Source organism: Mus caroli, unplaced genomic scaffold (genome assembly GCF_978045245.1).
Source record: "Mus caroli unplaced genomic scaffold, Mus_caroli_1 scaffold_11, whole genome shotgun sequence".
Classification (NCBI taxonomy): domain Eukaryota; kingdom Metazoa; phylum Chordata; class Mammalia; order Rodentia; family Muridae; genus Mus; species Mus caroli.
In genome coordinates this window covers 119,453,103-119,523,743 of record NW_028227266.1, presented here as the reverse complement: position 1 = coordinate 119,523,743, position 70,641 = coordinate 119,453,103, and the positions used below count along the sequence as shown (strand labels likewise).

General features: G+C 47.6%; 2 protein-coding genes and 2 pseudogenes across 2 annotated transcripts; all 4 read right to left on the bottom strand.

The window, feature by feature from the left end:
• The window catches only part of Znf621 (zinc finger protein 621), a 5,262-nt pseudogene extending 4,493 nt beyond the window's left edge, over window positions 1-769 (bottom strand).
• A 2,880-nt stretch (window positions 770-3,649) lies between these two features.
• On the bottom strand, window positions 3,650-6,923 carry Rpl14 (ribosomal protein L14). Its single transcript, XM_021172304.2, has 6 exons — window positions 6,857-6,923; window positions 6,198-6,299; window positions 5,535-5,629; window positions 4,391-4,490; window positions 4,248-4,301; window positions 3,650-3,987 (listed from the first exon to the last, which is right to left on the bottom strand). The coding sequence occupies exons 1-6, from the start codon at window positions 6,857-6,859 to the stop codon at window positions 3,691-3,693; spliced, it is 651 nt and encodes a 216-aa protein (XP_021027963.1). The 5' UTR covers window positions 6,860-6,923; the 3' UTR covers window positions 3,650-3,690.
• Window positions 6,924-10,561: 3,638 nt separating this feature from the next.
• Entpd3 (ectonucleoside triphosphate diphosphohydrolase 3) lies at window positions 10,562-38,811 on the bottom strand. Its single transcript, XM_021172942.3, has 11 exons — window positions 38,745-38,811; window positions 37,975-38,026; window positions 34,612-34,739; window positions 24,744-24,861; window positions 23,216-23,366; window positions 21,499-21,658; window positions 20,441-20,674; window positions 18,313-18,585; window positions 18,058-18,168; window positions 17,098-17,235; window positions 10,562-12,394 (listed from the first exon to the last, which is right to left on the bottom strand). Exons 2-11 carry the CDS (start codon window positions 38,012-38,014, stop codon window positions 12,158-12,160), a joined length of 1,590 nt encoding a protein of 529 aa, XP_021028601.1. The 5' UTR covers window positions 38,015-38,026; window positions 38,745-38,811; the 3' UTR covers window positions 10,562-12,157.
• Window positions 38,812-56,152: 17,341 nt separating this feature from the next.
• On the bottom strand, window positions 56,153-62,438 carry LOC110302454 (interleukin-1 receptor-associated kinase-like 2; annotated as a pseudogene).
• Between the last annotated feature and the right edge of the window lie 8,203 nt (window positions 62,439-70,641).

Genomic DNA, 70,641 nt, shown 5'->3' with positions numbered 1-70,641 from the left:
ACAAACGCAGGTACTCCCAGAGACCAGAAGAGGGCATGGTTCCCTGGAAGAACCTGGAGTGATAGGAGGTTGTGAAATACTCCGCAGGGATTCTGGGAAGCAAACTTTGTTCCTCTGGAAGAGCAGAAGGTAGTCCAACACAAGGTGTAACCCAGACAGGCCCTCAACTCCTGATATTCCTGCTTCTGCCTCTTCAGCATATCCTACTAGCAACGGACACTAGAACCAGCTCAATAATGAACTTCCTAACTTCAGCAGGTGACTCTCGTTTGCAGACAGTCACGGGATGTCCTGGCATGGTTCTCCTTTCTTCCACTAGCATCTGCAGCGTGAGCTTCACCACTCCCAATATAGCCTCCTGTGGTGCGTGGGTTCCGTATCTCCCACTGTGACACCCCAACCTCCTCGGACACCCCCGTCCAAAGCCTTCCTGCCTCCCACGCAGGAGGAGGTCTCCACTCTGCAGACTGCGCGCTTACAAGGCGCGCGTGTCTGACAGCAAGGGGACAGAAAATCTGAGGACAGAGATGATGCTCCGCGCCCCGGGGGCGCCTCCAGGGGCCTAATGCATCCCTGGGCACGGGTGGGGGGGGCAACATCGGATTGTCCACTCGTGGCAGGCTGGGAACGCTGAAGGAAGGTTGCACTTCTGACCCAGCACTGGGCGCAGTAAGTCAATGTCCGACTTGCCCGAACTCTCTACAGGGCCAAGCCCGGACCCGGAAGCGCGAGTGCACTCCGGCCGCTCTAGGCGTTCCGGAGGCCTCATCTCGGTGATAACACCGCCCCACTACTTGTCGGTTCAGCGGAGTAGGAGGGGTTTGATGTGGCTCAGGGCGCCTGCGCACTTGCGCAGGCTCCCACGCATCTGCTCTGAAGAGCTGAGAGGTGCGCTTTGAGACGTTTGGGTGCGTGCGCACCTGGGCAGCAAGTGGTAAGCGTTGCCCGCTCCGGGCATAAATTATACAAATTCGCTTGAGCGATCTCTCTGGTACCAATTTTAAATAGCAACATTGATTGGAAAAAAAAATCACACCCCCACAAATAAAGATTGGACACCAGTGTGCAGTTTCTCATGCTGATACGGCCGGAAAATTAGCTTAGCCGGCCACTTCTCAGCACCAGGTGGCTCAACTGAGCACCAGAAATCTAACGCCCTCTTCTGGACTGCCTGACCCTGCACTCACAGCGTATACCCACAAAGACACATAAATCAGCCTGAAAAGTATTTTCATAGACTCGGCAGTTAATAACACTTGTTGCTCTTGCAAAGGGCCAAGACAATTCTAGCAGCCATATGGTGGCTCACAATCATCTGTAACTCTTATTCCAAGGGACCCAACATCCTTGGACACCACAATGAGGCGCAGACCTCATATGCTGGCAAAACTCATTTGCATAAAACCCCAAACCTTCTTTAAAATGGTAAAGCAGTAAAAATTATAAGGTAGGAAAAGCTTATTTCTCACTGGACCCGATGGTACTTATCTGTAATGCTAGCACTTCAAAGGCCTAGGCAGGAACCAGAAGCCCTACCTCAGACAATTAATGTTCAAGATGTGTGGTGGTTGATGGCCTGTGCTGGAGGCTAAAGCATGAAGTCCCCTGGAGGCGGGCAGTGGTGGCGCACGCCTTTAATCCCAGCCCTTGGGAGGCAGAGGCAGGCAGATTTCTGAGTTGAGGCCAGCCTGGTCTACAGAGTGAGTTCCAGGACAGCCAGGGCTATACAGAGAAACCCTGTCTCGAAAACAAAACAAAAAGAGAGAAAAGAAAAAGCAAAGAAAAGAAAAAAAGAAAAGCCAGTTCCCTGGAGCTCAGAAACCAGAAAAGCAAAGTGAGACCTCATTTCCTGAAAGTTAGCAAGTCCACAGCAGTCCCAACGCTAAGAAATCCTCAGTAGGCAATCATAAATACCCCTGAAAACCAATCACCAAATACCTCACTGCAGTAACCATGCTTTTGAAACTGCTGGCTCCCAGGCACTTTTCTCCTTGAGTTCAGTCCCCTCCACCCCTGTCCCCTTACCTCAAGGATATAACAGTAAAGCCAATTCCAGGTTCTAAGTTCTTAACCACTAGCATTTCAGTGCAGTAAGGACTTGGCCCTCCTGCCAGCAGCCAACCTGAGTATACCTAGATATGGGCTCTGGTGCAGAAATCCACTCCCCGCCGTCCTTTAATTCCCAGCCCTGAACTTGCTAGTTCAAAACAATACCCATTCTACCCCACCCCCATGTGCAGACCAGGAATCCTGGGTGGCAAGGCTGGAAATGTCAAGATCACAGTTGAGTGTTGTTTACTTTCCCACAAGCCTCAACAGGCCACCTTTTGGACTATCTACAATTCTACCATGTAGAATTCTTGCCAGCAATGCTCTGGGGGGGGTATGGGGAGGATGCTGTTTAATGAAGCCAGACTCATTTTTTTCCTACTAAATTCTGTGGGGTGAATTATCCCAATTTGTATGTTTTAATCCCTTTCTCAGAATCCCTAAATATGAGCCCATGAACAGGTAGCTTATGGAATATGGGATCACCACCTTCCTGATCGCAGAGCCAATGTGTGCTCAGAAGTGCCTAGACATGTGTATTCAATTTCCTTCCCACTAAGCCAATCAGAACTGGCTAAACTTAAGTACCAGTTTATGGTTTTTTTTTTTTTGTTTTTCGAGGCAGGGTTTCTCTGTGTACCTCTGGCTGCACTGGAACTCACTTTGTAGACCGGGCTGGCTGTGAACTCAGAAATCCGCCTGCCTCTGCTTTGAGTTCTGGGATTAAAGGTGTGCACCACCACACCCGGCCCAGTTTTTGTTTTAATCACATGACCTACCTCACAGTTCCAGTTGTCACTTCCCATTCTCTTCAGGAGCCCTATACCTTCCTTAGCTAAGTGTCCCTGGCTGCCTCAAAGGCTCACACCCATCTGCCTCCCTCCCACAGTGCTGGGAGTAAATGTGTGTGCACCAAGGCCTGGCTCACATCCCTTTCTCAAACTACTCCACATTGCATTATTTCCTAGGAATAGCCTGAATCCTGCCCTCAACCCTCCACCTGCTATTTCACAAATGCTGTTGACAATGACAGGACTCCCCCCTTGCAGGGTCATTCCCATCTGGTATTCCAGTGCCCACCTGTCCAGGAGTAAACTGTGGACATCAGACTGACAAGCACCCAGTGTGCTGGGAGTGACCCTACAAGTAATCCACCCCCACTTCTCACAAATAACACTTGCTGCTTTTCAGGAGTCCACCCTTTGTGAGGACCAAGATTCCCTCCAATCACCCACTTTCCAGAAATATTCAAAGCCTGTTTTATAATCCAAATTTATCAAAATCATGCCGTGGAAAAAGAAATGCCAAATGTATCACACATGCGAGGCAGGCAAGCCCAGCCCCACGTATCTTTCAACAATTTTACTAGACTCTGGTTCATCAAAATAAAGGAATTCCACCCATTGGTGGGAAATCTATTTGTATAACAGTTAATGACACTGTTGTATTGTCATGGTACCCCTGTATAAAGGGTCAGTTTGACTCTGGATGTATGCTAAGTGCTAAGGCCTGGGTAGAATGAGTTTAAGTGGCTGATCCTATCTACAATCCCAGCAGTCTATTTCCCAATTGGCGACAAGCTTAGAGTCCACACATGAGATTTACCACTGTCAAAAAGAACCTTTATTATTCTGTGTAGCCTCACGCTTTCTTGCCAGCTGCCTTTGGAGCAGGTGCTTTCTGGGCTGGGGTCTTCTGACCCTTCTGACCTTTAGCAGGTGCTGCCGCCTTCTGGCCCGCAGCCTTCTGAGCAGGAGCCTTCTGGCCCGCAGCCTTCTTGCCTGGTCCTGTGGCCTTCTTGGCTGGGACTTTAGCTTTAGCAGCAGCTGCTGCTGCAGCCGCAATGGCAGCTTTAGCCACAGCTGCTTTTTTAGGAGAAGCTTTCAGGATAGCAGCTCTTTGAAGTTTCTTTACTTCAGTCTTGATGATTCTGTTCCTCTGAAAAAAACACAAAAGAGCACTTGCTACAGGCTCACACAAAAATACACCTTATGTCCATTGTTAAAAATTAAACTGCTTCCACACATAAATTAGAGATATTATTTCCAAGACTCATTTGGTCATTAAGCCAGGTACTTTTACCCTGAGCAATCTTGCTGGCCCTAATCTAACAAGAACTATAAACATCAATTACATACAACACCACAATGTTCCCTCATTACCCTACATCCAATATAAATGTACATCCGAAGACTTACCATTTTCTTTGCCTTCATGACTTTGAAACGATCAAAGTCTGTCATCTTGGCTTTCTGTTAAAAGAAAAACAAAACTCAACTGATCTCCCCTGACATCTCTCAGCACACCCCGCCCTCCAGAACTCAAAGCTTTGTGCCTTTACCCTTTCTCTGGCATCAATTTTCTTGGCCCATCTTGTGGCTGCCCATTTCGTATTGATATCTGCCTTCTCCCAAGCTTTTCGGACATACTTCTGGCGGGCACTATGAAGATCAAGTCACACGTTACTGAATCAGCTTTATGGTAGGTCATGTCAAAAAAAGATTTCAGAGCCGGGCGTGGTGGCGCACGCCTTTAATCCCAGCACTCGGGAGGCAGAGGCAGGCGGATTTCTGAGTTCGAGGCCAGCCTGGGCTACAGAGTGAGTTCCAGGACAGCCACGACTACACAGAGAAACCCTGTCTCGAAAAACCAAAAAAAAAAAAAAAAAAAAAAAAAAGATTTCAAAGTACACTTACCACTGCTCACCCATGTGCATAAAACCATGTCCCTTTGTAATTAACAAAAGCTGCGCCTTACACCTGCTATATTTTGCACATTAACTTGGCTAAGTTTCTTAACCACTAAAAACTTCACTGCTTCGGTGAACCCTAGATTCACCTGTAGTCACTCCAGTACATGGTGACTATAGCCACTCCACCAGCACCCCTCAGCCGCATCTGAGACTACCCAGGTTAAATCCACTTTGTGCTGGCTCATTACAGCAGGTGCTTCACTGTACCAATCACTGCTGATGACAACCACACAGTACTCCAGCACGGTCTTTTTTGGTTTTTCGAGACAGGGTCTCTCTGTGTAGCCCTGGTTGTCCTGGAACTCACTTTGTAGACCAGGCTGGCCTCTAACTCAGAAACCCGCCTGCCTCTGCCTCCCAAGTGCTGGGATTTAAGGCGTGCACCACCACTGCCCGGCTGCAGGACAGTCTTAATCTACACCCCCCAAACCCAACAAACCCCATCACTAAGGTGACTCAAGACCAGAAGACTGCAAATTTGGGGCCAATTTGGGCTACACGAGAGCAGACATTCTCACGGAACAGCGGGTGGTCTGTGTGTGTGTGTGTGTGTGTCAGGGCCCAAACAGGAACTTCATAATGGCAAAACGACCTGGGCAATTTTAAGTCAATAAGGTCTGATGTTAGATATAGGACCCTTTCCTTGGCTGGCTCCAAACCATCTGTATTGTCTGTGTGTATTGTATTTAGACTGTGTCACCAAACTGAAAAGCAACTTAGAACAAGGTGTTACCTGTGTGGGAACTTGAGGACGAAGTCAGTGAGCTGCATGCATTTGAAGGGCATGGCCTGCCTCCTCACCCGAGTACAGGGTCCATCCACTAAAGCCTAGGATACAAAATCAAGGACCTCAGACAGGCATCTGAAGATGGCTGTAACCTCTACGTAACTTCTAGCCCCTTCTGGACCAAATGTACATTACTATTCAAATGAAGAAAATGCATATTCTGTGAATCCAGTATCCTAAAAGCCTCCACTGTGGTTTTTTCAGACAAGGTCAGCAGCCCAGGCTAGTGGCAAACTTCTGCTTCTCCTACCTTATCCTCCCAGAGCCTGAGGCAGCAGGAGCCATCACATCTATCTTTAGACTCCAAGGTCTCCACCAAGCACTCTACCAACAGAGCCCCACCTCCAGCTCACCGAAGTCTTCTCAGTGACCTCATTTAAACTCACCTGCCTTTGCCTGCCTCGTTTACCGGGTAAATTAATCCTTTAAGATGAGCTAACTCTACCCAGTGCTTCAAACCCCGTGGACAGTGTTTCCTCAATGGTAAAGCTGTAATCTAAAGAACTCCACCCAAGGACCACTCTAGGTACCCTGAGTTAACATCTACGGTGCTGTCGATCTTACGGCCACGTTAAATAAAGATTGTAAAATATTCCATCCCACACGTACCCTGTTCTGATCAATGACATCTACAATTGCGACCAGCTTTCCAGCGTGGGGCCCGAAGGAAATGTAGGCCACCCGGCCAACCTCCACGTAACGCCTGAACACCTAAAACAGGAAGAGAAGAAACAAGGGTTGGCTTTAAACATTCCAAGTCCGCTGCTTACCGGCAACACAGGGCTCGGAGCCGCCCTGGGAGACGAGTTTGAAATTAGTAGCCAGCATTTTTTAACTTCAAGCGTCCCGTGGCCACTTTCCCAGCACACGAGTTCCCTGGATCCGCTCTTACCCATGTTTGATACTCCTTTAGTTCTCATACAATTAACTCATCGTTCAATCCACTGACCCATTCCCCAGTTCGCTTTTTCCGGAGAAAAAGAACTGAAGGGAGCTCATGAGAAGCCAGGCCGCCGGGCAGGGCCGAGGCCGCAGCTGCGCCGCCATCCCCGGACCTCAGGCCCAGCCACTCCCGCCACTGCGCACGCGTGGCCCCGGCAGTGCGGTCCACGCGAGCCGCGCTCCCTGCGGGCTGGGTTCCGCGCCCCGCTGCCTCCCCACGCGCTGGCCGGGTAGCGCAGAGCCACTCCACGCCGGGGCTCCCCAGCCCCGGGCAGAAGACGGGCGTCGCTACGGCCGCACTCGGAGCTCTCGGCACACACACTCACCATGTTGGCGGCGCTCAGCGAGAAGAGAGAGGGCCCGCCCTGCCGTGCGCATGTGTCGGCGGAAGCCCCGCCCCCGACGTCCAGCGTGCCCACCGATTGGCCGACGGGGAAACGTGCGTGCTTTTACGCATGCTCACTGGGTTATGACATGGCGGTTCCGGTTCTCTACGGACTGCTGCTCCTCGAACACGTGCAGTGAGCTTGGCGTTGTAATTTTTCCTTTCTTGTTTGTTTGGGTTTGGGATTTTGAGGACAAGGCCTCTTAGTGTAGGCCTTCCACACTGTATAATCCAAGCAGGCTCCCTCGCAGCAATGCTCCTGCCTCAGTCTCCCAAATGTTGGCATGACAGGGCGGTCACTCCTGAGAACTTTAGGGATAGGAAGGACTCATAGGCTGAACTGTCTGTCCCCAGCCCGCTTCCCTTTTCTTCTGTATACACAGAAGAATTAATTAAGACACAGCCGAGGGTGCTGGCGCTCGCCCTTAATCCCAGCACTCAGGAGGCAGAGGCGGAAGCAGATCTGGATTTAAGGCCGCTTCCCCTACCAGGGATACATACCGAGTATCTGTCTTAAAAGAACAAAGACACAGGGCTGGAGAGATGGCTCAGCTGTTAAGAGCACTGACTGCGCTTCCAGAGGTCCTGAGTTCAAATCCTAGCAATCATATGGTGGCTCACAACCATCTGTAATGGGATCTGATGCCCTCTTCTGGGGTGTCTGAAGACAGCTACAGTGTACTTACAGATAAATAAATAGGCCGGAGCGGGCAGGTGGAGGGAAGGGGGGCAGGGGAAAGGGAATATATTTCACAGATGTGCCTCTTATGGAGGCATTCCCCCAAGTGGGGCTCCCTCCTCCCAGAGGATCCTAGCTGTGTCAAGTAGACAAGAGCAAAGGAGCACACTGGGTGCCTTCCTCAGTCACTCTTCATCCCGTCTTTATGAGACAGCCTCTCACTGAACCCAGAGTTTGCCAGTTCAGCTAGGCATGCTGGTCACTGAGCCCCAGGGGCGTACTTGTCTCTACCTCCCCAGGATGACCACTGCAGGCCATCAATCCTAACTCTTCATGTGTGTGATGGGGATCCAAATTCAGGCCTTTACAACATTAAGCACTTTATATACTCTTTCTATGTGTGTGGAGGAAGCAGGGCAGTTGGAATAGTCCCCTTGGAGGCCATTAAAGCTAGAGCTATGAATGAGCTGGAAACAGAACTCAAGAAAGCATTCAACTGCTAGTTATCTCTGTGGCTCTGAACGAGCCCCATTTCAGACATTTTATTTTATGTGTATGGGTAAGTTTGTGAGCACCAAGTGCAAACAAACTTAGTACCTACAGAGGCCAGGAGAGGGCATCACATCCCCTGGAACAGGAGTTAACAGATTATGAGCTGCCATGCAAGAGCAGCAAGGACTCAACCACTCCAGCCCCTCTCAATAAATTCCTCATCCTAAGGAGTCTGCGTCTGCTGAAGGGTGAAGCGGTACTGTGTGAGGAATCCCAAGGAAAAGCTTTCTATCAGGACAGATGCCGAGAGCTGAGTGAAAAGATGTTCCAGACAAGAGGGACGGAGAATCCTTGCCACCTGCAACACATGCGCGCCGTCCTCTGGGCCGGCCCCGGGCCAGCAGGCAGTGGGCAGTCCTGCCGAGAGGCCAGTGGGGAGGGTGGGGGTCTGTGAGAGGCGCTCAGGAAGTCTGCAGGACCGGACAGTGCTGGCACAACACGCGTTTCTCAGAAGCTTGTTTTTAAGTTCTGTTATCTGTTGGAAGCAGCTCTGTTCTGACCGATGTCCAGTGTAAACAGAGCAGTCAGCACCTGTATTCTATTAGGAGAGCTGGGTCCTGGAAAGCCTCACTGCCCGGAGCTTGGGGGATGAGACAGGAACCAACCAGCCAGCAGTGGACTCGGGAGTGTGGCAGAGCAGTGAGAGTTTTCCTGGGACACGTGGGAACCGGGATTCAAACCCCAGACTACCAAAATGAATACACTTAAAGTCAATCACAGTGTTCAGGGAAAGAAAAAAAAAAAGTTCACCTGTTGGTCTTAAACATGCAGCTTTTATATTTCCTTGATTTTTTATTAGGTCATCATCTTTTTTTTTTTTTTGGAAGGAAAGCCTTAGATGAAACCTCAAGTTCACTTTTTACAAAGTAAAAATATTGCATATAAGCCCTGTGCAGTGGTGCATGGCTATAATCCCAGCACACAGCAGGCTGGGGTAGAAGGTGCCAAGAGCTTGAGACTAGCCTGGCATACATAGTAAGCACCAGCCGGGCCACATGGCAAAACTTTCTCAAATGAAAACAAAGTATGGAGCCGGGCGTGGTGGCACACGCCTTTAATCCCAGCACTTAGGAGGCAGAGGCAGGCGGATCTCTGAGGCCAGCCTGGTCTACAGAGTGAGTTCCAGGACTGCCAGGGCTACACAGAGAAACCCTGTCTCAGAAAACCAAAAAAAAAAAAAAAAAAAAAAAAAAAAAAAGAAAGAAAGGAAGGAAGGAAGGAAGGAAGGAAGGAAGGAAGGAAGGAAGAAAGAAAGAAAACAAGTAGGGGAAGTGGCCTACTTGGTAAGGAGCTTGCCATGAGAACCTAGTTCAACTCCAGGAGCCCACATTAGGAAAAAGAAAGACAGCTAGGTGTGATAGAATTATTTTGTAATCCCAGAGCTGAGGGTGGGGAGTGAGACAGGCCTGATTGGGCAGCCAGCTAGAACTGCAGTGGGCTGACTCAGCTCCTCCCTGGGCCCCTCTCTGGCGTTGTGATATTGGTTAGATTAACCTCTTATCTCTTTCCCTCTGTGAAATGGCATTTAAGTTTTCTCTGTATGCTGGGTGTTGTGGAACACACTTGCAGCCCCACCACTGTACCAGTGCTTACAGGTCTGAGCTGGAAATTAGGTGTGAACGTGTGAAAAATACTACCTCAGTGTGAGCTGTAGTGGAGAGTCTTGTCTGGGGTGTTGTGTGTGTGTGTGTGTAGTACTAGAGTATGTGTGAGACAGTGTGTGTGTGTGTGTGTGTGTGTGTGTGTCTTCATGGTAGACACTTGGGGTATGGTGTAGGGTTTGGGTATCCGTAGGAGGAGCACAGCCATAAGGGCCGTTAGAGTTGGGATAGCTGGGACAGTGTATGGATATGGGGAAGTGTGGCTTTCCCAGTGTGTAGACCCAGCAGGGTTGAGAGACCTGTGGTATATATACTAAGACAGGAGGGACCCAGCTGATGGACGGTTAGCTGACAGAGCTTACTCACAGGGGTGACAAACACAGGACGTGTAAAAGGAGACATGGCCTTGGCAAGAGGAGAGGCACACAGCTGTCTTTCTAATGACTGCAGCCTTCCAACTAGCACCTTGTTATTCAACCATGATCATCAGCATGCACTCTTTTTAAAGGAAACACAAACAGTGTTCTGGTTTTATTCAATGCTTGTTTGTTTTTAAGTGAAAAAAGCTGTGGGTGGGGCTTCTGGGAGTTAGAGATTGGCATGTAAAATTAAGATACTTGACTTTTTAAAAAAGATTTATTTTACTTTTATTTAAAATTTATCCCATAACTTTTATGTATATGGGCATTTTGCTTGCATGTCTGGCTGTGCAGCACATGCATTCAGTGCTGGAGAAGGCTAGAAGAGCCACAGGCTGTTTTGAGCTGCCATACTGATGTGGGGAACTGAACCCAGATCCCATAGAAGAGCAGCCAGTACTCTTAGCCAGCGATCCATCTCTCCAACCCCTATTTTTATTTCTAACTTATGCATCTTGGTGAGTTTTTGCAAGACCTTGTCTCAAAACCAAAACAAAGGCTGGGGTGATGGCCAGTCAGTCAGTAAGAAACATGCAAGGCTGAATTCATGACCCAGAACTCATGTCAGTCAATAAATAAATAAAACATGGAATCCCAGCCCGGAGGAGGCAGAGACAAAGCTATACAGTGAGAATCTTTCTTCCTTTTAAAAATACCACCTTGTGTCCTTAGGAGAAAGGGCATCATATATAAGTTAACAAATACACGCTACAAAATAAAAATAAGAATTTATTTCACATGGAGCCAGCAAACAGCCATGAGACACAGCACTGATTTGTAGCTTGTAGCTACTGGACTTGAAGACCTTTCCCATCCCACTTTGGAGGCAAATATTCCTGAGACGGCCTTCTCTTTTCCCAAAGTCAAGATGTGTAGCAGCTGTGCAGGGAGAAATGTAGGAGTGTCTTTGGACAGGATCCTGTATACCTGTGGGAGCAGCAGGGAGAAAAAGCACACCCCATGTTTATAGCCCAAAGGCACCCTGAGCAGGAGCTCTGCCAGGTCAATGAGATCCCCTCACTGCCCCCCCCCTGCCCCAGTACAGTCCACACTGGGTGTGATTTACAAGAGGGCACAGCAGGGAGACAGTTACACAAGGAGGACACATGCCTAGTAGCAACCTCATGACCAGAGCTCCAAGTGGGCACTCCAAAATAAGAATAGGGACTCTGTTTAGGGACTTCTGTGTGTCTTTGTGCTTCAGGTCTGCCTACATGACAGAGGCCATCTGTCCTTTAGTCTATGAGTCTTCTTAGGCTGGGCATGTGATTCAGTTGGTCAAATAGTTTCCTAGAATGCATGAAGTTCTGGGGTTCCACCCCAAGGACCTCACAACCCATAATCCCCGCTCTCAGGGAAAAAAAAAAAACATATCAAGGCTGGTCTTGGCTACATAGTGGGCAAGAAGCTAGCATGGGCTCCATGAAAACTGTCTCAAAATGCTATCATCTTCCCCACTAAATGTTACAAGCTACCAGTCAGGAAGCTTAATGCTTATGAGATTGCTAAAAGAAAGCATTAGTGACTTGAGATAGGGCTCGACTTAACTAAAAGACAGGAAGGTCTTGCAAAGGAACTCTAGGTCAAAGCCACAGGGTGAAGTATCAGAGTCGGAGCCTTCATGGGCAGCTTGCTAGGAGGAGCACAGAGGGAGAGAAAATGGAAACCGAGCCCGTGGTCAATTCTTCTGCATTAAATTATATTCTCAACTTCCTCTGGAGTAGATGGAGTGAAGCCCCTGACACCAACAGCCAGTGTGTCCTTGATTCCCAGTGGGTCAGCAAGCAGGTAGGGAGGGTTGCAGAGGCAGTGCCCACTGGGTGGATAAGGGACTCCCAGGAGGTGCTCTGGCAGGAATCAGTGGCTGAGAGGCACATGACCTTGGCATTTAAGCACGGGACAGGTCCTGGTGGCAGCCACTTCAGTCACACTGCATGGTGTCACTCTGGTGGGTTCTTGCAGCCTGGGGTGACAGGTGCTGCTTGGAAGGCTCAATCAGAATCCACTGCTTGGTCGAAGGCATTCTCAGAGCGCTCCTTTGTCCTGAATGCTGAACATAGATACAGAAGAAATGCCAGGCACAGCAAGGCAATAGCCGTGAAGAAGGCCAGAACTCCCATAAACACAGGTGGCTGTATGGGTAGATGGATCAGGGGACTTCCAGCTGGGATCTGGTTGGTCAAGCTGAGCATGTAGCCGAGGGACCAGGCGATGCTGCTGTTTCCCACCTGTGGAGGACAGTGGATGGCTCAGGTCTCAGGCAGAATGGTCCATTCCCAGCCCATACTGGACACCCCAAAAGAGAACTGTGATCTAAGAAGAACTAAGGGTTTGCCTGTGCTCTGACACCACAGCCACAAAGAATTGGGGTTCCACCTTCAGTACTACAGACAATCAGACACTGAGTTCCCTACAAGCCCATTGAAGCGAGGGTTAGAACAGCCAGTCCTTGTAGTAAAAGCATTCCTATTGTGCAGGAAACACCTGTTTGTGGTTAAAGAAAGGGTTAGAAGGTGTTTTTACCCAACCCAAGACTGGTTCCTAGGAACGGGGCCAGCCCTAATGGGAAGCTTTGAGGTAATTTCTTCTGACAAGTATCTTCCCTTTTCCCTTCCTTCCCTCCTCTCCTTTCTCTTCCTCCCCCTCCCCCCTTTTAAAACAGGATCTCATTATGTGAACTGGAACTCACTATACTGGCCTTGTACTCAGAGACCCACCTGCCTCTGCCTGGGATTAAAGGTGTGTGTCAGCACACCTGGCCCTTCAATCCGATCTTTGACTGTCATGTTTTGAAACTGTTTTCTTAGGCATCTCCTTATTTTCCTTATTTTGAGTTTGCAATCTTTTTTTTTTTTTTTTTGGTTTTTCGAGGCAGGGTTTCTCTGTATAGCTCTGGCTGATCTAGGACTCATTTTGTAGACCAGGCTGGCTTCGAACTCAGAAATCCGCCTGCCTCTGCCTCCCAAGGGCTGGGATTAAAGGCGTGCACCACCACGCCCAGCATGCGCACACTCTTGTGGGTGTGTGCATACCACAGCGTGCATGTAGAGACCACCAGACAAGTTTCAGGAGCGTAGGTTCTTCCCTCCCACTGTGTGGATCCTACAGTGGAACTCAGAGTCAGGTCTGGAGACAAGCACCTCTCTCCACTGAGCCATTTTACTGGCCCTTTGCCTGATACTAAGAAAACTTTTTTTTTGTTTTTTTGTTTTGTTTATTTATTTATTTATTTATTATATGTAAGTACACTGTAGCTGTCTTCAGACACTCCAGAAGAGGGAGTCAGATCTTGTTAAGGATGGTTGTGAGCCACCATGTGGTTGCTGGGATTTGAACTCTGGACCTTCGGAAGAGCAGTCGGGTGCTCTTACCCACTGAGCCATCTCACCAGCCCTTTTTTTGTTTTTTTAACTTTCAGTCTGTCCGTATCCTAATTCTTAAAAATATAAACATTTCTCTTACAAATTATGTAAGTCCGTTGCTTGTTTAATTTTGTTTATTCATTTAATTGTGTTTACTAATTTGCATGTTATTCTGAGACAGGATCTCATACATCCTTGGCTGGTCCTGAATTTACCAGCAGCAGAGGATGTCCTTGAGTTTGCAGTCTTCCTGCGTCCACCTCCTGAGGACTGGGATTATAGGTGTTTGCCGCCACGCCTGGGTGACCTTGAACTCCTGACACACACACACACACACACACACCCCCCCCCCCGAGTGCTAGGATTGCAGGGGTGTATACTGTGAGACTGAGTGCGGGACTTCCTTGTTTTTCATGGTGCTGGAGAAGTAGGGTTCTGCCTGGGGTGGAGTGTATGTTAGACGGAGCCATCTCCCTGCGAAGCCTTGTGACCGTTGGCATTACTGACGAGTCTGGATTACAATATCCCACTCTAAAGGTCTCCCTTAGTGCTACTTCTTTTTTTTTTTTTTTAATTTATTTATTTATTATATGTAAGTACACTGTAGCTGTCTTCAGACACTCCAGAAGAGGGCGCCAGATCTCGTTACGGATGGTTGTGAGCCACCATGTGGTTGCTGGGATTTGAACTCTGGACCTTTGGAAGAGCAGTCGGGTGCTCTAACCCACTGAGCCATCTCACCAGCCCTTAGTGCTACTTCTTGTATTTATTTTTTTCCTTTCTCCACTCAAAATGGTATATGGGGGCTGGAGAAGCGGCTCTCTGTGTGTGAGTACACACGCGTGTATGGAGGCCAGAGGTCAGCCTCTGGCTGTCCTTAAGGAGCCGTCCATTTTGAAACAGGGTTTCTCACTGGGCCCTGGGCTTACTGGTTAGGCTGGACTGCTGAGCCAGCAAGCAACAAGAATCCCCCTGTCTCTGCTTCTTCCTCAGAACTGGGATTGTAACCACACACTACTATGCCTGACTTTTTCTTACATGGACTCTGGGAATGAACTGCAGGTCTTCTTGCTTGTGTCATCTCCTAGACTTCCTCTTTTTTTTGGAGACAGAGTCTCAAGTAGCTCAGGCTGGGCTTGAACTCTAGACCTTCCTGCCTCTGCCTCCCAAGCCCTGGGATCTCAGGCATGAGCACTGGCTCTTCTGTTTTTCTAGACCACTACTTCTTTTTCTGAAAACCATTCAGTCTTGCTTTCTGTGGTTTGGTAGTATCTCCTGGGTCTGTCTATCTTCTTAGCTGACGACTGTCTTTAGTAATATGTTCGGTGCCCATGTAGAAAATCTTCTGGCCTGTTATATTTAACCTACTCCCCGCCCGCCCTGGGGTGTGGTGGCATCCTAACACTCAGGCGGCAAAGACAGGTAGATTTCTGGTGGTTCAAAGCCAGCCTAGTATACATATATGTTCCAGGCACGCCAAAGTTACAAGGTGAGATCTTGTCTCAAAAAACTAACAAATAAGTAGATAACCACTTGGCCAGGAGTGATTTTTTTTTATATATAATTAAAGTAAAAATTTAAAAGTTTACATTGTATATTGTATGTGTTGTGTGTGTGTGTGTGTGTGTGTGTGTGAACATACATGTGATAACACCTATGTGGAGGTCGGTGGACAGCTTACTGGAGTCAATCTTTCTCCATTGTGGGTTTGGGGAGTGGCTCTTGTCATCTGGCTCATCAGGAAGAGCTTTTATCGGCTAAGCCATCTGGCCAGTTCCCAGAAGCAAATTTAAACCAAAGATGTCTCCTCAATGCAGACTGGTACTCAGTGCAAATAGTCTTCATTCTTACAACGCGCTTAGTGGATGTCTGCTCTTGCGGAGCAGGGCCCAGCACACAGGCCAACGATCTATTTTCAACTGAGTCTCCCCCCCTTCCCTTAGATAACCCAGTTGAAAATAGACAGTCCCAAGCTTAATTCAGGATATTGATTGGATTAATTCAATTTTGCCAAAGCTGGAATTGACCAGGATGGCTCCAGACATCCTGCAGGCTTTACTGCAGCTGTTCCTGAACAGAGAGCATCCTCTCAGAGCTGAGGAACACAGTACTGGCCAGACAGAGTCACAAGGTGACGTCCTGCCTGAGTCAGCTGTCCTTCAGCTTCCTGAACCCTTAGATCACTAGGCAATGCCTGTCTGTCTGTCTGTCTAGCTAGCTAGCTGTCATCTATCTATCCACGTGACTAATTTATTTTTCCTTCTGTCTTTTTCTGGTTGTCTATCTTCTGTCATCTTCCACATATCTGTCATCATCAAATCTATCATCTAACATTATACTACTTACCCACCCATCCAACACATCAATCTATCACCCATCTGTCATCTATCTATCTATCTATCTAATCTATCATCTATCCATCCATCTATCTATTGTTATCCTCTTTCTATTACTTAGACAAGAGGCCCCTCCCCTTCTTTAAGTTTTGTCTGTAAACATAGTGACCTCTGGCTCCTTCAAAGAGAAAAATTCTTTTTTTTTTTTTTTTTTCGAGACAGGGTTTCTCTGATAGCCCTGACTGTCCTGGAACTCACTTTGTAGACCAGGCTACCTTGAACTCAGAAATCTGCCTGCCTCTGCCTCCCAAATGCTGGGATTAAAGGCGTGCCCCACCACTGCCTGGCGAAAAAAATTCTTATTTAATGAAAAGGTGCTAATAGGAACTCCTCACACCTTTAAAGTTGTATCTTACATTGTCTTTTGTATAACATAGGGAGTACTTAATTATTCTGTTATAAATTATAAGCCAGGAGGGGTAGTGGGTGCACATCTCTAATCCCTGTACTCACATAGTGAGGTCCAGGCCAGCCTGGGCTACAGAGTGAGGTCCAGGCCAGCCAGGGCTACAGAGTGAGGTCCAGACCAGCCTGGGCTACAGAGTGAGGTCCAGGCTGGGCAGGGCTACAGAGTGAGGTCTAGGAGAGCCTGGGCTACAGAGTGAGGCCCAGGACAGGCTGATCTACATAGTGAAACCCCTGTCTCAGAAAGAAAAGAAAGAAAGAAAGAAAGAAAGAAAGAAAGAAAGAAAGAAAGAAAGAAAGAAAGAAAGAAAGAAAGAAAAAGAAAGGAAGGAAGGAAGGAAGGAAGGAAGGAAGGAAGGAAGGAGAAAAGAAAAGAAGAGAAGAGAAAAGAAAAGAAAAGAAAGAAAGAAAAAAGGAAAAAAAGTGTGCTCAACTTGCAGTTTTTTTGGGGATGAAAAATCTCAGATACTTCGTATTTCATGGTCTTACCAAAAAGTTCTTTGGCACTGCCTAGGCTCCAGCTCTGAGCTGAAGGCCTGCATCTGGCATGCCCAGCAGCCCCACCCTCAGGAGCCTCACCATCCATCCACTTAATTCCAGCGTTCTCCTTGTCTGCAGCACTCTGGGAGCAACTTTCAATCTTGTCACCTCTTTTCCTGAGGCACCAACAGGTGACCAGCAAGATTGGAGCATCCTTTAACCTTTGACCTCTTCCACAAACCTTTCTATGGAGAGGAAGAAGAGAAGACACTCCATGTTTGCACTTACTTCTTTTTCAAAGCGTATCTGAGGCCAAGTCTCCTCAGTGAACTTGTATCCATTTACCAGCAAGTGGTAGATGTAGTGGGCTGAGAAGCAGTAGGACCGGGCATATGTCTCATCAAATCTGGAGAGCAGGACTGGGAGCTGCAAAGGGGATAAAGACACCCAAGAGGGGGAGCAGACAGGTGACTCTCAAGTGGTGTTTCAAAACCTGTCACCCATGATTTCAAGATGAAAACGACATTAACACAATTGCACAAGAGCTGAGACTCCTACCCAGTGTTGCATCAGAATCCAGAAGGTCACGAGGTCACCTGCACCATGTGCTGCTTCAACCTACCAGGCGGGCCTTTTCTCTTTCATTAATTCACTTCATTTAGGGGCTCACCTAGCCCATGCTAACCTTGAACACACAACATTCTCATATATACAAACATACAGTCGTATGAACACACATGCATGTAGGGATGTGGTCAAGAACAGAGTCGTGTGGGGAGAATTCTGAGTGCTTGTGAGAAAACGCCAAGAAAACCAGACAAGAGTCTTGTGACCTCAGTTTCTTCAGAACAGAGAACTGTTCTTGGAATATATCTCTGTGTTTCTCCCAGATGTAGCAGATAGGAGTGAGTTCTTCAGATTTTTATTACCACTGGCCATTGATTTTTGTTTATAGCCTCCATGGAAGTCAAGGCTTGTCCCTGTGACTGCACACTTTACTCATATGACTCTTGTGAGTCTGAATTGGCCGATGCTCTGAATAATGTTGGCTACGAGACTTCAATCTGCCTTATTTATTGGCTCCATTCTCTTAGGTCCCACTGCCTCTAGAGCTAGTAAACACACGAATACACACATATATACAGATACAAATACATAAATATATATGCTTATACGTGCACACACACACACACACAGCAATGTCATACAGTCTGACCTGATGCTCACCCTCTATTTTCTAATACTGACCTCGCTCCAAGTGTGTCTGCAGAAGTCCCAGCTGCTGTCATTGAAGGAGGTAAGGGAGAAGCTTCCAGAGAGGTTTAGCGCACTGGCTGTGTAGTAGAAGCCTGCGAACGCCTGGGAGCAGGGCAGAGACAGTGAGTCTGGGGAGGGCATAGTGAGAAACAGGATAGAGGAAGGGAAAGGGGCGGGAGAGGCCCCCCCGGGGGTTCAGAGATACACCCCCCCCCCCCCCCCCCGCTAACTGGCCTTTACTCTTACCACAAATGGCCCTTGAACCTTGGGCTGGTAAATGCCATCAAAGGAACAGGCGTCTTGCTCTTGGCAAGCATTGAAGTCAAACACAGAAGCCACCTTCTCCCTGCACAGTCGTGGGTCACCAGTTCCCATGAAGGTGACGCTCTCACTGGAGTTGTAGCTCTCTGGCCTCTGCTTCTCTGTGCACAGGCTGCCAAACACATGGCCCAAGGTGAAGGTGGTACTGTAGCCCTGAGGGTAGCAGGGGTTGCTGACGTTGGCTTCTGTGGAAGGGCTCTGGAGGTACGACAGGGGGGTTATGAGATGGGGCACTTTCCTTCTGGAAGATTCTCCCCACACTACCTTGCGATGCCAAGGGAGAGGCTGAGAGGCAGCATTGCGCTGTGTGCTGCTGCCGGACACAGAGCAGGGATCCTAAGAGGCTTGCACTCCACACAGCCCTGCCAAGAATGCTTCCTGTGACTTGGAATATTCATGTACAAAACAGGCAGACAAATCAAACACTGACATACTAAAATTCATAAAAATTTATTTTAAAATAATTTGGGAGGGGTGGGGAAGATAGCTTATTTAGTAAAGTGTTTGCTGCTCAAGCATGAAGGCGTGTGTGTGTGTGTGTGTGTGTGTGTGTGTGTGTGTGTGTGTACATACCTGTGGAGGAGGTCAGAGGCCACCAGGTGGTGTTCCTCTATTTTATTTTATTTTATTTTATTTTATTTTATTTTATTTTGAGAAAAGGTCTCACTGTGTAGCCCTGGCTTGCTTTTAAATTCCTATGTAGGCCAGGATTGGCCTCAAATTCTACTTGCCTCTGCATTATGAATGCTGGGACCAAAAGTATGTGCTACTCCACCTAGCCTTTTTAAATATTTTTATTTCTGTGTATGTATAAGTATGCATGTGCACACATGCACGTGCAAGCGTTTGGGTGCTCACAGAAGCCAGAAAAGAGCATTAGGTCCCCTAGACCTGGAGTTATAGATTGTTGTGAGCCACCATGTGGGGGTTAGAAACTGAACCCTTGACATCTGAAAGATCAACAAATCTTTTTTTTTTTTTTTTTTTTGGTCGAGACAGGGTTTCTCTGTATAGCCCTGGCTGTCCTGGAACTCACTTTGTAGACCAGGCTGGCCTCGAACTCAGAAATCCGCCTGCTTCTGCCTCCTGAGTGCTGGGATTAAAGGCATGGGCCACCACGCCCAGCTCCTTTTTTGATTTTTTTGAGACAGGGTTTCTCCGTGTAGCACTGGATGTCCTGGAACTAACTATCTTTGTAGACCAAGCTGGCCTCGAACTCAGAGAGATCTGCCTGCCTCTGCAAATAGTGTTGGGACCAAAGTCATGTGCCACCAGGCACAGCCACACTTTGTTTTGTTTGTTTGTTTGTTTTTTAATAGTTTTTTTAAAAGATTGATTGATTGATTATATGTGTATACACTGTAGCTGTCTTCAGACACTCCAGAAGAGGGCATCAGATTTTTGATAGGGATGGTTGTGAGCCACCATGTGGTTGCTGGGATTTGAACTAGGGACCTTTGGAAGAGCAGTCACTGCTCTTCACCGCTGAGCCATCTCACCAGCCCCATACCTTGTTTTTTTTTTTTAGACAAGTTCTCTCACTGGCCTGGAATTGTCCCAATAGAAGAGACTGGCTGGGCAGCCCCAGGGATATGCTTGCCTCCACTTACATTACGGTATGTATCATTATGCCAGGCCTTTTCTCATTATATAGCCTTGGCTGGCTTGGAGTTCACTATGTAGACCAGGCTAGTCTCTAACTCACAGAGATCCTCCTGCCGCTACCTCACGAGTACTGGGATTAAAGGCATATACCAATACACCCAGCCACACTTGTCTAGGGACTCGAACTCGCACCTTTAAGCTTGACAGCAGGCATTTTCTCCACCGAGCTATCACTGCAGCCTGATCCTCCCTAGTTTTTCTTGCTTCCATCTTTTCTGGAAATGGTTAGCAAAATGGAGGAGGAAAGGGAGACAGGAAGAGAGGATGAGAAGGAAACCCCAGGATTGCATGGGTCTCTAGTGTTACTTCTATCCACTCTGCAGACTGGAGTGAGGGCAGACACTCAGGGCAGACCTCCTCGCTGGCTCAGACCCTCCCACCCTGGTACCTGCAGAAGCATGGCTAGGAACTTCTTCTCTGCTTCATTCTGGCCATAGCACTGGAAGCTGTGTGTGTAGAGAGTGTACGTGTAGCCGTACAGAGACACCTGCACCGTGTCGCTGGCGTTCGGCTCCATCTTCTCCCCGGCCACGAAGGATATCTGGGTGGAGGCGCCACCTAAATCCAGGGCTCCTGTGGTGTCGACTCCGTGCGGGTGCACCCACATGTGCCACAGGTTCTTCTGCACAGTGGGAAAAGGAAGTTGAGAAGAGAAGCCAAAGACACCACTTCCGACTGCTGGGGCTCTCCACCCAAGGTCCAGCCGCTACTGCTAGGCAGGAGGACATGGGTACACTTGGGGCCGCTACTGCTAGGCAGGGGGACATGGCTGTACTCGGGGCTGGTCCCCTCTTATTTCAGGGATTATAGGATGATCTGTGAGATAACACAAATGCATGCAGCTCATGAGCTGTGTGTGGAGTATACAGGTAGGGAGGTGAAAAAAATTAGCGAGAACCTGGTTGTGTGGAGCTCTGCTAGTAGCTCCCAGCAGGAAAATGTGACCCCTGGTAACTGAGTCTAGGCCTCAGAGGCTAGGGGAAGCTAGTCAGGTGGGGTTTGTGTGAGATTACCCAAATATTAATCATGCCAATTGTTCTTAAAATTCAAAATATACTCGTGGGGGCTCACAAGTCTAGTCTGGGATGTAGCCTGTGTTCCTCTGCAGGGACTGTAAGGAGACCTTTGGACACAATGTGAAGAAGATTCCGTCTCTCTGGGGACTCTGGACAAAGACTGAGGGCTCTGTAATTTCCAGGCAGTCACAGAGCCTCTTGGAAGGGTCGTCTTTAAGCTGCCCTTCTAAACACCCAGAGCCCAGTGTTTAATTTAATCCTCCTCAGGTCTCTTACAAATGAGCAACGTGGTGGCCCAGGATGTCAAAGCCCTTCCTTGGGTGTTGTCCCCTCTGCTTCCCCTGAGCATGGACCTCCACCTCCGCTGTCACCCACGGGGACGGACGGGATAAATGGAGAGATCAGAAACCATGCATTTCTTTCCACACACCTCCAGGAAATTTCCCATTATATAGTTGGCTGTAATCCATCCATACACCCCTTCCTCTTGCCCAGAAATGATTTGAGCACCCCTAAAATCAAAAGGCTGGGACTTGAAGTAGCTTTGGATGCTCTCAAGGACTTCACGAGCTGCTGTCTCATTCTGCAACCTATGCAAGGCACAGAACACAAGAGGCTGAGCACAGAGGCGTGGCGGCCGTCCATCAATCCCCTTAGCGAGGAAACATCCTCTTCCCGGCCCCTGCTGGCACAAGATAGGAAAATAGCTTCTGGTGGAAGCTCCGTTTGCCATCACCGTTCCAGACCCCAGGCTGGTCCATTCTTCAGGTGGTGAGTAATCAGACTTTTTATCTGAATTGCTCTACCTCAGACCAGTGGAGAACCAGATTGGAGAGGGCCCAGCAGTAACTACGGTCTCTGGGGCATCACAGAAAGGGAACTCATTTGGCCAAAACCATGAGGGAACGGGAAGAGGGAGGGTTCAACCTCTAATTCTTTGAGAGAGTTTTACCAGGAGACAGAAAAACACCAGCATCTATCTGGCCACCAGAGCTGAACAGCATAGTATCACCAACCACCTAGGCATAGTGTTGCCAAAGCTCCTGTCTGTAATGTTACCCTGCAGACCAGCAGTTCTCAACATGCAGGCCTTGACCTCTTCTAGGGTTGAACGACCTGTTCACAGGGGTCGCCTAAGACCGTCAGAAAACATAGATATTTCCATTACAATTCAGAACAGTAGCAAAATTACAGTTGTGAAGAAGCAATAAAAATATGTTTGTGGTCAGGGGTCACCGCAGCATAAGGAACTGTTTCAAAGATTGGACAGCATTAGAAATTGAGAACCACTTCTCTAGATAAAGCCCACATTGCTGGGCGATGGTGGCTCACGCCCTTAATTCCAGCACTTGGGAGGCAGAGGCAGGCGGATTTCTGAGTTCAAGGCCAGCCTGGTCTACAAAGTGAGTTCCAGGACAACCAGGGTTACATAGAGAAACCCTGTCTCAAAACAAAACAAAACAAGACTTAGCATGGTGGCTGTCCCCTATAATCTGCAGAGGTAGGAGGATGGCTGCAAGTTCAAGGACAGCCTGGTCTACATAGTGAGTTGCAGGCTAGCCTAGGCAATAGAAAGAGTGAAACCCTGTTTTAACAAAACAAAGACATAAAAGATATGTTTTTTTTTTAATGTTTTGTTTTGTTTTTTAATGTCCCTGGGATCAATGTCATGTCTACAGATTCAGCAGGGACAGAGTAGATGGAACGAGATGTTTGTTCCATAAAAATTCCAGAAGCTTTGACTAGAGTGAGGAGCAGGCATTGTATCATCTTACAAAGGTTTCTGGAACATTCTGCAGAGGAGCAGAGCCTACGTGGCAAAGGCCTGAACTTACCACAGACTCTAGCTGACTGTTTACCCATGCCAGAAACAATAACTGTTCTCCAAGGAAGCACAGGACACCCAGTGGTCAGAAGTCACGTGAGACCTTTTCTACATTTCTTGGTAAAATCACCAAGGAGAAGGAACCCAATTTTAGAAGTATGTCTTTTCTTGGTGTTAAAATACTGGCTAAAATTTCCCATCTATCAAAGCCTAAACTTACAGTAGAGTATAGGCTTTCTCCTCTTGGTTTTGCTCCTCCAAACAGAAAGTTGCTCTTGGCTGTTTCGGTCCCATGGGGCTCCTTTGTGCCCTTAGCCCTTACCTCAGCAAGCGCATCCCAGCTGTAGCTCCCAGGTAAATGCGGGTGGATCCGTGGAGGTGCTCTGGGACCTGTTCCTTGACCTTTAGTATACAGTCCTCAAAGGCTTTGGGGGCATCTTGGGGGTTATTCTCATAGCTGGAGATCCCAGAGCCTGAAGAGCAAGCAGTCAGAACTCACTAGCACTCCTTAGAGCAAACAGTGGTAAAAAGACTTTTAAATAAAACGTCAGGTTGGGAGATGGTTTTGTTGATAAGGTGTTGGCCACATGTTTACACAGCATGTGTTTATTAGCATTGACCTCCAGAATGCATGCAAAAGCTGGGTACAATGGTACATTCGTGTAATCCTGGCTTTGGGGAGGCAGACACAGGAGCGTACCTGGGGCTCCTTGACTAAGCTAAGCTCCAGGTCAGCAAGAGATGAGAGAGAGAGAGAGAGAGAGAGAGAGAGAGAGAGAGAGAGAGAGAGAGAGAGAGAGAGAGAGAGAGAGGAAGGAGAGGAGGAGGAGGAGGAGGAAGAAAAAGAAAGAAGAAGGAGGAGGAGGAAGAGGAGGAGGAGGAGAAATAAAAAAAGAAAGATTAAAACCCAAACCCAAGGTGGAGGGTAGTGCCTGAGGACTGATAGCCAGAATAGTCTTCTGGCCGCTGTAGGCACACCTGTGCACATTGTGCACCCTCACATGCTGCTGTCTATCAGTGGAAGGGGCTCTTGGCATCCTGGATGCCATCTGTGATTCAGGCACAATATGCACTCATGGGACCCTCAGAACACCATCTTTCCTTGGAAGGACGTCACCCCAGGAATCCACAAATACTCTGAGGGAACAGAGACCACAGACTCCAGCTGAAATTACATAGCGAAAGTTTGGCTTAGTGTCACACCCTCGAGGACACATGGCTTCTCCAGCACTAATTTGGGCTCTGTTTTCTCAGAATGGTGGCTAACCACAAGCCTTAATAAACCCAAGCCCATCTCTGAGGCCCAGACCCTCAGGGTTTTCTTTCATTAGCGTCTCCCAGGTGGGAATCGGTCTCTGCCTCTCCATGGAAGTTTCTGTAGCTCTGGCTGCAATGGGAAAGCCACCAACGTGGCTTGGTTCCCAGCATGCCTCTGTGTGTGTGTGTGTGTCTGTGTGTCTGTGTCTGTGTGTCTGTCTGTCTACATCTATCTGTCTGTGTGTGCATTCCTCTCCTACAACACCGCCTGCCTGACAAGCATGCACTACCTGGCTTTATCCTGCACATCCTCCTGTGCAAACTGCGAGTTGGAGAATTTGTACAAGGAAATAGACTCTTTGCTCACTGCTCTCACCGTGCGGAGGCATCTCTCCCGTTTCCTACCATCACCTAGGAGACCACTGAAGGAGGAAATCTCCACCATTCACTGCCCCACCGTCCTCTGAGGCAGAGGGCTGGAAAGGGAGGGAGTGGACAGAGCTGCCTCCACAGATGGACAGCCACGGTACTTCTCAGTCTCCTGTCACCCGCACCCCAACCCATCCCCTGCCCAGGCCTCCTGCCCCCTTTACCTTTCACACTGCATCTGAAAGTTTGGCTGACCACTCCTGTGTTATTCTCCTTCTCTGCCGGCCACTGATACACGTAGACAGTGGTTCTAGAAGAGCCAGCATCGAGCACGACACCATACTGCAGGGAAAAGGAAAAGCTGGCAGCAGGCTGGGCCCTTCGGAGCGGTCATCTCACAGTGGATTACTCGGGTGTCACTTGTACTTACCCTTGGAGCATTACATACGTGCCCCATATCATTTTGGCCATGTCAACTCCCAATTCCCTCTCCAACTCTTCCTTACCATGTCCCCATCCCCCCACCCCCCTGCCAACTTCATGCTGTCTTTTGGTAGCCCACTCCATCCAGTATCATCCACATGTGTGCAGGTACAGGGCCTGTTATGATTTGTATATGCTCTGCCAGGGAGTGGCACTATTAGAAGGTATGTCACTGTGGGTGTGGGCTTTAAGACCCTCATCCTAGCAGCCCGGATGTCAGAAGATGTAGAAGTCTCAGCAACTCCTGTACCATGCCTGCCTGGACACTGCCGTGCTTCCTGCCATGATGATAATGGACTGAACCTCTGAACCTGTAAACCAGCCTCAATTAAATGTCATTTATAAGACTTGCCTTTTTGGGCAGTGGTGGCGCATGCCTTTAATCCCAGCACTTGGGACGCAGAGGCAGACAGATTTCTGAGTTTGAGGCTAGCCTGGTCTACAGAGTGAGTTCCAGGACAGCCAGGTCTACACAGAAAAACCCTGTCTCGAAAAACAAAAAACAACAAACAAACAAACAAACAAAACAAAAAACAAAAAAAAGGACTTGCCTTGGTCATGGTGTCTGTTCACAGCAGTAAACCCCTAACTAAGACAAACACTATGTCTATTTATAGCAAAATAGCAATAGGGAGAATCTTGGCTATCCTTTGTTTTTGTTTTGTTTTTTGTTTTTTGTTTTTGTTTTTTCGAGACAGGGTTTCTCTGTGTAGTCCTGGCTGTCCTGGAACCTTGGCTATCTTAATGTGCATGCTTCATTTAGGTAGAGATAAATCAAGAAGAGAGAACTATTTGTCTCCAAACTAGCTGTAGCTCCCTGGACTCTGAGGAGGGGATGAGATGAGGTGGGTGGGCTCTTAGTCTTGGTCACACGTGAGGAAGGGAGCTTAAAATGCCCGTTGCTGAGGCCCCACACCAGACCAAAGACATCTGACCGCCTTCCCAGGTAATTCTAATATGCTGATGACTCTGAGAACCGAATGTGAAGGAGCTGGTGAGGGGCACATGAGCACCCAGGTCCCCCTCCCCTTCATCCAGACCTCAGAGGCTAGGGATAAAGCAGTGGGGTTTCTATGAATATCCAGATGTACTGTAGGGGATATACAACCAAAAGAAGCGTTGGGAAGACATCGTAGGAACTTCTCACAAGGAAGAGCCTTGTTAGGTGCTCAAGGTTAAGGTGTTCCCCTGTGGTAATTCATAAGTGAACAAGTGACCAGCCAGGAGTTGCTGGGGGGAGCTAGGGTTGTCTAGCATTCCTGGACTGGGCAGCCCAGCTGGAGTCAGGCACTGATGAGCTCAGCCCTGGACCAAACTGGACGATCAAAGAGTGCAAGTTAGGAGCGGGATTAGGGATGCTGACCCAAGGCCAGAGTCAGCTGTGGGCTCCAGGGCGCTCCAGGGGCAGCCTTCCTCCCAACCCTCACCTTTGGGAGAAGGTGAAGCTGAGCCCTGGACAGGCTGTGCTGGGTGGATTCTCCAGCCTTAGAATGCACGGGGCTAAGTATCCTCTCCGGGCTCCCTCATCTCAGGTGACTTCCTGCAGAGGTGAGCAGGGAACCACACGTCCGGTGCTAAGTGGACAGGAAAGTCAGGAGCTCAAGGTCAGTCCTGTCTCCCTACTGAGCAAGTCTGAGGCCTGTCAGGGCTACCTGAGACCCCGTCTCTGGAGAATAAACACACACAAAAAATAAAAGGGTCGCTCTCAGCCGAGTGCCGTGGTCCACACTTGTAATCTCAGGTTTGGGGGGGCTGAGGTGGGATTGCTACACATTCTAGGTTAGCCTGGCCACAGAGTGTGACTTCTCTAAAAAAAAAGGTAGTTATGAAATCGCTTAATCGGTAAAGTTCTTTCTGGACAAACCCAGTGACTTGAGTTTGATCCCTGGAACACATGTTAAGACAGAAAGAGAGAAACTAACTCTACAAAGCTGTTCTCTGACCTCTGCATGAACACAGGGCATGTTAATCCCCCGCATCATTTACATATGCATGTGTATGCACACATTAACACAGTGTGTGTGTGTGTGTGTACACAACTTATATATATACAACTAAAATGGAGGGTCTTTATATCACACATAGAAAAGCCAAACAATAAAATTAATGGGGCTATAAAGAGCAAATGAGAGCGGAAAGGCAAGCCAGTGGCTCAGGCTTAACTATTGTTTTAACCTTGTGACATTTATTGTTGGACAGCCTGCCCTATATGTGGCTCCAGAGATTCACGTATGTGTAGATGTATATATATTTATTTAGAGGCAGAAACCTACTATGTCACCCAGGTTGACCTCAAATTCTTGACCCTCCTGCCTCAGCCTCCCATGTGCTAGGATTGCAGGGGAGGGGGACCACAATGCCTAGCTACAGTTCTATATTTTTATTTATTTATTTATTTTTGGTTTTTTGAGACAGGGTTTCTCTGTATAGCCCTGGCTTTCCTGGAACTCACTTTGTAGACCAGGCTGGCCTCGAACTCAGAAATCTGCCTGCCTCTGCCTCCCGAGTGCTGGGATTAAAGGCGTATGCCACCACACCCGGCTTATATTTTTATTTTTTAAAGACTTATTGATTTTTATCTCATGTGTGAGTGTCTACCTGCATGTATCTATGGGCACCACATGCACACCTGGTGCCCACAGAGACCAGGAGAGGGTGTTGGGTCCCCTGAAAGTGGAGTTACAGTGTGAGCTGCCATCTGGATGCTGGGGACTGAACTGAAGACCTCTGCAAGAGCAGCCAGTACTCTAACCACTGAGCCATCTCTCCAAACGGTTATGTTTCTAAATCACTGTGTGATTATACTGCACATATGCATACAGGATCTATGTGTGTTTAATGCTCTTTCCTGAAGAATTTTTTCATAAAATTCTCTCTTCCAGTAACAGCTCCACCGTGTCTTTTGTGAAATTCGGAATATTTACTTAAGCACTTGTCTGGTTCTAGACCCGCAGGAAAGTTCCAGTTCTCTCCGCTCCGGAGCAACTGCCTGCCCCAGCTCCCAGTTCACAGCTTCTCCATTCTATTGAAAGAGAAAATCAGTAGTGTTGGCTCCTGGACAGCTCCTTAATCTCAGCCCTTCAGCTTGATGAATCTGATAGGGATCCTGACATGACATCCCCTGTGGCAGACAAGGCTGGCATTGTTCAGATCTGTCCCAGGCAGAGACTCCCAGTGAGGTTAAAGTGCAGGTGGAAACTGAAGCCATGCCCTGAAGAGGCCAGGGCCTCTGGAGGATCAACCTGATTTTTTCCCCTCCTCCCTACTGAGGAGCTGACGGCTACCGCTGTCACTGGCTCTGCCAGACCTCCAGACCTGGTGTATACACACACACACACACACACACACACACACACACACACACACACAGCAGAGAAAGAATGAGAGGGGCCTGCCTTTCCCCCAGTCTGTGTTGAAACCTCACAGAGGGAGCAAGCTTTCCCAACGTGTAAAACCTCAGCGTTTGAGGGTGAGATCAGAAAGAAGGCAGAGTAGCCACTCTTTGGAATGCCTACTGGACTTCAACAGTGGCTGAATCCTCCAGGACCCGCTGATGGGAGGACAGGCCCTAACTCTGCCGCTAACCCACCTCTACTGACATACGTGGTGTTTACGAGTTTGTCTACAGGATGCTGAACACACCAGACACAGGCTGACCCTGGCTTTCCTCCTTTCATTATTCTTTGAGTCATTGGGCGCACTGTGGATGTGGTGAAGAGGGACGGAGTGAAACTCTTTTTCAACCCAGCTAGGCAGGGGACGGTCACTCATGGTCACCCTCTGCCGAGGGTCACACAGGATGAACCGCAATGGCTTTAGAACTGGTGGAATTCAGCCTACGGGTTATCACAGCCACATGCTTCAGTGTGGCACAGCCCGGAGGACTCTGTGTCCCGGGGACTTTACGCTGTTATGGAGTTCTGCTCTGCTTGCTGCCCTCACTTCCCTCTTAATCTGAGAGTTATGAAAGCTTTAATGGGCCCTCCAGCCCCTCACTGGGCAGTATCTCAGGCACTCACAATACTAATGCTTGCTCTCTTTCAGGCATTGCTGCTGGAGCAGCTAATGATTCAATCTCCACCCTAGGAAAGGACTTGGAAATGTAGCCAACAATGACCACCACCCTTGGGAGGCAATTTGCTTTATCCACTCTGTGTGTGTGTGTGCGAGCACTGGGCTCCTCTCTTTCCTTCTCTTTCTCTCCAGCGCCAAGGAGTTTAAAAAGTTCATAGTTTTCCCAATGGCCACAGGGAGTGCCGGCCTCAGTAAATTAAGCTTTGTTCCCTGAGAGAAGTCTGCTAAGAAACTTCTCTAATCGCTGGCTGCCATTGGCAGCAGCCCCTGTGGGTATCTGGATCCATCCCATTAGTGGCTCTAAGCACTGACCCCCAACAGTTTACCCACCACATGGATGACAAAGCCGGGCACTGGCAACCCTCTGTTTAGTGTGTGGTCAAACATTGAATGTGGTTCTCATGACACATGCAGCACGTGCCACCAGGCATAGCAGTGTATGCCCTTAACCCCAGCATTCAGGAGGCAGAGGCTGGCTCATTGTGAGTTCCAGACCAGCCCGAACTACACAGAGAGACACTGTCTCTGAAAAAAAAAAGAAGTAGAAGAAGAAGAAGAGGAGGAGGAGGAGGAAGAAGAAGAAGAAAAGAAGAAGAAGAAGAAGAAGAAGAAGAAGAAGAAGAAGAAGAAGAAGAAGAAGAAGAAGAAGAAAGAAAGAAAGAAAGAAAGAAAGAAAGAAAGAAAGAAAGAAAGAAAGAAAGAAAGAAAGAAAGAAAGAAAAAAGAAAAAATGTTGGGAGCGACCCTGTGTAAATGTTAACTGCCTTGTCAGCCATAAGTGCTTACTTACAAAGTCTTGGCCTTAGTGGAAAAGTACTGGCTTAGTTGAGATTTCTGTTGGAAAAGATGAGGCCTCTATGGGAAAGTACTACCCCCAGTTAAGAACAAATAGCTATAGATCTTGTGGACAGGTACCTAGCAACCCATTCTGTTCTGTTTCTCCTGCTGAACGTTTTACCTAGCCAATATCCTGCTTTTGGGAACAGGTGCGTTCCCCCAGAAACAAAGGGATTCTGTGTCATCCCCCTCCCCATATCCTGCTTCTATGGGTATAAAACCTGCCTGGGAAAAATAAAATTTGTCACCTTGACCAATCAGATTTGCTGTCCGTTCTTTGTATTTCTTGCCCCCCATTCTCTCCACAGGTGGTTCCCCAGACCCTGTTCAACTGTCCTGAGGGTCGGGGCAAAAAAAAAAAAAAAAAAGGATCCTCCTCCTCCTCCTCCTCCTCGACTCTTCCTTTACCCATGTAGCCCTGGCTGTCCTGGAACTCACTCTGTAGACCAGGCTGTCCTTGAACACAGAGATCTGCCTGCCTCTGGCTCCTGAGTGTGGGGATTAAAGGTGTGCGCCACCACTGCCTGACTAGAAGAGTGTTTCATACCAGCCTGTGGTCCAACAATTGAATACTGTGTGATCTTCTGCCAAAAGCCAACATGCAGGTGACACGTGACAGGTCAGCTATCTTAGAGTTCTTCTTAGCACTCCCAGACTCCTGGGCAGATGCACCCTGGGAACTAACTTTTCCTGGTGCTTTAGTGAGTTTTACTGCCTTCATACAGCTGGTATAATCGCCGTCTTATGTGCTGCATGGGAGCAGCTCTGAGATTAAGCGTCATTAGCTCTCAGATCTGTCTACACTCATAGTCCCCAGGTCTTCATGGAGTCCTAGGAAACCAGGTTTGATGGGACACTGTGGAATAACAGGCCTAAGATTGTGTGATAGACTGCCTTTGTTTGAACAAAAGATCCCCTCAAACTATACCCACGGAGCATGCAAAAGTGGGTGGAAAGTGGACCAGCTTGTATTAGGAAGAAATCCAGGACCTTCTATGTTGGGAGGAATCCATTTCTTGCTGCCTCAAAATTAGCATAGCATGGGGCCACAAGGTACCCTCACCTAGGCGACTGAGCAAGGCTCCACGAGGGCTAACAGGAATGAATGGCTTTAACCCAGCCTGACTCTGTTGATTGTACTTCAGGGAGCATCAGTAGAGGGTGGGCACTGTGGTCTTCTACCCAACAGGCCTGACTGAGTAGCTCACAGAGGGAAAGCCCATCCCTGAACCCTTACAGGACCATCTCCAATGGTGACAATCAGTGGCTTATAGGAGAAACGGCACCCACCAGGCTATTGGGAACAGATATGGTCATGCTGGGGGAGGGGGGAGCGGGGAGAAAACCCTCCAAGGGAAGATTTTGGAATTTGTGGTAATCCAGCAGGTGAGAGCTTGAGTGGCAAATGAAAGTGATGACATCATGTTTACTCTTCAGGCTGTGGAGCAGGTCAGACCAGTAACACAAGGAACTGGGGACATTTCTGACCCTGACAGAGGTTTTCTTAATGGCTCTGCTCTTAAGCTTGCATCAGTCAAGGTCAGGCAAGTCATGGCTGGATTTAAGAGCGGGTGTCATACCCTTTTTTGGTAGGGGGAGTAACAAACGCTGCAGGCGCAGGGGAAGCTGGTGCCTCACAGCCCACAGCCGGCTGCACACTGGCGAAATAAGGCTTGCGGCACGAGATCGTAAATATTACTGAGGCTAAAAGGCTCTCAGTCATTGAACTGCACTCTTCAGCTCCTTACCCCTGCCTTAGAAAACCTTAGAATGCCTGCCGCAGAAAACCAAAACATGGAGCTCCTAACCGCAAGCAAAGCTTGGAACTCCCTCAGCTGGTTGTCAGTCATCTGTCCCAGCGTCTACTGCCCAGAGCATCTGTGTGCTCATATTTCATTCCACTCAAGCAAAATGACCGTCAGAACCAGGCCACTTCCTGTGCCCTGCAACTGTGGCCAGGGCCAGCATTTATTTCCAAATGGATTGAAAAATCCTTTCTTTCTGTTTCTGTCCTCTGATATAGCCAGTGCTGGCTTTGGCTTCTGGGTGTTGGGATTATAGGTGTATGCAATCTTGCCAGCTGTTTAGTAAATAGTAATGAGACACCCCATAATAATAAAGCTTAGTATGAAAATACACAAGCCAGCAATATGGTCAGCTATTAACGCTAGCATGCATCACGCTGTCCTCTTACTCAGCTGGCAGCCCAGTGGCTTTGCTGAAATGAGTATTACCACAAACGCCTGCGCGATGAATACGGTGCCATGACGTCACAATGGTACCCGTCACTAGCTAACAGGAAGTTTCAGCTCCAACTTCTGCAGGCAGATACCTGTGTCCCCTCTCAGGCCAGTGGTGAGATCCACCCTCCGAGACTGACTTCTGAGGATCGGAACCACAGCATGCTCTAGAAGGGGGGCCGGAGGCTCAGGGTAGGCCTGTCCCCTCGTCTATAGAGAGAGGCAAACTTGAAACCCAGTTAGAGCTGGTCCTTTTGAAATGTGGGGCTCAGGTGCGTGACTCTATTTACAGTGTTCTAAGGTAGTCTCAGTTTTTCCTCCCATCCCCCAGTTCTACAAGGCTTCCTGAATCAGTGCCTCCCCTCCAACCCTTGGTCTTGCTTCCTGTGCTCTGGCGCTGGTTGGATTCATTGTCTTCTTGTCAACTTGACACAACTTTCCAGAGTCATGTGGGAAGAGGAAACCTCAATTGAGGAACTGCCTCCATCAGACTAGCCTGTGGGCATGTCTATTGAGCATTTTCTTGGTTGTAGACTAAAGTCTGAGGGCCCAGCCCACTGTGGGCAGTGCTACTCATAGGCAGATGGTCCTGGGGTGAATAAGGACACTCTTATACAAACAAACTGAGCATGTCATCAGGAGCAAGCCATGAGGAGCAAGCCATGAGGAGCAAGCCATGGGAGCAAGCCAGTAAGCACTGTTCCTCCATGGCTTCTGCTTCAGTGCCTGCCTCCAGGGTCCCATCTTGAGCTCCAGTACTGATTTCCCTTCAGGATAGACTGTAAGCTGAAATCCCACCCCTCTCCAAGCAGCTCTTGGTCACTGTTTCTTTATTATAGCAATAGAAAGCAATCTAGGACAGCTCTCACCTGAGGCTGAGCCCTCCTCCTGGGTCTCCATTTAGAACTCAGGGTAAGAAGAAGCTGGAGGAGGGAAGAGAACCTGACTCTGAGAAACAAGGGCTGATTTTAGTTCTAGTCTACGATCTTAGCTGCAGTCCAGATTGATGAGTCGTAGTTTGGAGGAAAAGGCAGAGCCAGAACCACAGAGAAACAGCTTCTCTGCCCTCAGCGGATGCCTTGGGCAGAATGGCTCATCTTTGGGCTATGGCTTAGGCTAAATATTTTTTTTCCTTTACATTCTTCATAAGGACTGAGTTTTTAACAAACATTTTATTTTATTCTTTTATTGCACATACACGTGTGTGGGATAGGTGCCTGTGAGTGTGGGTGGTACCCTTGCAGGCCAAAGGAGGATATCAGATCTTCTGGAGCTGAAGTTATAGGAGGTTGTAGGTGGCCCAACCTGGGCTCTGGGAACTGAACTCAGGCCCTCTGCAAGAGCAGCAAGCCCTCTTTACCACTGAGCTATCTGTCTAGCCACAGTTTCTTATGTAAAATATTCCACATCTTTACTCTCAGCACTAGGGAGGCAGAGGCAGGTGGATCTCTGGAGGTTCAAGGCCAGACTGGTCTAAATAGTGCATTCCAGGACAGCCAGAGCTGTGTGTAATGAGACCCTAACCCAAATACAAACAAACAAACAAACAAATAACAAAACATCAGAATGGAAAGGTCTTACGTCAACCCCTCAGAATACCAGACAAAGCCATGGAACCCCAGGTAATGTTACTTCCTTGTTTTCTGAAAAAGTCTACTCCAAGCACAACCTTTGAGCAGTTGCTGGTGTCAGGAAGATGAAAAGAAGATGTGAGGTCAAGGGAGAGTCACATAACGCCGAGGAGTTACCGGGCTCCTAATGGAGCCTCCTCTCGCTAACAAGACTTCATACATGTTTAATGAGCCCCAGGCCCAGTGACAACGGAGCAGAGGCTCTGAGTGGCTGCCAGAGCCTAAAATACCACTGTTTAGGGTATTACATAAAATGTTTGTTGACTGATTTCCAAAATGACTGAAGGGCTCAGTGACCATCACTTTCTTTCATGGTCCACACCCTGCTCTACCATCCGTCCCTCAGAGTGCAGGCCAGCAGGCAAGCACAAGGCCACTTGGGGCTGAAGTCAGAGAGGTCTCTGGACCTACATACTAAGTCCTCAGTGATTGTCACCGGGAGATTGGAGGGGTCACATACATGTCCTAGACCTAAGAGAAGACCTTAGACCACAAATATGGCTCAAGATTTCTCAACACTCTTAAAAGCAGGAACACACGTCTCCCGCTGTTTACTGCACAGTTTCCAGGAGCTTATAAGCTGGTCATAGTGGGAAGTGAACACGACCTACAGTTCCCGGGTACACGTTCTATTTTGTATCCCACAGTCAGAAGTGAGAGAAGGCCATCCAGTCCCTGGACAAGGGACCAGTGCTTGATCTGCGTCCACAAACCCAGTGGCCCCAGACTTCCTCCTTGGGTCTCACACTGCAGAGATCCAGAGGAGGCGGGAGAGCTCCTCCCCTAAGTGGTGGGTTTTAAGATGGCTGGCCCTGAGGACCGGCTTACCTTCAGCCCCGGAGGGAGAACCTGTGGGTGGCGGATCTGGATGAGTGTAAGTGTCACGAGTACCACAATGCTCACAAGCAGGACCACCAAGGTGACGATGGCAGGAGTCCTCGAGAGGGCCCTGAAGCCTGCAGTGAGGAGCCAAGCACAGTGACATCCAAAAGTCGTCCTCTGACCTCCACACACGCACACATGCGTGCACACATACACGCAAGTAAATATGGAAACGCAGATTGGAAGTCTGGGTTTTCTACTAAAGCAATGATATGATCTTTCGTTTCATTTCAGTGAAAGAAGTTAGAGCCATGGAGTCAACAGAGACGGGGAGAGTGAGCACCTGAAGGCTTGGGGAGGGGGCTCCCGGGGAGGGGAAGGGGGCATTTTCTGCAGAGATTGGTGTGCTTTCCATATTAACCGGATTATGGGGGGTGACAGTGCCTGCCCACATTTGTCAAAACTCCACAAGTCCTTCGAAGTCCTTTGAGGGCAAACTTGAAAAGCAAAGCAAAGCAGCTGCCTTGGTACACCTCACCTTTGAATTTTGTAATCCTTTTTTTTTTTTTTTCAGATTTGTTTGTTTATTTTATATTTATGAGTACACTGTAGCTGTCCTCAGACACACCAGAAGAGGGCATCAGATCCCATTACAGGTGATTGTGAGCCACCATGTGGTTGCTGGGAATTGAACTCAGGACCTCTGGGAGAGCAGTCAGTGCTCTTAACCACTGAGCCATCTCTCCAGCCCTGAATTTTGTAACTCTTGATAATTGCATACATGCCAGGCCTGGTGGCATCCAGCACTTGGTAGGCAGAGGCAGGTGGCTCTCTGTGAGTTCAAAGTCAGCCTGTTATACAGAGTGAGTTCCAGGCCAGCTAGGGCTCCATAGTGAGACCCTGTCTCAAATGAAAGAATTCCAGACACAACCTTAAACATAAGTCTCAGCTTTTAGGAGGTGAGACTCTCCAATTTGGGAGTGTAACTTAAGGTCTATCAATTTTATATGCAGTTTTACAATTATATGCAGTTTTATAATATGCTAGTTAATTAAAACATTGAAGTGGGTTGGGCTTGATACTTCCCGCCGGCAGTTATAGCACCCCAAAGGTGGAAGGCTCAGAGGCAGAGGGATCTGGGATTCAAGTCCAGCCTCAGAGAAAGTCTAAAAACAGCCTGGGCTACACGGGAACCTGCATATTAAAAACAAACAAACTAACCTTGTCTAAATAATACTCTTGGTAGAACTTTTAAGGCATAAATACAAAAAAGTACCCGATGGCTGAAATGTGATATCATAATTGAAGATAAGAAGGCATCAATATTTCTCTTAAAATTGGCTGTTTAAGTGCAAAGTATTTAAAACAAACACTGAACTCTTCAGTCGTATTTCAAACAATCAGTCCCTCGGGAGGCCCTGTGGATCTGGGAAGAGGGCCTTCAGCTCCTTTCCACCACCCCAACCCTTCCACAGCCATGGGTGCATTCAGCCCTATTCCAGAACATTCCTTCTTATGACTCTGACGCCTATGATTAACTTCCTCTTTGTTTCTACATTTTTTCTTTCCTGGAAGAGAACAAAGGCCTCGTGTACCACCGTAATCAAATTAGACACAGCCCCGTATCCAATTGCATCGCCTTGCCCGCTGCCTGGAAAGCGGTCAGAGGAGGGTGGGGTGGGCTGCTCTGAAGAGCCAATTCCTTCTGCCTATCAATGGGGACAAATGACAGACACTTCCTGATGTCAGAGGTGGCTACTTAGGGCCTTCTCTCTCTCAGGGAGTGTGAGCAGATATGGCATCCATGGAAGAAGATGTGTCAATATTTACCCAAACTCAAAGCTTACCACCTGACCCCAATCTGCACCTCTGGGAACCTACCCCACTTGACTCATAGTGCAAGCAGCCGTACAGATCTGGAGGAGAGCCTAACCCTGTGGTGTTGACCCTCAGAGCATCAGAGGGGGAAATGGATCACGTCTCTGTGCTTCTGAATAGAAGTTCCCCAGCCAGCCGGGAACCAGTGAATATTCAAAGATGAGCTCACACCTATTTTCAAACCACATCGGTGTCAGTCACAGAGGTTTAAGGCACTTTTTCCCCCAACAAGACCTAATAGTGTTAATCTGCCAAATTTAATCTACCTTTGGAAAGAATGTAACGGATTAGCTGGTATGTGGAATGTTACCATGTCTGCTAAATTCCAATGTCTTTTGGGGGAAATGTGCAATGCGATACAAACCATCTTCTTTAGTACAATTGCTCTTTCCAAAAATATAAGTATAAATTAGTCTATATGCCCTCAAGTCATACCCTGTTGGAAGCCAAGAATCAGCAGTTTAGGGCATAGCTAGGGAACCTCTTCACAGGAGGGGTGTGTGGAATGTAAGCAGGCTCTTGACCACAGCCAGGGGCTGGCCTCCAGGATCCTCCAGCTTCAGCACTTTCTAAGTCAAAAGCTGTGATTACCTTCAGCAAACACTTAGCCAGCAAAAAAGGGAGCAGACTAGGCTAGGTCTCATTCATGAAGAAATGCAGCCTAGAGCTGTGGAGTAGGGAGGGCTGGGCAAACACTGTTAATTATTGCAGGTGCCTACCGGAGCCTAGAGAGGAGGTGAGGGCTAGCTGAGTGGACGCCTCTCCCACCTCCGCATCTCTCCCACATCTGCATGAATAACTGGGGGGGGGGGACGGCGGGGGGGGGACGGCGGGGGGGGGCAGTACTGAGGAGCCAGGAGGCCAGGCAGCCAAGTTGGGCAGGTTTGAAAGTGTGTGGGAAAGGTGGGGAGGGGGAAAGAAGGGAGGGAGAGACAGGATACACACACACACACACACACACACACACACATACACACACACACACACACACACACACACACACACGAGAGAGAGAGAGAGAGAGAGAGAGAGAGAGAGAGAGAGAGAAACAGAGACAGAGACAGAGACAGAGAGACAGAGAGAGATGAGAGACAAATGAGAGAGACAGATGAGAGGGAGAGGTGTTCCTGTGCAGCCTACCATTGTACTCAGGGCGACCCAACTCTATCAGGATTCATTCCCACGTCAACAACACATAACACAAACCTTACACATAGCTAGGTAAGGAAACCACAAGAGCCAAAATAATGGATTATACGAACAGGAAAAACCATTTAAGCCAAACATTCGTGTTAGCCCTTGTTTCCTGTGGCTTTGTGGAAAAGCATTACTTTTATCTGAAGAATGTCAAGGGTGAAACCCAGGTGAGCCACGAAGTCTTGGAACAACGATAAACAGTCATTCACAGGAGATATGGATGGAGAGCTACGAACCAAAGCTGGGATTCTCTCCGGATCTGACAAAACCTAGCATCCAGTGAACAACACTTACCTGCCTGTTCACATGGCTGGCGGGTCATCACGGTAAACATCTTCTCTCCGGACTGCAGGGGTAAGAATACAGAAGGAGCGTGTGGCTAAACTGGCACGTATTGATATTGAACACAACGTCATCTAAATCGAAGCCTCTTTAGAAACAATGAGGTCAAACCAGAACGTCAGAGACCGATGGAAGCTGGAACTCCAAACCCAGCATCCCCTTCCCAAATGTAAAGCTGGAAGAATGGATTGGTTAAAACTTTAACTAGAGAGCAATTTTGAAAATAAAACCCCAAAAGCTTGCGTGAGCGCGCATGTGTTCTTTCTTTCTTTTTCTTTTCTCCTGTGGGCCGCACCTGTGAACAGCACCCGGGCAGAGCGAACCCCCTCTTAGTAATATTCACAAGGCTCGGGCTGGGTTGTACTTCAAAGCGCACCAGCAAAGCCGGTTCGCATCGGTGTGTGCTAGTGGCTGCCAGCATGCAGTCACCCTTAAAGACCCGCGGGGTGTCTCCAGCTCCCTGAGCTGAACACCGGCAGACAGCTGTCAGGCCCTGGGGATCAGGGTGGGGACCTGGGAGTTGGCCCGTCCCCTGCATCTGCAGGTCTTGGGGTGCTTCGTGACGCGGTGTCCTGTCCCTGCCAGATGACAGTGCCCAGCTCCCCGGGTTTCGGCTCCTGCCTGCGGCCCTCTGCGGGAAGCTGTGCTGGTTCCTTCCCTCCGCGCTCCCAGCCCCCCACAGCCTGCTCCATCCCACTCCTGCGCGCCGGGCCAGACCTTACCTGGGCTCTGCGCTCGCTGCGGGTTGCTGAAAAGCGGAGGCGCCTCTGGGGTGCGGGAGGCGCGGGAGTCCAGGAGGCGGAGCGAGGTGGCGTGGGTGGCGCAGCCTGCTAGAGACCGCCTCCCGCAAGCGCTGGGGCCAGGACCTCTTCACCTTCCCAGGCTCTTCTCTTTCACTTCACCCCAGCCTGTTTGTCAAGAGGATGGAGGGGGAATCATTGCCACGTGGGGGGTAGCCAATCCTTTCAGGCCCTGTTTTAGTTACTTCCCTCGTTGCTGACAAAGTACCTGACAAAAGGGACCTAAAGAAGAAAAGGTGACTCACGGTTGTAGGTACTGTCCTAGGAACGTATCTTGGCAGGATCTTGAGACGGCAGTCACATCCTGTCTGCATTCAGGTACCAGAGATCCCAGCCTAAAGCGCTGGTACCACCCTCGTTCAAGATGGGTCTTTCTGGCCCAGTTAACCCAGCCTAGACACCCAGTCTCTGACTTGCTCAGAAGTGTGTTTCCTAGGTGAGGGTAGATGCTCTTAAGCTGACAGGGTTAGTTATCTCAGTGTCCCACCAGGACCCAGTCAGAGAGCTTCCCACATCTTTATCTTCTCTAACTCCCCGCACAGTCCCCTGAACCCAAGGCAGAAGAGGATGTGATGTGACCTTGCCCCCAGTCCCAAGAGGCACCCCCTGGGTGGTAGTTTGAGTAAGTTTGTTTCCCACAAATTCATGTGTTTGAATGTTTGGCCACAGGGAGTGGCCCTATTAGGAGGTGTGGCCTTGTTGGAGAAAGTTTGTCACTGTGGAGGCAGGGCTTTGAGCTCTTATACGCTCAAATCACACCCAGCGCGGGACACATCCAGTCTCCGGCTGCTTTAGGATCAAGATATAGAACTTTTGGCTCCGCCAGCGCCATGTCTGCCCACACGCTGCCGTGGTTCCCACCATGATGATAATGGACTGAACTTCTGAAACTGTAAGCCAGCCTCAGTTAAATGTTTTCCTTCATAAGAGTCGCCATGGAGCCGGGCGTGGTGGCGCACGCCTTTAATCCCAGCACTCGGGAGGCAGAGGCAGGCGGATTTCTGAGTTCGAGGCCAGCCTGGTCTACAAAGTGAGTTCCAGGACAGCCAGGGTTACACAGAGAAACCCTGTCTCGAAAAACCAAAAAAAAAAAAAAAAAAAGAGTCGCCATGGTTGGGCTGGTGAGATGGCTCAGTGGGTAAGAGCACCCGAGTGCTCTTCCAAAGGTCCAGAGTTCAACATGGTGGCTCACAACCATCCGTAACGAGATCACAACCATCCGTAACGAGATCTGACGCCCTCTTCTGGTGTGTGTTAAGACAGCTACAGTGTACTCACATATAATAAATAAATAAATCTTAAAAAAAAAAAGAGTTGCCGTGGTCATTTTTCACAAAAGTGAAACCCTAAGACACCTTGCCTGCCCGTCTTCTATCTGTCAAGACAACCTTTTTAAAAGAAAAGATGTATTATTAAGCCTTTATATTGTTTGTTATATATTATTACATATACTTATTATGTGATGTGGTGTGTGTGTGTGCATGTGTGTGTGTATCCCATGTGTGTGTGTGGGCACCCACAGTGCTTCAGGTCCTCTGGAACTGGAGTCACAGGCAATTTTGAGGCTCTGTGTCAGCGCAGGAAGGCTGAAAGGAGAATGGAGCCCAGGACCCTGTTTTGTGTGTTGCTTTGAGACAAAATTTGCCTATGTAGCCCAGGCTGGCTCTGCACTTGTTCCTGCCTTAGTCTTCTAGTACTGGGGTCACTCTTGGGTCAACACACATGCTACAAGGTAATTTTATTTTCCTAGTTTTCCCATCAAACATTTTTGGAGGGAAAAACAGAACCAAGGGCCAACTAGGACAGGGCAGGCCACTCTGAGAGCACACATGACTCCGTGCAGCCCCCTCAATCTCTCTGGGAAGAGGGTGTGTCGTGCAGAACAACTAGAATGGGTTGGCAGGTGGGTTCCAGTCACGTGGGTGCACACTGGAGAACACAGAACTGTGCAGACACACTCTCAAGCCAATCTGTGGTGGTGATTCCCAGGGGGCTTAATGGGGACAGAGAAGTATGCTTCTTCATTCTAAACATCACTGAGCCAACAGACAGGACAAAAACAGCTTGGAAGAAGCCAAATAGGACAGATGACAAAGAAGGACAGGCCAGGGACTGCAGAGACCCAGAGGGCCTCGGAGCCCATTTCTGGTGCAGCCTCTTGGCTCCTTAGAGGGCCCAAAGCTAGAAGCCTGAGTGAGAGGTTGTCCTGTTGTATTTTCTGTTGCTCTGATAGCACTCTGACCAACACCACCTTCGGGGAGGAAAGGGTTTGTTTGACTACTTCCAGGTCCCAGGCCATCAGTGAGGAAAGTCAGGGTAGGATTCTCAAGCAGGATGTTAGAATGAAACCATGAAGGAAGTGTACTGGACTAGTGTCTCACAGGCTCATGCTCACCTTTCTTATACAATCCAGGGCAGCCTGCTCAGGGAATGGTGCCATCCACAGTGGGCTGGACCCTCCGACATCAAGACAATCCCCAATAAAGATATACACAGGTCAACCTGACCTAGGCAATTCCTCAATTGAGGTTTTCTTCTCAAATGATTCTATCATTAAATTGACAATCAAAGCTAAGGATGATAGAGGTCTTGAACCATCCTCCTTTGTGGCTCAGTAGGTCTGGAAGGAAGGTCTGAGGGCAAGGTCCTTGGCTGCCTTCTAAAATTCCACTGGTTTGCTCCTTTGTAAGTAGGGCTGAAGTCCCTGTGGGATGGATGAGAGGGCTTTAAGAGAGGAATTCCTGCTTGAAAACCTGTGAGCCTAGAAAGAAAAGCCCATGTGTGACTGTGTGTGTATGTGAGGAGGGTATGTGTGTAAGTGTGTGTGTGTGAGAGGGTATGTGTAGTGTGTGTGAGTGTATGTGTGTATGTGTGTGTGAGTATGTGTGTGTGTGTGTGTGGAGTGTATGTGTGTGAGTGTGTATCTGTGAACGTGAGTATATAAGTTATGCATGAGTGTGAGTGTATGTGTGAGTGTGGCTGTGTATGTGAGTGTGTGAGTTATGTATGAGTGTGTGTATGTGTGAATGTGTGAGTATATGTGTGTGTTCACAAGGAGCAGTGTTGGATGGAGATGGGTCCCTGCTGAAGGACTGGTATATGATCTGCTCTGGGGAAAGGAGTGTTGACTACATAGAAGACTTAATTTCTTCCAACACTATGGGGTACTGGAACATAACACATGTTATAAAAGCCTGGGTCCTTATGCATCTAGGGGAACAGGAGTCCACTGACTGCAGTTGGCATGTCACCCAGACCCAAACTGAGAGATCTGCTCTAAGGTATACACCTGACAGTAGCAACTCTGGTGAGCTGCTGGGAACCGAGAAAGGTTCTTGGGCCAGGGGACCTAAATGTATCTAAAAATAGCCCAAGATCCATCTGAGCCGGCTCTCCTTCTTGCTCACCTCAGTCTACAGGCCTTGAGTGCCAGCCTCCTCTGTGGGCAGCTTCAGCTCTCCCTTTATTCCCCTGCAAGCTCAGTTCTGGTTCACACTAAATGAACACCTCTGCAGCTCCCAGACCAGCCCAGTTATTCAGAGGCGCTTGCTTCACCATCCATCCCCCTGGAAGCACTCGTACTGGAAGGCACAGATGCACTTTGCATGCCTCACCCTCAGCTCGTGAATACAAGCAAACACATTCATAAGCCTTCCAGCACTGACCACAAAGTGGCACAGGTGTCGTCCCTGCTATGGGGAATGTTAGAAAGCTTCAGCGATTATGCAGGATTGGGTACAGGAGTCTATTAAGTCTTCTTCTTCTTCTTCTTCTTCTTCTTCTTCTTCTTCTTCTTCTTCTTCTTCTTCTTCTTCTTCTTCTTCTCCTCCTCCTCCTCCTCCTCCTCCTCCTCCTCCTCCTTCTTCTTCTTCTTCTTCTTCTTCTTGGTTTTTGGAAACAGGGTTTCTCTGTATAGCCTTGGCTGTCCTGGAATTCACTTTGTAGACCAGGCTGGCCTCGAACTCAGAAATCCATCTGCTTCTGCCTCCCAAGTGCTGGGATTAAAGGCGTGCGCTACCACGCCTGGCAAGGAAAGACTATTAAGTCTTCTGAGGAGCCCAAGCAGACTAATAGCTGTGGAGTTTAGATTATACCAAAGGAGAGGCTGACGCTGAAATCGCTGGCTCGCCGGGAACATATCCTAGCATTCCCTGTGTCTCAAAATAGATTTTTAGATGGATCAGAAGTTGAAACAGAAGAATGCAGTGTACTAGAAAAATACAGAGCACCTTTATCATTGGTGAGGATGCACCTCTTCTGGCATAAGATCAACTCAAGGACACTTAGCCAATCAGCTTGATCCCTGAGGAGGAAATGCTGTGCACTGGGAAGAGAAAGACAATGTGAGGAGGTGTGAGAATGTGATCGCAGAGCCAGGAAGATGGCAGGGGGAGGGGGAGGAGAGAGGGAGGGGAGGGGTGTGTGTGGTAAAGGTGATTGAGAAATCTGACGACCTGAATTCCATCCCCAGGACTCACAGGGTGGACAGAGACAATAAATCCTGCCTGGTGTCCTTTGCCCTCCACACATCTGCTGTCGTGAGCATCACCCCCAACACACACAAAATAAATAATTAAAATGTCACAGCCAAGAGCTCACACTATAGTGGAGTCAAACCCCGTTAAACTGTAGAATAATAGGAATATCAAAAATAGAAAAATAAATGGCATGCAATAGTCAAGTTTCAGAAGAAGTGAAGATGACCAGTAAGTTTGCAAAAGAGGATCAGTTCCACAGCTTTCCAATGAGAACTTTATCATATATGAGTGTATTAAGTAAATATACAAATATGTGTGTGAGTGTGTGGTAGTGTATGAGTGAGTGTGGGAGGTGGGTAAAGCACCCCAAGCTATAGGCACAGGAGAGGATATTTCTGTACGGTCTCCAATGGCAGTAGAAACGATCCTGAGAAGTGACAGGAGGGGTCATACAAATTTAAAAGCTTCTGCACAGCAAAAGAGACGATCAGCAGGGTGCGGTGGCCGCTGCAGAGTGGGAGGCCTCTGCCAGTGGCACACCAGATGGGGACTAAACCCCAGGATATAGAAAGACTCACAAAGTCTAAACACCAGAGTCCAGTCACCAGGTCACTCCAGGCACTAAAAACTGAACACATAGTTCTCAGAAGAAACACAAATGGCCAATAAGTACAAGAAACAGTGTTCAACACTCTTGGCCACCAAGAAAATGCAAATTAAGGCTGCCATGATTTTCTCTCACCCCAGGCACAATGATTACTACTAAAAATCAGAGGCCAGGGGTTGGAGAGGTGGCCCAGGGGTTAAGAGCACTGACTGTTCTTCCAGAGGTACTGAGTTCAATTCCCAGTAACTAAATGGTGGCTCACAACCATCTGTAATGGGATCCGATGCCTTCTTCTGGTGTGTCTGAAGATAGCTACAGTGTACTCACATATATAAAATATATAAGTAAATCTTTAAAAAGCAAAAAACAAAAACAGACAAACAAAAAACCAGAGGTCAGAGAGATGATGGCTCAGCATTTGCCACTTTTGCACAGGACCCAAGTTCTGTTCCCAGCATCAGACCAGGCAGGTAACAACTGATCGTGACTCCAACTCCAGGAGGATCACACTCCTTTTGTGGCCTCTGTGGGTGCACACACACACACACACACACACACACACACAAATAAAACAAACAAAAAATCAGAAAATAAAACTGACCACACATGCTGGTTAGGAAACAGGAGTACTAATACACCATTGGTGGGGATGTAAATTTGTTCAGTCACCTTAGAAATTAGTTGCCACGGACTCAGTCGGTCTCTCAACCCGACAGGACCCAGGGTTTCAGTATTCAGGTGGACAAGGAGTCGGCGAAAAGTGACAAACAACCACTGACACAGAGAGAGTGCTGTAACTGAATGTAATTTCTCAAAGCGAGCATCAGACAGAAGAAAACAAAGAAGTTAGGTGACACATCAGCCATGATACATTGAAGTCATCTGACACAAAACAGAGAAATGCATACATAAAGACTGGCAGGGACCAGGCAGTGGTTACAACTGAGATAAAAGGTTGCTCTTCTAAAGTGAGCCATTAGGGAGCCAGGTGAGGATTTCACACCCTAGTCACAATTTATGCTATTCCTCTGAGCCTTGTGAAAGCCTGCACCAGGGGGTTCTGCTCTTGCCAACCTTTTCATGAATAATGCAATACTGTAGTTCCTCCTTAAACCACAACCCACCTTCTTTCTACTATTATGTAATGTAGGCTGCCATTCATGTCTGTAATGAGAATTCTAAGTTTACTATTTTGAACTAGCCCTGAGATTACTAGCTCCTATCTAGCAAACTGTGAGATGCCTGATTACTAACTGTCAACACTGGGGCATTTTGTCTGAATGAGTAACATTCTTACGAATTTCCAAGGCCAGGGTCGGCCCCAGGACTGCCTAGGACATTGGTGAAGGCCAGGAAGCAAAGTTCAATCTAGCTTAGGGTATTTGACAAATCATTTCTTGGAGGCACCTATAATAAAACAATACTGAAAGAAAGCACACAGATCCATTCACCGACTAATGCAAAGACAAGTTTGGAGCATTTGTGCTATGGGATGCCAAGGTTCCAGGAGACTGAGTTTCCAAAAAACTTTTTGCCTCGGGACTGTGTCCAAGCTTTTGGGCCTGCCACGCAGTTTTTACTGGAGTGGGTGTGGCAATTAGTGTGAAAGTCCCTCAAAAAAAATTAACAACTGAAAGACCATGTGATTCAGCCAGAGTATGCCTGGGTACATACCTAAAGGATTCTGAGTCAGTTGCATGGATGCTCTTCCATATCCCTGCCCCTAGCTATACTCTCACCATAGCCAGGAAACAGAACCAGCCTAGGAGTCAATCAGAAGCTGAACAGTTAAAGAAAAAGTTGCAAATGTGCTGTAGGATAGGATTATGTCATATGCAAGGAAATGGATGGTACCGAAGACGCTCTGTTAACTACAATAAGCCAGTCTCAGAGAGACAAATACTGCATGTATTCTTATATATCTGAACTTAGATTTAAAATTATATGTGTATATGTATATGTGTGTCAGTCTCAAAGCTATAAGGGGACTCAGGAGAGGTGAGGACTCTGGGAAGGGAAAGCGTGGGAAAAAGAAACTGGTGGTTTGAATAGGCTTGGCCCCCATCTATTCACTCATTTGAATGCTTTGCCATAGGAAGTGACACGTTAGGAGGTGTGGCCTTACTGGAGGAGGTGTGGCCTTGTTAGAGGAAGTGTGTCTCTGTGGGCATGGGCTTTAGGACTTAATGCTCAAGTTATGTCCAGTGTCAAATACACATAGTCTCCTCCTGGCTGGCTTCAGATCAAAATGTAGAACTTATGGCTCCTTTTGTGCTCTGCCTGCCTGCATGCTGCCATGCTTCCCACCATGATGATAATGGACTGCACCTCTGGAACTCTAAGCCAACCCTAGTTAAATGTTGTTCTTTAAAGAGTTGCCATGGTCATTGTGTCTCTTTACAGCAATAAAACCCTGACTAAGACAGAGCCCCAAGGGAAGTGGGCAGAAGGTTAATGGAATTCTTGTTTATAAGGAAGCAGGAAACACCAGTTGTGGCAGCCCATGGTTTTAATCCCAGCACTCTGGAGGCAGAGGCAGGCAGATCTCTGAGTTCCAGTACAGCCTGGTCTACAGAGTGAGTTCCAGGACAGCCAGGGCTGCACAGAGAAACTTTGTCTCAAAAAGAAAAAGGAGACAGAAAAGGTGAGCAGAAGGGAGGGGCTGAGTGGAGTAAGAAAGGGAGCAGCTGTCGGGTGAGGACTCTGGGAAGGGAAAGCGTGGGAATTAAGTGACATGGCCCTGTCATAAAACCCAGCATGTGTATGCCAAACTAAGATAGGCAATAATGAGAAGTGAGTGGCCTTCCTTGGAGCAGGTGCAGGCATGAGGTCTACATGAGCCTCTGTGGGGGAAGCCTCTGTACCCTCTGGAGGCTTTGGGCTGCCTGTGTTCCTCGCCTGGGAGTGTTACAAGGCTTCATCCCGACTCTTTGATCTTTTGTTCCCTCATTCTGTCCCTAGAGACCCTCCCCAGTCCCACTCCATTTTTTGTCACAGGGAATCCTCTCGGGCTTTCCCTTGTCCTTGCAGGTCTGACTTCTTTTGGGTGCCTCACAGGCATCTCACAATTATGGAGTCTCAAACTGAGCACTTCCTGTGCTCCACAGAGCCATCTACTCAGTCAGTTTTCCTCAGCTCAGTGGGCAGCACCCACGTACAGCTAGGAGAACAAACCTGCAACCCGAGGTTCTGTCAGATAATCTTCCATTCCCTATAGTCAACCACTCCCAGATGCTGTGCCTGCTGACCTCTGACCCCTCCGCTCCGCTCCACTGTGGTGGGTTGGCAGAACCAGAAACTGGAGTTACAGATGGTTGTGAGCTGACAGTGAATCTGGGATCCAAATAGACAAGTGTTCTTAGCCACCAAGTCATCCCTCCAGCTCCATGGTATTATTTTCAAGTAACTAGTTTTTGTTTTCCATCTTTGAATTTCAGTAGGAGTCCTTGGGGTCGCAGAATCCTCTCTGCTAAACAAGTCCCACTGAAGTCACAGACAAACACATGTGAAGCCCTTTTTATAAACTGTGTGCTCTGGCTTTGTGGGGCCAAAGAGGGCAGGAGCTGCCAGTAAAGCCTTGCTGTACACCTACCTTTATAACCAGATGGCTCCTGCTTCTGCACACCTTGTGTTAATCCTCCTCTCTGGTTAAAGATTTATTTATATTGGGTTTTTCTCTTTTGTGGGGTGGGGGTTTCGAGACAGGATTTCTCTGTATAGCCCTGGCTGTCCTGGAGCTCACTTTGTAGACCAGGCTGGCCTCAAACTCAGAAATCTGCCTGCCTCTGCCTCCCAAGTTCTGGGATTAAAGGCATGCGCCACCACTGCCCGGCTACAGATTTATTTATTATTACAAATAACTACACTGTAGCTGTCTTCAGACACACCAGAAGAGGGCATCAGATCTCATTATGGTTGGCTGTGAGTCACCATGTGGTTGCTGGGATTTGAACTCAGGACCTTTGGAAGAGCAGTCAGTGCTCTTACTCGATGAGTCATCTCTCCAGCCCTGTTCTCTCTGATTTTCAGCACCTGGTTTGAGACCTGAAACCAGCACTGCTGGTGGACTATGCCAAATTTACTTCTGGACTTGACTGGCCTGGACTCATCACTCCCGGCAGGTTGGGTACCACATCATTCCGTTCATAGCTTTCTCATTTGGATACCAGCCACCATCCTGACATCACCTTGGTTCTCTATCTCTAAGGTTCCTCTCCCCGTGGGGCCTTTGTGATCAAAGACCATCTTTGTTCTTATTCAAATAGTTTCTTTCTTTCCAGTTTAAAAATTGTCTAACCCCGGTTCTGAAGTAAAAGAAACAGTTGTTTTCAAACAGAGTGGCACAGTTTTTCAGAGAGATTTCCATCCTCTAGATAAACACCTAAGAGTGCAAACATCTCCAGACGCACCTTTGGACCATAGAGTTTCATATTTAATGAGCGTCCAGCATGTTCTAAGAAGCCAACGCTGACTGTTTACTCCTGAAACCTCAGTGGTGATTTCTTTACAGGCTGCAACCTACACACACACACACATACACACACACACACACAAACATTGTGCTGCCAGCAAATGGTTTCTTATCACTAAGCAATGCTCCTGCTTATTGCAAGGACTGTTTTTTTCTTTTTCTTTTTTTTTTTCCATTTCATTTCATTTTGTTGTCATTTGTTTGTTTGTTTTGGGTTTATCTTTCCCATCTGAAGCGTGTGGTGTCTTCAGCAATAGGTGTTACGTTCATTTAAGGGGTGTACTGAGGGTCTGAGCAATGACCTGTTTTGTTTGAGGTCTCTTGGACAACCCTGATCAACAACTCATAAGAAGCATGCCATGCCTGGCACTGGGGTTTTTGTTAGATAGTCTAAGGGGCTTGGTGTGTGTGTGTGTGTGTGTGTGTGTGTGTATGTGTGTATTATCATCTAAAGTGGCATAATTTCAAATATATAAAAATATGTATGTGTGTGTAATATATATGTAATTTTAAGTAAACATAAAGTATTGTGATTCTCTGAAGTTTTTTCAAATAGCCTTAGTGTTATTTATCCCTCCATGTTTCTGTGTTCCCCTCCCTCCCCCAGGTAAGTCTCCCCCACTATCTTCATTGTCCCTTTCATAGCACCTGTGTCCTGCTAGTCTCCCTAGTGTCCCCTGACATTTTAAAGACTTGCTCTAGTTTGGTGTCCCGGTCTGTGATAAAAACCACAATCAAAAGCAACTTAGAGGATGAAAGGATTTATTTCAGTTTATAGATCATGTCCCCTCCCCCCTCTCCCAGAGAGGGACTCCAGAGCAGGAGCTCAAACAGGAACTGAATCAAGGACCAGAGAGGAGGATGCTGACCAGCTAGCTCCCTTTGTCTAGCCTTCAGACAACTCTCCTACACAACCCGGAGGGCTATGGATCCAGGAGTGGCTCCGCCCACTGTGGAAGAGCCTTTCTATGCCAATTAGCATCAAGAAAACTCTACAGATGTGCCCACAGGCCAATCTGATCTAGATAATCCCCTACAGAAATTTCCTTGGAAGTCTGAAGCTAACAAGTTCTCCATTGTAGTAAACTCTGAAGTTCTCTTTGTCTCCCGCAATCTCCACCCTTCTCTTCCCGGCTCTGACCACAGAAGTGTCACCCAAGCTCCCTTGCCAGCTGCTTTGTGGTTAGATTGCTAATGGGTATCTGCAGAAAGACGGGTGGAGAAGAGAGAACTTAAAATACTCCTTGCCCCCTCTTGCTCACATTGAGCTGCATAAACTATCACGGAACTTCTCAAACTGGGATGTGGGGGTCACGTGACTGAATGTAGAAGTCATGAAAAATCAGCAACAATAAAAACTTTATGAAAGTACAGATATGAATTCAATATCAAGTAAACAAGGAATCCAGCGTTACCGACAGCACCTGCCTGCTTTGTGCCGCGCGGCACCACTGCAACCCTGATTCTGAACATGTGACACACACATTCCTCGTACATGCTGTCACACCCTGCAAAGGAGGGAAACACCTCAGATTGCATGCACAAGTTGTCGGGGCATAAAACTACCGTTTCAGCATAGCTCCACCCTGCCTCGGTCTGCTCCGCCAAATCCCGGGAAGTATTGTGCTAAATCATCACCATCTATCTTTAAATTAATTAACTGGTTTTTGTGTGTGTATGAGTCTTTTGCTTGTGCCTGGTGCCTATGGGGGCCACATGAGGCTGTTAGATCCCCTAGGACTAGAGTTGCAGACAATTATGAGCTGTCATGTGGGTGCTGGGAATTGGATTCGGGTCCTTTGATTCACATTTTTTGATTATTCTGTGCTATCTGTCACAGAGTTTTTAGCGCACATATAAAGAGAAAGCTTTCTGTGCTTAGGGAAACACGGTGGTTTCCTTATGGAAACAGTGGCTTATAACATTTTACTACCAGTATTCCTCAGCATGTATCACAATATCACATTGGTTTATCTTCACATTGTTCTATGTCCCAAAAGAAGAGAGTTCAGCTTACTACTATGTAAATCTTCTGTCACTGATAAGTGATAAAATCTATTCATCTTTTCATTAAAAACTTGCTGTGCTGAAGAGAGTCATTAACGTGGAAGGTGAAGATGAAGAATTGGACCAGATATCAAGATCTGAGGCTGGGAGCCTGGAGAGATGGCTCAATGGGTAAGAGCGCTTGGTGCTCTTTCAAAGAACCCAGATTCAATGCCTGGCACTCACATGGCAGCTCAAACACTCTTATCTCTAGTGCCAGGAGTTCCGATGCCCTCTTCTGGTCCCTTGGGCACCAGGCACAAACAAAAAATCATGTAGATATTACTACTGCCAACGACGATAATAAAGTTGGTGATGACTTAGCAGAATACTTCCTAGGATTTAGCTGAGTAGGCCAAGACAGAGTAGGGCTACCTTGGGACCCTAGTTTTATACAAGCAGGCCCCCTGGCTGGGAGGTTCTTGGAGGAGGCCGACTTTACTTTGGTTAAGGGTAGTCTTTGCAATAATTTTCTCCTCTCAATCTTCTAGTTCAATGGTTTTCTCTTTATCTGTGTCTATGCAGGTACATTTTGGCAGGCTAATCCCATTATCTGCCCAGTGACTTCTAGACAGGAGTTGGGTCTGTTGAGGTGTATACTATATACCAAACCAAACCAAACCAAACCAAACCAAACCAAACCAAACCAACCAAACACCGGATGTGAGGATTCAGTATGACCAGTTTGTTATGTGAAATACAACCTGGTTCATGAGATACATTTCCCCACTCTAGAACATTCTCTCCTAGCTCCTACAATGGGTGATCTGTGTGTGGGTTACCACCAGTAAGCTGTGGGCAGTCTAAACTTCCAAGAGAGTGATGGCACAGTTTGTGTGCTCGAGTGTGGCTGTGCACTCCAGGGAACAGGCGTGCACAGGTTGGTGCATGCTTGGCTGCTGCCAGTCTTCTTTGGCCTTCTGCATGACTTACTGCATACAAAGCAATACACACGCACTAGGAACTGTGAATGGATGTGCTGAGTCACAGGCACTCTGCAGAGCGGGGATCTCAAGGTTTGGAGTAAGGTAACATTGTGAGCTAATTGGCTGTATCTCTTTGTTTCAGGCACCAAAAAAAAAAAAAAAAAAAAAAGTAACAATGCCTGCATAACTTTAATAACCTCTGTTCTTTAGTCTCTTAAGATGTTGTTTGGACAGCATTGGAGCACTGGCTTGCCTGACAGCCTCTCGAGGAAGGCATGGACCACAGTGGGTAGCATTGCAGTCGCACACCGTGTGGGGTGGAGGTTGCCTCCTGGCTCACCTCCTGGCACTGCAGCACTGCTCTGGGTGGAAACCAGAAAGAGAATGCGAATTGCTGTTCTTGACCCTAGCAGGAGACGCCTAGTTTTCCCTTTTGCTTCACTCTCCCCTTTCATTATACTTTCCAAAAGTGCTGCTGTGGGCAAAAGAGAAAACGCTGACACTCCACCACAGGCTCCTTGTCCTGGGCCTGCTGCAGTGGAGGCAGGCAGCACCATCATCTCTTCTCTTCTCTTCTCTTCTCTTCTCTTCTCTTCTCTTCTCTTCTCTTCTCTTCTCTTCTCTTCTCTTCTCTTCTCTTCTCTTCTCTTCTCTCTCTCTCTCTCTCTCTCTCTCTCTCTCTCTCTCTCTCTCTTGCATGAATGTGGTGTGATGTGTAGTATATGTGTGTATGAGAGTGTGTGGGACTGGTGAGATGGCTCAGCGGTTAAGAGCACTGACTGCTCTTCCGAAGGTCCTGAGTTTGAATCCCAGCAACCACATGGTGGCTCACAACCATCTGTAATGAGATCTGACTCCCTCTTCTGGAATGTCTGAAGACAGCTACAGTGTACTTACATATAATAAATAAATAAATCTTTAAAAAAAAAAGAGTGTGTGTATGGTGTGCATGTATGTGTGTGTATGTGTGTGAGTGTGTGTGCATGCTCATTTCCACAGGTTCCTTTTGTCAACTTGACACAATTTAGAGTCATTTAGGAAGAGGAACCCTCAACTGTGGAATTGCTTTCCATCAGATTGACCTGAGGACCTACACAGACTGGAAAGAGAAAACCAAGTTTCAAGGGTTGCCCTCTGACCTCTGACCTCCACATGCATGCTGTGGTACCTGTTCCCACCCCACCCCCCTGCCACGCACACACACTGTTGTTTTTGCTTGTTTGTTTTTAAAAGATGTTTATATATAGGGAACAGGGATACGCCTTTAATCGCAGCAGTCGGGAGGCAGATGCCAGCCTGGATTACAGAGCAAGACCAAGGCCAGCCAGGACTGCACAGAGAAACCCTGACTTAGAACACCAGTAACAAGCAAGCAGCAACCCAAGGGATACTCAGCAGCCGCAAACGCTGTTCTCTTTGCTTTCAGAGACAACCTCTTGCTCTATACCTTCAAAATCTTGATTCTTCTGCCATGGGTCTGCAGAGCTAAGATGACAGATGTGGTCACTGTGTCTGCCCTCCTCAAATGGGGTTGGTTCTAACAAGCCTAGGGGGAGGGAAATCCAGGTCTCTGGTGTCCACAGTTAGGCCAACTGATTATATGAAGGAGAGGGAACACAGAGGGTGACCCGTGGGGCACCTCAAGGCTTCCTCCTAAAACTTCCTTTGTCTCCACTAGCTTTTATAGAGAACAAGGCAGAGCAAAGTGCACCACTTTGGATAATTTCATTTTAAAATTTCTTTAGAGTCAAAAGATGTGATCAGCAACCTCCTAACTTACGCTTTTAACTTAAATTTTAGTGTTTTTTTTTTTTTTGGGATGAGGGATTATGGCTGTTTTTAAATATAGAAGCATCAAGCTCTAAAACCATCAGGGTGAGATGACATTGGTAATTATACTGACAGCTGCAGATATTAGCATGCACCCAATACCAAAAATAAATCAGACCGTGGATAATGGGAATTTGAAAAAAACCAGGCGGAAGCAGTAATGAAGTTAATGTAATCTGACTTTTCTCTTTCAGAGCAGATTTTACTGTGAAATCTGAAACTTATCTTGCTTTCCTAAGTTCAGATAGGGAAAGGAGAGGCATTCACTGACTCTAGAAAAAGCAAGAGAAACTTGGAATCTTGATATAATTTGTGTGGGGTGTGTTATCGCATCATGGTATGCACTCAGCATGGACTGTACGCACACAGCGTGGACTGATCAGGTCAGGCTGGTGCATCCATCACTGACCGCTCCTGACTGGCGTTGGGAGCCCGGACTCTTTCCTAGTTATTCACAGACTGTGTAAGAGCTTTCCGTGGCTGACAGTGGCCCCATGAGTTGACGAGCATTTGTACGACTGTAAAGTTTATTGTTTATATCTAAGTGCTTTGGGGCACTCCTTATGGAGCCCACATCGTGCCTTCCCAGATTCTGACACTTACACATGCATCTCACAGCCATCGACTTCAGCCTTCGCAGGTGAGAGGGACCCTGAGGATTTGTCTTTCCGAGTCTGATTTATCGCACAGAATCCCTTCCAGCTCCTGCCATTATGGCAGGACAACTCTCCTTTTTATGACAAAATAGTATTCCCTTTTAAAAAATATACCACAGTGCCTACTATGCCCAGTGACCCGTTGATAGGCCTTCAAGTTGGTTCCACGTCTTAGCTACTATGAATGGTACAGTAACAAACACCAGTATGCTGATTGCTTTTGATATGCTATCAATATCATTTCTTTCAGGTATACACCCAGAAGTGCGATAGCTGGATTGTATGGTCATCTTAGTTTTAGTCAATAGAAATCTGTGTCCTGTTCTTTTCAGTGGTTGGACCAGTTTCCGTTCTCATCAACAGTATGTGAGAGACCCCTTTCTCCTAGCCTCCATAGCACAGGAAATTTCATTTTTTCCACAGATTATTTTTTCTAAAGGAAGATTATTTGTGTGTGTGTATGTTCACCACATGGATAAATACGGTAAGCGATGAGAAGAAAACACCAGCTCCCCTGGACTGGAGTTACAGAGTGGGGAGCCACCATCAGGGTGCTGTGAATTGATTCTGGGTCCTCTGCAAGACCAACCATTGCTCTTAACCACTGAGCCATGTTCCAGTCCCTTCCCATTTATTCTTATGACAAATACAGAATGACGTATGACCACATCCAAATGAGGAGGGTGTCTTAGGGTTTTACTGCTGTGAACAGACACCATGACCAAGGCAAGTCTTTTTTTTTTTTTTTTTTTTTTTTTTAAGATTTATTCATTATATGTAAGTACACTGTAGCTGTCTTCAGACACTCCAGAAGAGGGCACCAGATCTCGTTACGGATGGTTGTGAGCTATCATGTGGTTGCTGGGATTTGAACTCCGGACCTTCGGAAGAGCGGTCGGGTGCTCTTACGGACTGAGCCATCTCACCAGCCCCCAAGGCAAGTCTTATAAGGACAGCATTTAATTGGGGCTGGCTACAGGTTCAGAGGTTCAGTCCATTATTATCAAGGTGGGAGCATGGCAGTATCCAGGCAGGCATGGTGCAGGAGGAGCTGAGAGTTCTACATCTTCATCTGAAGGCTGCTAGCAGAATACTGGCTTCCAGGCTACTAGGATGAGGGTCTTGAAGCCCACACCCACAGTGACACACCTACTCTAACAAGGCCACACCTCCTAATAATGGCACTCCCTGGGCTGAGCATATATAAACCATCACAGAAGGTACAATATTTTTCATATCATATTTAATTTTTAGAACTAAAAAAATTTTTTGTTTTTTTTTCGATTACAAACATTTTTATTTTGTCTCTATAATGGAATTCTTTTTTAAATAGTGAATTAGAAATAGCTTTGTTTTACAAAACAGGTTTGCAACATGACTTTTCAAAAATATATTCACTTCATAAACATTTTCTATATGGCAGAACCATGAACTACATACCTTTTACTTCACTGAGAACACAGAACAGATACATTTCAAAGTGCTTCTGTAGCCGCTGCACCTATCCTCCCAAGAGCTGAATAGAGCAGCTCTGCTCTTCCCCAGGGGAACAGAGCAGGGTTATCTTACGAGGATACTGAGCTACCACCCACCAAGCGATTGACTTAACTAGCAGCAGAATCAAACATGAGACTGCTTCTCACGCTTCTTCACCTAGCTATAAACAACACACAACCTCTGAGTCTCCATTAAAATAAATATGGGCGTGATGGGAGGTTGAAGGTGAAAAGCAGGCAGTTCCTAAATACCGGTGGCTTACAGGATCACCAACTGAAGAAGGAGAAAGCCTACGGAGTCCTTTGCCAACTGTCCTGCTTTTGCAGACCCGAACTTGGGAGCTGAGCCAACCATTGCGAAGACACAGGCTGAAGGTCTTTTAAGAAGCAGGCATTTGCAGAAAGCTGTCTGCAAATATGACTGACAGATGATAACTCTGGAAAACGCCACGGACGCTGCAGGATTGCTCTGTCCGTTGTGGAGAACTAAGAGGTTTTGAGGCAACAGTATCTCTTGGGGTGGTCATCAACATGGGCTCCCCGGAACCACAAAACCACCCAAATCCTTGGATCACATACAAGGTGTTCCACTTCACAGCCCTCTAACTAAGACGACTCATAGAGGAGGAGTACTTCCTGGATATGGTGTCTGTGTAAGCTGAGGTTCCCTGCCCCCACTCCCTGCAACTCGACTCTGATGAAACCATGTTTCCTTCTGTTCAGGCTGATGTTTGGGTTGTGTGGGTCTCAACAGACCTTGGACAGCCAAAGACCTCTTCCCTGCCTGGACATTTGTCTATCCAGTTGAGAATAAGGGTCTTCAGCTGTGCTCTGGTCATCAGGGTCCAAAGAGCTCGCTGCTGTCCAGTCTCTCTTCTTTGTAGAGTAGGATGTTCTCCATCAGTTTCCTTTTGGCTTCATTGATCTCAATTTTCCATGAAGTCTCTGTAGCGTCCTGGGGTGTCTGTGGGCCTGTGCAAGCCTCTGACGAGGAGTCGGCCTCCTGTCTCCCACTGGTGGATGGCTGTGCTGCTCCATATCCCGTGGAGAGTGGAGAGGAGGCAGCCACTGGGCATGATGCCATCATAACCAAAGAGGGGACACTGAGGCTGGAATTGTCAACATCATCTGTTTCCTCCGGGGTATTGGAAGGTGAGCCCGTGGCCTCAGAAACCCTGCTCCAAGGAAGGGACAGCTGCCTTCGGAGCCGCTCCTCCACCCTGGCCAGGGAGACTCGTGCCTCCTTCACGCTGGCATTGCGCCTCCGCAGGCAGACACTCACAGCGGTGGCCCAGGCTTCCTCACAGGCCTCAGGCAGCAGCCCTGCCTTCCTCTCCACATGCCTCTGGCCGATCTCTTTCACCACTGCCTTCCCCATGCCGGTCTTCCTGGAGCAGACTGAGGAAGTACTGCTGGGAATCTCACTGAGAAGCAAATCCTTCAGGTGAACTGGACTGCGGTCCTTGTCCCTCGCAGGGACGCCGGTGAGGACCTCAGCCAATACAATTCCACAGCTGAAGATGTCCACCTGCTTGGTCAGCTGCCCCACTCTGATGAAGTTTTCCGGCAGATATGCAGCTGAGGCCTGGAACAGGTGAGTCTTTTTTTTTTTTTTTTAATATTTATTTATTTATTATATGTAAGTACACTGTAGCTGTCTTCAGACAGCACCAGAAGAGGGCGCAATCTCGTTATGGATGGTTGTGAACCACCATGTGGTTACTGGGACTTGAACTCTGGACCTTCGGAAGAGCAGTCGGATGCTCATACCCACTGAGCCATCTCACCAGCCCCCAGGTGAGTCTTCATGACGGTATATTTGGTCTTTTTATTGTTGGGACGAGGATGAGCCACTGGATGAGCCAGCTTGGGGTTAAGATGCTGGTCCAGCAAGACGTTGGCACTCTTAACATTGCTGTGGATGATGTCGAGGCTATGCAGGTGCTCCACAGCTAGAAGCAGCCCTGAGCAGATGCTGGCTCACTGTGGCCAGGGCAGCATGTCTAAGTTGCCCTGAGCCCAGAGTCTGTCATGCAGAGAGCTGTTTGCCATGTAGGGGTAGATGAGGCTGTGGGACTGTCTTCCAGTGCAGAAACCCAGCAGAGGTAGGACGTTGATGTGGCAGCATCCTATTTCCCTGCTGTGCAGTCTGGTGCCATCCCCAACCCACTTCTCCTAAAAATGTTTTTATTAAGTTTATTTATTTGGTGTGTGTGCTTTTGTGTCATAGCATGCACATGGGAACCAGAGGACAACATGCCATAGTGAGCGTGTGGGTCCTGGGAAGGAAATTCCGGTCATCGGCCTTGGTGGCAAGGGTATTCACTTGCTAAACCATTTTGCTGACTCCAGTTTTTATATCTTACCAGCCACTTGCTATTGCTGTTTGCCTTGGTTATCATGGAATGTCCGTCATCTACCTGTAGCTGGAGGCTCACTGGGTTTGAGGAGTCTACATACCACTTGCTTTGAACTTCCGTGTGTGTGGAGAGTTGGAATGTGGTAGATCAAGATCAAAAGCTTATCTCTGGCTGTCCCTAGTCATCTGTCCCCCACTCTGCCTCTATCTGACTCAACATCCTGCTGACCATGAAATAGAGACATTACATTCACTGCAGGCCCTGGGCAGACCACTGACTTCTGCCACACAAGGACTAAGATGCCACTGGTTAGCATGTGAAACCTGGAACATGGGTTGGTTTCTCCACTTTACTGTAACACACCTACCTGAACCCCAAACCCATGCATTTGATAAATGCCTTGATTGATAAGTGGTTTTTATTTAGTGACTATAAAAACACCCATTCCCCCAGTGGAATGTACGACACATTCCACACACCCTGAATTCACATCCCAGACCATAGTTATCACATTTAGCTTGAAATAATGATCGCTCATTACATTTGGAGGAAGAAGGTGTTTTGTTTGTTTTTTGTTGTTGTTTTGTTTTGTTTTTTTGGGGGGAAGGGTGTCTGCCTGGGATCAAGCACTGTGCTAACTCACAGAATGAGCAGTTTATGCCGGCAAGGAAACACAGGACGAGCCCTGCCTATAGCCCTTTACTAGGGCCACTGAAAAGAGATGGCTTCCTCCTGCAAGTGCCCCTCCACCCAAGATTCCTGCCCCAGTGCTCCCTCAGGGAGACGAAACGGGCTTGATCCAGCAGATGGACCACAGCAAGTCCGAAGTGTGGACCTGCTTTAAACACCCTACTTCACCAGCAACTGCTGCAAGTGCACAGTAGGATATGGACAGCACACAGTAGGGACAGTCCAGTATCTTCTCAGTGTAGACTTTCTCACATCTGTCACTACTACAGATGTGAGAAAGTCTACATCCAGATGTGGCTCATCCTGCATCCATCCAGATGTGGCTCATCCGGGTCCAGGGCCACCTAAGGAGAACAGGCTGTCTTCTGACTCATGCACTAGGACTGGGTCCCGAGGCCAGGCCTTCTTGTTGTTTGTACCTCAGTGTGTTCTGGAAGGCTTGCCTCCTTAGCAGGTGCAAGCATGTATGTCTGCCTGTGCACAGTTCTTCAACAAGGACTAAGGTGGGAAAGGAGTCTTATTCTTCCTTTTTTTTTTTTTTAAAGATTTATTTATTTATTATGAGTACACTGTAGCTGTCTTCAGACACACCAGTAGGGGGCATCAGATGGTTGTGAGCCACCATGTGGTTGCTGGGAATTGAACTCAGGACCTCTGGAAGAGTAGCCAGGGCTCTTAACCGCTGAGTCATCTCTCTAGCCCAGGAGTCTTGCTCTTATGCTGTGCTTGCTTTCTTGTTTTAAGAAGCTTGAGAATTCATGGAGAACTACTCAACCGCGCCTCTCCCTAAGGAGCACAGGGCCTTCCTCCAGGGTCACAATGGAGTAGATGCTATTTCGCCGATAAAGCTGTGTCTGAAGGCTTGACTGCGCCCATTACAGACATATGTTGTGAAGGTTTCCTAGAAACAGCCTGGATTCTGAACATCTGGCTTGGACAAGTTGTCTGTTGCCTGGTAGTGACTAAAGACATCTAACACAGCTGAATGATTCATCTTAAACATGAACCAGGTGCTGAGGCCGAGGAGAAAAACACCACCAACGTCTACGGAGAAAATCAAGAGAGCTAGAACGAGACAATAAAAACCTCGGCACCACCAGAAAGTAAACAAAGTCTCGGATAAGGAAGACCACGTGCACCGCAGAAGGAACACTCCAACCCTGCGCCCATCCCCGATCTCCTCGCCGGTCCTGAAGCAGGAGTGTGCACTGAGGGCGGAGGAGAGGCTCTGAGACAGACTGCAAGGATGACGCAGGAAACGCCTCTCTGTGTCCGGGGAGGACAAAGCTGGGAGCCTGTGTTACAGAGAAATGCAAATGTAGAGGTGAGAGAAACGATAAGAAAATTGAGGAATTGGGCTCCAGAACAGTGCCCATTGAAACGTTCTAGAAATAAGCTAAGAAAACAGAAGAAAGACATTTTCAAAGAAGCCAAAGCAGAGGAGGGAAAGGAAAGTTTTAGATTGGAAGCGATAAACTCAGCTGGGTGGTGGTGACTCACCTGAGAGGCAGAGGCAGGAGAACCTCTGAGTTCCGGGACAGCCTGGTCTACAGAGTGAGTTCCAGAACAGCCAGAGAAACTCTATGTCAAAAAGAGACAAGAGATTTTGGGGGCGGGGGAGGGGGAAGGTTGGGAGATGTCTCAGTGGGTAAAGCACTTGCTGTGACTGAGCTGGGATTTCCAGACCCACACAAGAATCTGGGCAGGGCAGCACACACCCGAATTCCCAGGACTGGGGAGGAGACAGGAGGATCCATAGAGCCCACTGGCCAGCTGGTCTAGATGAATCAGTTAGCTCTGGGTTCAAAATATAAGCTGAAGGTTGATTAAACACGTCCCATAGATGTTCACTGTCTCAATCAGTGCTCTAATAACATAATGTGAATATTTTGTAATTGTAATATTTTAATAATAATTCATTTTCCAAATCTCTGGAAATCCCAGTTGTCTTTTGGTTTTAATGCAATTGAACCAGTCGGTGTTTCCTAAGCTTGTATATGTGTTTCTTCCTGTAAACCTGGAAGAAAAGATTAGGACACACTTCCTGCCCTAAGACCAGAGTAAGCAATTTTCTTTTCCTTCCTTCCTTCCTTCCTTTCTTCCTTCTCTCCCTCCTTTCTTTTTCTTTCTTTCTTTCTCTCTTTCTCTCTCTCTTTCTTTCTTTCTTTCTTTCTGTCTGTCTGTCTTCCTTCCTTTCTTTTTTAAAGATTTATTTATTTATTTTTATGTATGTGAGTACACTGTTGCTGTTTTCAGACACACCAGAAGAGGGCATCTGATCCTGTTACAGATGGTTGTGAGTCACCATGTGGCTGTTGGGAATTGAACTCAGGGCCTCTGGAAGAGCAGTCAGTGCTCTTAAACTCAGAGCCATCTCTCCATCCCTGGAGTAAGCAATTTTCATCTGCTCATTCGATTCATCTGAGATTACTCTTGCAAGAAGAAATGGCAGAAGTTAGCCACGGTGCAACACACCTGTAATCCTAGCACTTCAGACATGGAGGCACAGAATGAGGAATTCAGGGTTATCCTTGGCTACATAGTTGAGTTTGAGGCAAACTTGGGCTATATTAGACTCTTCTCAAAACAAAAACAAAGAAGAGAAGGAGCCAGGGGTGCTGGTGGTTGGGGGTGGGGTGGGGGTGGGGGACAACACTGTCTCAGTTTACATTCTAACAGGGAAGAATTGGGTACATTTAACAAACATGTATCAAGTATGATATTGAAAAAAGTGAATGCCAAACAAACAAACAAACAAAAAACCAAAGGTGCCTCTGAGGCAGGGGTGAATCACTTTGGGAAGATGCAAGCAATTAGCTAGGAAAGCCGAATGGGATAAAACTCGAGGACACTTGGTGTGTTTGTAAGCCTGGAATAATCGTAAATGAAGCTGATGTAGTGAGTCATTTCCAAAGGACCTTGGAAACTTAAAAAAAAAAAAACAGGAAAAGCACACAAGGAAATAAGAGAGCCACAGAAACACCGGGCACCAGTGAGCAGCACTCGTTGAAGCCTCAGAATCAAGAAAGGAGAACGTGTCATGTTGCCATGGTGAAGACAGGGAGGATGCTGGGTCGCCAGGTGCAAAAGACCGGAACCTTTCTGCCTGCTCATTGACTCATTAGTGTCTCTAAGCACTCAGAACACTCCATTGAGAAACGAGAGGCAGAGCTAAAGAGGCAGCCGAGAAGATCCAAAGTAGAACCTTCTGGAAATGAGGGGGAAGGGTGGGCAGGTCCAAGACCTGAGATCTGCCTGCCTCTGCCTTCCGAGTGCTGGGATCAAAGGCATGCACCACCACCACCTAGCTACATTTTTTTTTTTTACTTTTTAAAAAATTAGCTTTTATTTTATGTGCCTTGGTGTCTTGCCTGCATGTATGTCTGTGTGAAACAGGAGTTACAGATAGTTGTGAGCTGCCATGTGGGTGCTGGGAATTGAACCCAGGTCCTTTGGAAGAGTAGCCAGTGCTCTTAACCTCTGAGCCACTTCTCCAGCCCTTACTGTTGGTTTTAAAATCATTATTCCAGTTTTTAATCACAGAGAGTCCCGTTCTGTTTCCTGCCATCTCCCTCTTGGCTTCCTGTCTCTGAAGGCAACATATATATTCATCTTCTTTTATGTGCACTGTCCAAAGATAATTTGCTTGTATTGTTTTTAGCAAGGTAAATATTAGTTTGGAAGGAGCTGAAGCAGAAAGAACACCCGCAGGTGTACAGGTCTACCAGGTCTAAGAAATTAGGAAACGAAGCAGCGGTGCCACATAAGATAAGTCTTGTGGGGCCGGGCGTGGTGGCGCACGCCTTTAATCCCAGCACTCGGGAGGCAGAGGCAGGCGGATTTCTGAGTTCGAGGCCAGCCTGGTCTACAAAGTGAGTTCCAGGACAGCCAGGGCTACACAGAGAAACCCTGTCTCGAAAAACCAAAAAAAAAAAAAAAAAAAAAAAAAAAAAAAAAAAAAAAAAAAAAGATAAGTCTTGTGGGAAGTCCGCAGACTCCCATTTCTTGAGACCATAGGCCGGCTTTCTGCAGCTGTTCCTGACAAAGGAGAATCATGCCGATAAGTTAACAATCAAGAGGCTTATGTTACTATAACTTCTCTGTTTTTGAGGCATGGGATCCAGAATTTAATTTGCTTGTATTTTAGAGATAGCAAGATACAGTCAAGCCTGATGTGACCTTAAACTTGACCATAGACTCTTGTGAAACTCATGGAAACTCTGCCTGCTGTTTACCCAAAGGTTAATTACAGGTAATGGGAAAGACAAGGTGCCCTGTGGGGGCGGCCTGATCTGTCATTAATCACGGTAGTGAGTTTGATCCAGTGCTGCAAACTCTCCTCAGGACTCGGGGTTCACTTCGAGTGTGTAAGGGCAGAAGAGACTACAGACCGGAGAACCCAGGGCCAGAAGTCAGCCCTTCAACACTGCCCTGATTCACTGCACACGGGTCAAGGGGAGCCTTCACCTTTGACCTCTATGAAGGTCATGCCATTTGATACACCCACAGAGAAGCAGTTTCAGGTTCTGTTAAACTCTGCCATATGCTCACTAGACCATCAAACACCACGTGTCAGCACTGGCCTCCTGGCACAGGCAGAGAGAGGCATGCCTTAATTCAGGATCTTGCTATGTACCCCCAACTGGCTTGGAACTTGGAACAGGCTGGCCATGAACTGACTCCTCCTGCCTCAGCCTCCCCACTGCTTGCTTCCCACAGGCAAGCAAGCACCGCCACACCCCACTTGGCAAGGTAATATTTATTTTTCATGATGTTAGCTAACCTAAGAACTTGACCGAGTCATAAGGCTTGGAACTGGACACGACTTATCTTTCCTGTTCAGGACTTGAACTCTGATTTCCCAGAAGCCACATAAAACCAGATGTGGTAGCACACATCTGTAACCTCATTTCTCCTACAGTGAGATGGGAGAATCCCGGAAAGCGTACAGGTCAGTGAGACTGGCTTATGCAGCAACAAAGAGTGAGGGTTCCCTCTGTTCACCTTGTCCCTTTGGCTGGTGTGACCATCCCAACTTCAGCCTGTTGGGTATGAGTGGCCTTGTCATAATCATCTAGAATGCTTCTATCTCAAACGGAGGCCCCTCTGTGACGTATGAGATAGTTGATTGCCTTCGTGAAGCTGAGGGCAGCCCCTCTCTCTTCTCTCTCTCTCTTTTATTTTATTTTGTTTTGTTTTTATTTTTATTTATTTATTTGCTTGCTTGCTTGCTTGCTTGTTTCAGAACTAAGAATGGAACCCAGGGCCTTCCTCAGGCCAGCAGGAGCTGTGGCACCAAGCCACACCCCAACCCTCATTTTGCTTTTTACTTCGAGAAAAGGTCCCTCTGCTAAAGAGTTAGGCAGCCCACACGAGCCTTGAACTTGTGGCCCTCCTGCCTCAGCCTCCTGAGTAACAGTGTGGCTCTTACCTTCAGGTCTTCCACAAGGCCAAACTTTTGACTACAGGGTCCCACATAAACAGCCCACGAACACAGAATAGTGCGTTTTAACGTTACTAACAACAGTCATGTTACAGGCAAAGTTTCGGAAGAATTTACCTCTTGGCATACCTAAACACATTGTGCTATAGTCTAACACACCGGCTTCAGGTCAGGAAGAAAAGAATGACTCTGGTTTTGGTTTTTGGTTTTTGTTTTTGTTTTTTTTTTGTTTTTTTTTTCAAGACAGGGTTTCTCTGTGTAGCCCTGGCTGTTCTGGAACTCACTCTGTAGACCAGGCTGGCCTCGAACTCAAAAATTCACCTGCCTCTGCCTCCCAAGTGCTGGGATTAAAGGTGTGCCCACCACTGCCCGGAAGAAAAGAATGAGAAGCCCCCATCCACCCATGTCTTTCTGTAGCCCAGACTGGCCTTGAACTCAGGGTCCTCTCCTGTTTCAGTCTCCCAGGTGCTGGCACTACAGCCACACACAGTGTCCTGCAGGATTCTCTATAGAGCCGTGTTTGGCTAGGAGAGGAGCCAGTGCTGACAACCACTGCAAAAACACACATGTCCACAAATGTGGGAATGCATGACTAGCTCAGAAATGTCACTTGCTCCATCTAATGTTGCTGTTTGTCCCCTGGGAGAGCAGCTCTGGGGGTGGACAAGGGACCAGGAGAAATTATTTTTGCTGATATTTAGATTTAAAACACATTCTCTCTCTCTGTCTCTCTCGACATTTGTTTGTTTGTTTGTTTGTTTGTTTCGAGACAAGGTTTCTCTGTATAGCTCTGGCTGTCCTGGAACTCATTCTGTGAACTCAGAAATCCACCTGCCTCTGCCTTCCATGTGCTGGGAGGCCACCACTGCCTGGCTGGGATTATTTTTTTTGTTTTGTTTTGATAGAGTCTTATGATGTAACCTGGAATGGCCTGGAACTAGTTATGTAGACCAGGATGGCCTTGAATTTGTAGAGATCTGCCTACCTCTCTCTCCTAAATGCTGGGATTAAAGGTGTATGCCACCACACCTTTTTAAAATATTTTTATTCCTCTCTCTCTCTCTCTCTCTCTCTCTCTCTCTCTCTCTCTGTGTGTGTGTGTGTGTGTGTGCGCGCGCGCGCGTGTCTGTCTGTCTGTTTGCCACATGTGTGGGCATCAGGGAGTCAGAAAAGGACATCAGATCCCCGAGAGCTGGAGTCACAGACGGTGGTGAGCTCCCCAACATGGGTGCTGGGAATTGAACCTGGGTCTTCTGCAAGAGCAGAACCCTCCTCGTTTAACCACTGAGCCATTTCTCCAGCACCTCCTTCTACAGGGCTCAGAAATTTTGGTCACGGAACACTATCCACTAAAACATCAGCTAAACATTCAAATGATGAGGCTATGCTTCTCTGAGGTCCGCATCAGGGCTAACTCCTCTTCCTTGAGACAGGGTCTCACTTTGTAGACCAGGCTGTGCAAGAGCCAAAGTTATGTTTTGAGTTTTAATTACTGTGCCTAAGAGATCCACAAAATAAAAATGCCTGTAGCCTGTAAGCCCCAGGCCTAAAGAGATACTTTTCTAGAGGATTTTGTTTAGGCAAGGTAACAAGCCATGTGCTTTAGACCCAACTGCACCAGGATGTACTTGATCACCTGTAGGCAGGAGGCACCGCAGGATACGTGCTTGCCCCTGACTGAACCTGGTGGGATACATAACCTTATGCCTTGCCTTTTAAAGTTTCTGAAAAATGTGCCTTGTCACCCCAGAATGGACCTGGCCAGAGTCCATCATCCTGGCCAGCATTTAATTAAAGCTTGCTTCAGATTTGGCTCAAAATTATGGTAGTGGTTTTAAGTCTCATCCAGTGGAATTCGCAGCTGCCCTTGAAGTCAGAGAGGGTCTGCCTTTGCCTCTGGAGTGCTGGGACTAAAGGCCTGAACCACCACATCGGGCAGCTGGCCCCTCTTTTTGTAGGCTCTAGAAGTCATTTATGATGAGGAAAAGGGAAATTCTCTTAATCCCTCTTTTGCTAGGAGCGGTGCTGTTAGCTTCATGAAGGAAAGGGTGTTGGGTTCAGCTCATGCTTCTCCAGCATCCAGGGAGATAAGGACAGGGCATGTTTCTCTTCTCTTTAGTGTCCTAATGCACTGAATTATAGCAACAGGTATTGTGAGACACCCCCCCCCACCCCCGACTTAGAGTGTTTCTCCCTGGAAGGTAAAGCCCCTGGATGTTTCCCAAGCTTGTTTTCCCTGATCTCTAAAAGTACAGCCAGAAAGAAGCTCTTTGTTCTCTATAGCCAGCAAAAAGCCTTTTTGTTTCTGTGATTTACGGCCAGAGATGTGATAATTGTAGGAAGACCTACAAGGACCACAGAGATAGACACCAGAGAGGAGCTGCAGCTCACTCCCTCACCACCACCAGAAAGGAGCTGTAGCCAACTCTCCTCCCAACTCTCCTCCCAACTCTCCTCCCAACTCCTCCCAACTCTCCTTCCAACTCCTCCCAATTCCTCAGCTAGCTGTTAAAAGCCCCCTACTGTTACCGCTCAGGGTTGAACTCCCCTGCCCTGCGAGGTGGAAGGAGTTCGTCCTCAGCTAGCTGATAATAAAACCTCTTGCACTTTGCATCAGGTGTGGTTTTCTCTTGAGTCATTGGGGTGCTGGCCAGCTCATCCCGGGACTTGAGCGCAGGCCCAGCTTCAGGGGTCTTACAATATCCTCCTCCTGAATCACCTTTCCATTGTGGAGTAAGCCCATAATGTACACTATTCTTTCAATCCACCGCTAGATTCAATTTAGTAGGAGGTAGGGATCATCCACACTCCTAAGGAGAGTCCATCAGTCAGTCTCCGAGTCTCATTGGTCACGGTGGGTATCTGTTTCATGCAGGCTCATAAAGGAGCAGGACAGTGCCCATTGACGTGGTGTCTCCGGCCTATCTGGTTGTTTCACCCCAAGTGCTTCCATAAACCTTAGATTGTCCTCCCAGCTCTGGTTATGTCTTGTTTCCACATTGCCTGCAGAATTGATGTAGTTCCTTGGCCCAGCCTGTGGGTCAGTCAACGAGGTCTGCAAGAGAGAGAGAGAGTGGGGACTGAGGGGCAAGGACATGAAGAATAGAAATGAGACCGTCTGCCAGATCAAGGATCAAGTTTCAAGTCTTGAGTCTCATGTCTCAAATCTTGTTTACTGAAAGGCAACTATGGCTATATATGCACTTGCTGGGGAGTGCAGCTGGAGACACTTAACCACAGGCCCAGGATACATAGAAGATGTTACCAGATGTTATCAGAATATGTTCAGTTGAGGTGGGCTTCTTGAAAAAACATCATGCTAGGAAAAAAAGCCTTTCATCAGGGTGGAAAAGGACCACCTGTGGGTAAATAGCCCGAGATGGCTGCAGAGATGAGAGCCGCTTTCTGCTAAGAGTTGGCTCCCAACAGTTTCCCAAGATTTTCGAAGTTATTGTTGTAGTTTCATGTGATTGATATTCCTTTAAAAATGTTTCCATATCTGTAATATATATGCTTCTAATAATACATAGGTATTGTTTTCTCTTTTGTGTTGTTTTGCACACATGCAGTACCCGAGAATGCCACAAGAGGGTGTCAGACCTGGAACTGGAGTTACAGACAGCTGTGAACTTCCATGTGGGTACTGGGAATTGAACTTTGATTCCTCTATCCTCTGGAAGAGCAGCCAGCTCGAACAGCTGAGCCATCCTTCTAGAGTGTGTGTTTCTCCTGACAAACAACTTTTTAAGTTTTATTTTCTTAATATTTGGAGAATTGGGGGCTGGAGAGATGGCTTAGCAGTTTAGAACACTGACTGCTCTTTCAGAGGTCCTGGAAGTTCAATTCCCAGAGACCACATGGTGGATCACAACCATCTGTAATGGGAACTGATGCCCTCTTCTGGTGTGTCTGAAGACAGCTACAGTGTAATACATATTGATGTACACTATTAATACATATATATCTATCAATATATATTTATCAATATATATATATATACACTATATATTGATGTAACTCTCACTCTGGATAATTGATACAAACCCTCTTTTTACAAAGATGCAGGTAAAGGTACAGGAAAATTCAAAAAAACTAATGAAAGGAGGTTGTGCTACTCACACTGGTAAATCAACTTAAAAGAGGACAGGTTATTTTAGCTTACAGTTTAGAGGGTTCCGTTCATGGTCAGTTAGCTCACTCTGATAGGGTGGGAAGTTCAGAGAAGGAGAGAGAGAGAGAGAGAGAGAGAGAGAGAGAGAGAGAGCGACAGAGAGAGACAGAGATGTAGAGACAGAGAGAGAGAGAGAGAGAGCAGATCCATATTTCCTTTTGAGGTCACATATAGTGATGTGACCTTAGGCTCCACCTCTTAAAGGTCCTGCCACCTCCCAACAGCACAAAGGAGATCCTCGGAACATTCCCAGAGTGGACTTTTTCATGAACAGTACCACTAACAGGCAAGGAGGAGTGAGGAAGAGCAGTGGCCAGAATCTGTCAGCAAGGTCAGCAAAGATGCCTCTTCATAAAGTCTCCAGTCTGACAAGGAGACACCAGCAGAAGCCAGATGTCCACAGGCAGGGAGGGAGCCATACGGCAGCCTGACTCTTTTCTCTCTCCTTGTTGGTGCTTTCCTTTGGCCAAACCCAATTGCAGGTTTTGGACAGGATTCCAAGAGCCCAGTGTCCTGAAATTTAGACTACAGTAGCAAACTGGGAACAGAGTAATGGCTGGATCCACAAAGCCTCTGTCAAAGGAGTCAAGGGAACTGCATTGCCCATGGCAAAGTCATCTTAAAAGAGAGACAGCTATCAGATTAGGACCAGCACCATTCAAGTACTGCCCAACCGCCAGGCATCCTGGTAGATTACTCACAGAGCGGGCCTGGAAGTCTCAGCCTTCTATTATTCAGTTCCGTGCCTTCAGTTCCTTGATTAACGGCTGTAATTGTCCTAATTTCATCAGACGTGCTCCCATTTTAGAAAGCATGGTTTCCTGGTAGATGTGGCTCTCTCCAGCGTCCAGACACCACTGCAGAGCCCAAGGTTTATCCCCTGTCTATTCCTAACGAACTCTATGCACTTTTGAAAAAGTCTCAGCTGATAACATGGCTCAAATGTATTGCTATTATTTGGCCAGAAAAGATTGCCAAGGACCTAGGGAAGACCACAGACTTGTTCAGTGGATGAGTGAGGATCTGAGTTCAAATCCATACAGTCCACATAAAAAGCCTGGCATGGTCACATGATGCACTATGGGAGGTGGAGGCAGGAAGACCCTTGGGGCCTTCTCTGTCCTTTGTATGCATGTGCTTGGGTGCATATACCTGCATGCAGACACAGACACACATGCACACTCATGCACCCTGAAGCCAAGGAAGCAGGATTTTGCAATATTCTTGGAATGTAATAGTACTTTGATCTGCAATTGTAATCGCTGTCTCTTGTGGAATCTTGTCAGGAGCTGGTAGGTGGCTGTTTGTTCTCTAGAGCATCTGGGACCCCAGCTGGAGGGTTTCTAAGTTGTCTTTATCTGGGGGATTAATCAGTCATACACTGACAGGTACTGTCGTTAGGTAAGGGCTGAAGTGGGTCTGTTGTTTAGAGCATCTACGGGTGGCTTTCTGTACAGCATGGGCTTTCTCACATGATCATTTGGCTCCGAGGATGACAAGAAAGAGGGCTAGCTATGCTCATAAAGTCATAGGAGTTACTCAGCATCGCCCGAGCCACCATCTGTTGACTGTGATGGCGGCGACAAGAAGACTGGTTAGGGGAGGGGCAACAAAGATGCTGTATTCTTTTTGAGACAGTCTCATGTGTCTAAGGCTTGTCTTGAACTATGTAGTAAAGAATGACCCAGAATTCTGATACTACCCCCAAGTGCTGGACTCACAGGTCTGTCACCCAGGCCAGGCTTATACAGTATAGGGGAGCCAAGCCAGACTTTGTGGATGCTGGGCAGGCTCTCTGTCAACTGAGCTACAACACAAGGAAACACAGATGAGAGTCTTTGTCATGCTAAGAAAAACATGTCGCTGACAGGTACGTATGGGTGCAGACATCTTAGGAAAATATGACATAATTGTAATGAATATGTCGTAAGAGGATATCCAAATTCCGGGTTAATATCCACAATAGGTTATGAAATAAAGAATAAGTAAATGCATTTATGAGCCAGGCATGGCAGCCGTGCCTTTAATCTGAGCCCTCAGGTGGTGCTCTGTCCCTGAGACCAGAATTATCTACACAGCAAGTTCTACAACAGCAAGAGCTACATAATGAGTTCTTTCTCTCAAGTAAACAACATTAAAAAAAAATAACCCATAAACCAAAACAAACAACTCACATAAACCCCAGTATACACACAACAGTCCCAGGTCGAAGGCTTAGGGCTTCTCTCTAGTAGTGAGGTCATAGGGAACTCGTGTTTTACTCCCGATTCTTCTAAAATAAAAGAAAATAAAAATGCTGAATGAATGTCATCTCCTGTCACCCTTACCCAGTTGTTTGCAGAAACAGGGCTTTGCTCTGAAGCCCAAGACAGCTTTGAGTTCCAAACCCTTCCACTCCAGGTTCCTAAGTGCTGGGTTACAGACACACACCACCATGCCCAGCCTGAAACGTTGTCTTTTCGCAAAAAGAGAGCCCCTTCAGCATTCAGAGCACATTTACCTGAGTGTCAAGTGCCTCCTGCCCATGTGAAAAGCCATCCCCCTGTGACAGGGGGTTTGCTCTCTCCTTTACTTGAGGGACTCCGGGGATGGAGACTGTGAAGAGACTCTGGTCTATGATGGGTTTTAAATCCAGCTTCACAGTG

What these genes read in the sequence shown, in the direction of transcription:
- Rpl14 (XM_021172304.2), bottom strand. An exon ending in GTCCTCAAGTTCCCACACAG is followed by an intron (nt 4,491 to 5,534) that starts GTAACACCTTGT and finishes TGATCTTCATAG; the next exon opens with TGCCCGCCAGAAGTATGTCC. An exon ending in AAATTGATGCCAGAGAAAGG is followed by an intron (nt 4,302 to 4,390) that starts GTAAAGGCACAA and finishes TTCTTTTAACAG; the next exon opens with AAAGCCAAGATGACAGACTT.
- Entpd3 (XM_021172942.3), bottom strand. Translation starts at nt 38,014, where the DNA reads ATGTTTACCGTGATGACCCGCCAGCCATGTGAACAGGCAG. An exon ending in CCAGCCATGTGAACAGGCAG is followed by an intron (nt 34,740 to 37,974) that starts GTAAGTGTTGTT and finishes TCCTCACTGCAG; the next exon opens with GCTTCAGGGCCCTCTCGAGG. An exon ending in TAATGGGAAATTTCCTGGAG is followed by an intron (nt 20,675 to 21,498) that starts GTGTGTGGAAAG and finishes CCCACTGTGCAG; the next exon opens with AAGAACCTGTGGCACATGTG.